At 39.3% G+C, this 72089-nt stretch overlaps 1 protein-coding gene across 1 annotated transcript; it reads left to right on the top strand.

The window, feature by feature from the left end:
• Positions 1-29217: 29217 nt before the first annotated feature.
• Positions 29218-52497, top strand: LOC133448275 (dual specificity protein phosphatase 7-like). The gene is made up of 3 exons (XM_061726651.1): positions 29218-30082; positions 35823-36251; positions 47298-52497. The coding sequence occupies exons 1-3, from the start codon at positions 29665-29667 to the stop codon at positions 47612-47614; spliced, it is 1164 nt and encodes a 387-aa protein (XP_061582635.1). The 5' UTR covers positions 29218-29664; the 3' UTR covers positions 47615-52497.
• The last annotated feature ends 19592 nt before the right edge of the window (positions 52498-72089 follow it).

Genomic DNA, 72089 nt, shown 5'->3' with positions numbered 1-72089 from the left:
TGATGACCCACGACCACCATGTGTTAGGGGGGTTCAAGTAAAAGGGCAGGGAAGGGGGTTTCTTTCAGTCTGTTACCTTGAACCACAGAGGCACGGGTAATATAAACCAGATTGTAGACGACGTCTACATGTGATCCACTTTAGATTAACACAGGAGTGAAATGTGTCTGAAACTTAGTTTATAATCCAAACAATTTAAAATAATTAAAACCTAGGATGTAAATGCTGTATTATGACAGTGCGAAAGCCCTATTGTATCTGTAGGAATTTTTGTCCTTCCGACAAAATGAGGGTCTTTTTGCCCCCCTAAACGTGCCCCAAAAGTCACCAAATTTTGCACACAAGCCAGGCCTGGTGAAACATTTGATATTTAATGCATTCATTTGCATTAATGGGCGTGGCCTAATGGCTCAACAGCGCCCCCTAGAAAACTTTGTGCCTCAAGCCCCACAATACGGTTTGACGTACATGCACGAAAATCGGTACACACCTGTATCTAATCATGTCGCAAATTAAAGAAAAGTCTCTTGGCGTCATGGCCGAAACCGAACAGGAAGTCGGCCATTTTGAATTAATCGTGTAATTTTGCCGCAATTTATGCCATTGCTTCGGCCGCTTCTTCACCCGAACCGTAACGTGCACCCAGGTGTGTTATACATCAAAATGTGCGTCTAGATCCTGCGACCATGCGCATTACTTTTCTCAGTCAAAAGCGTTACCGTGGCGACGATAGATGCCAAAAAGTGCGCCCCCCCTTCATCTGATTGGTCCCTATTTGATAGTTCCTACTTTCTGCCATAACTTTTGAATGGTTTGACATAGAGACTTGTGGGTGGTGTCATTGGACTGGGTTTTGAGTCCTTGACCTTCATTGGCCTGAATTAGCCCCGCCCCTTCATCTTATTGGTCAATATTTGATAGTCCCTATTTTCTGCTATAACTTTTGAATGGTTTGACATAAAGACTCATGGGTGGTGTCATCGGACATGGTTTTGAGTCCTTGAACATAATTGGTGCAAGTTAGCCCCGCCCCTTCATCTGATTGGGTGATATCTGATAGTTTCTACTTTCTGCCATAACATTTGAATGGTTTGATATAGAGAGTCGTGGGTGGTTTCATCCACTAAATGTCCAGGCCTGAAGAATCTACATCAAGTCATACAAGCTTCCACTGCAGCCTGAACGTGCCCAAGGGTGCGAGGGCCCGTTCATCGCTGCTTGCTGCTTTAATTCCTTCTTTTTTTCCTTCTGGTGTTTGGTTTGCTCATCTTTGTGCTGCTTTTGAGCAACGTCAAAAACCATACTTTCTGGAACAAGGAGCGGCACATCGACCGTTTGCAGGTTCAGACGTGCTGGTGTACAAACATGGTTTTACAGGCCCCAAACCTGAAGAACTTCATCTTTCGGGGAATCTTGTCTTTACTGACCTACTGTAACTACATACAATCAGGTTTTTGTATTTTACTGCTGCCATCCAAAACATCATAGCTGCGACTGTGTTGAACACCAATCACCTAGTTACAGCCTGCAGGAGATTCAAAGAAGAAAAAGTGTTCATCTCTTTGTTTCTTTGTATCATAGTCCTTTGTCCTTGCAATCAAAAGTGCAGAAAATCCTATTGAATGAAATTGCGGCTCATATCTGTAGCTCCAGTATCACAGCCAGGTCGTTCCCACCTCAGTAGGACCTTTATTCTGCCCTTTATTCCATACCTTGGAAGTTCAAAACAATATCAACTGAGACACCTGCCACCTCTTTTTCATTGCCGTTGGAGCTTATTCAATAATGGAAATAAAAGTTCAGATGTCAGAATGATTTGATCCCAGGGCATGGGAACGCCAAGGTTTCTTGTAAAGTTGATTAAAACACTAACCCTAGAACACATTTCTCGTCAGGAATTTGCTTCTGTAATAAAATGCAGTTCACCCACTTGCTATTTTTCACTCCTCTTCATTATTGGGATTCTTGCCATAATTAGCATCTGATTTTGGGAGTACACTGAAAAAAACAGGCCATCTAGCCTAACATTCCATAAATCTAGTCAAAATTGTCTTATTTTAAGTGAAAATATTACCCCCCATTGGGGTAAGAAATATTGTCTTGACTAGAATTCTTAAAACCAGCAAAATACTCTTCTAATTTTCTAGGGGTGAAACTAGGGGTGCGTCCGAAATCGCATACTTCCACCCTAATGAGTATGCAAAATGAGTATGTGAGATTTTTTAGTGCGTCTGAAACATTAGAACGTACTCAATAGTATGCACTATCCATACTCATTCCGGAGAATTTTTTGAGTGTGGATTGATGGACACTAGCCCAGCAGACACTTCCCACAATGCAATGCAGCGGCGTTTGGTTGCTAAGTGATACGTATAATGTCACAAGTATAATATTAAGTATAATAATATTATTATATAATATTAATATTATAATATTCGTATATAATAATATTATATAATGTCATCTTGTTTCGGCAAGAATAAACGGGAAAGAGCGGAGCGCTGCCACCGCTGCTACCGCTGCTACCGCTGCTGTGACAGGTTACCATGGTAACAACCCCACCTCCCTACAGCAGGAAGTGCCGTGTGCGCTCTTAATAGTACGTCCGAATTAATGCACACTACTGATATTTACTCAAAAGTGTGCCGAACTTAAGTATACTTTTTAGTATATACTTTTTAGTATTGCATTTCGGACGCACCGTAAGCTTTTTTTTTTGCTTTTATAGGAATTAGTTTTTGCAGTGTAGGTGTCTATAATTAATAATAAACAAATTAGCTTTTTTTTTCCAATTTTCCAATCAAGTCATTGCTGTTGCAGTGAATTGAATTTCAATATTTTTATGGATGTTTGAAGAGATTGTTGTGGGTCATTGTTTTGTAGCATCAGTCCAGTTGTCCGTACTTTGAACTCTTCATATACAGTATAAATTATTGTGCTGATTAGGTGGATTGCAGTCTGCCTTTTTACCTTGTAAAGCCACTGAAGTAAACCAATGAATGTTATAATGTGATACAGTTCCATTTACTGTAATATAATCGGTTTCAAATCTAAGAGTAGTAGTGCATATAAGCAGTAATGAGATTTTTGTGTTTCAGTAACAATGGCCTTCTTCATTATGTGAATATATAGGTGCTTATAATCTTGTTCGGATTCTCCCCCCACCGGAAAACTGGACCTACTGAAACGGGTTTTCCTTCTTTTTTTTCAACTCTGCCTTGTTCCTCCAGTTTTAGTTTGATGATAAAAGACCTAATCAGTTTTTATGAGACTGCTCGGGCTCAGACAGCGCAAAGGATAAAAGTTTGTAATCGGTCCAGTCACTTGAGGACACGTCTGCAGATTACACCTGAACACGACTACGATAAACAGGCTCAGATGACGGGGCTGCAATTCAGACGCAAAGGTGTGTTTACGCCACTGTGATGGAGAAAAAAAAGAGAGTGCATGCCAGACACAGACTCTAGTATCCTTAACTCAAGCAGCAGATTTCCTACAATAATCAGCTGAATTTTCTGCACAAATCTGTCTCAAACATATACATGCTTAGCCTTAAGCCGGCTGCTTCTGTCAACTCTTTCTAATGCCCCCTTTCTCTCGTATGACTTGCTCGTCGCCGTGCCCTCTGCTCTCCTGCCCCAGCCTCTGTTATCCTACATCCAGATTGTTTTAATCTCAAAGCGGAGCCAGGCACTGATACAGGAGCGTTTGGAGTACCAAAAGCAGATCTACAGAAGAGAACGGAAGCCACATGATAAGAGAGAAAATGTGAGATATATGTCCACGTACATCTGCAGTAAATAGATGGAGCTTTGGTGCGGATAATCTGTCTTGATATTGTTTTCACACAGATATCAGAGGTGAAGGAGTTGAATATTAAAGAAGTTCCCCTGGAAGCAGATGCTGAATGTGCAGTCTCTTTTTTGCTGACGGAGGATTAATCACTAAGCGTGTTTGCAGAAAAGCCGCCTCCACAAGTATCAACACATTCAAAGAGCTTAGTGCTTACCATGCACTGTGCGTGTTCATGTTTTCTTCGTCATACATGGCATGAAAATGCTGGCTTTTATTTCCACATGTGCATTCAAAAAGATAAATAATAATACGTCAGCAGAAACACCATCCTAGATGGCAATTTTATGTACAAAGAGGCTCCTTTTATTTTTTTCTAACTTTATTATGTTCAGCAGATTGATTACCAACAAATTAATTCTTTATTTTTTGTCATTTTTGAACTTTTTCAATTAAATTAGCAAAGGTAGCAGCCACTTCAGAGCCAGAGTCTTTATTTTGTGTAACTTAAAGAAAAGTATGGATCACTTTGGTAGAGCACTGGGTGATGAAAATGGGAAAAAATCGGGGATAAAAATATATATATATGAAAAAAAAAGAAAAGTCCTGATACAGATGCATAAAGTTCTGTAGTTTTGTGGACTAAAACTTGTGCAAATGCTGACAACCACATGGCATTTTCTTTTCCTCCAATTCTCATTTGTAAAGTCTTAATGAGCTTGATTGCAGGTGAAAGAAGCTGATTTCTCCTCATTAAAGTAACAGCAAAGAGGACGAGTTCTTGTACTGAATGTGACATTGAGACCCTCATCAGTGAAATGAGGAAAACCAAATAAATGATCAGTTCCATAAAACTCAGTAACAAAACAGTGAAAGTCTTTTGTTATTTATATAAAATACAATGAGGATCTGAACTTTGGAAACACTTTAAACCTACTGGTGATCCTCAGTCAGTGTCAAAAACCCTCATTGTTGTTTGAAAGCAGTTCAGAAACAATAATAACTGACCCACCTTGTAGATGTAAGTCTCTGTAAAAGGTTTCTACGTTTTTTCAGGGATTTGTATTAATTCACTTTTCTAACTTCCTGTGTTTGTAATCAGAGGTGTCAAAAGTATTCACATTCATTACTTAGGTAGAAGTATAGATACTAGAGTTTAAAAATACTCCTGTAGAAGTTGAAGTATCAACTCAAGTTTTTTACTCAAGTAAAAGTATAAAAGTACTGGTTTCAAAACTACTTAAGTATAAAAGTAAAAGTAATGTAAGGGGGAAAAAAGCCATTAAGGACAAAAGTCATTGAAAATGAATGTATCTTATATAATGCAAATATATTAAAGAACCATATATGTGTACTATTGAGCATTAACATGTGTTTCAGAGAGCAGGAGATATGATGACTAGTTGCCTATAAGTATTGTAATGGTGCAAAAAGTCAAACTTCAGAGGCATGTTATCATTTATCCTAACCTTTATTGGAATGTACATCCAAGTTTAGTTGCAGGAATCTGAGGGAACGGATGTAAGAACAAAACTGGACAAGAACATCTGAAACAACCACAACCAAATTCATTCTATCCGGATGGAGCAATTTAATTGGATAGTTTTTTTTTTAAAGGCCAAAATGAAATAGGGTAACAAGGCTGTTTTTAAAATGTAAGGAGTAAAAAGTACAGATAATTGCGTGAAAATGTAAGGAGTAAAAGTAAAAAGTCGTCTGAAAAATGATTACTCCAGTGAAGTATAGATAACCAAAATTTCTACATGAAAATCATGAAGGAGGCTCCTTTTAAGAAATAAGACTCTCTAGCGCCACCCTTCACCACGACGGCCGTCATGGGTACTGCAGCCAACAGTGAAGCCGGCACGGGAGAACGGGGAGAACGTGCATGCAGCGTCATGTGACGTCACATCCACAGGACAGCGCGGGAAATTCGGCCCCCGAATTGCAGCATGTGTTATGTGGTTGGTTGTATTATTGTATTATTATATTTTTTTAACTGAACATTGTATTGCTCTTAAACTTTCATTGTTTTTATATCCTAGCCGGGGGACTGCCCATGGAAATTAGCCAATAGGCTACATTTGGGTGCATCTGCTTTTATTTTGTAAATGCATAATGATGTGCACTGTAAAAAAAAAAAAAGAATGTACATCCAAGTTTAGTTGCAGGAATCTGAGGGATGTAAGAACAAAACTGGACAAGAACATCTGAAACAACCACAACCAAATTCACTCTATCCGGATGGAGCAATTTAACTGGATAGTTTTATTTTAAAGGCCGAAATGAAATAAAGTAACGAGGCTGTTTTTAAAATGTAAGGAGTAAAAAGTACAGATAATTGCGTGAAAATGTAAGGAGTAAAAGTAAAAAGTCGTCTGAAAAATAATTACTCCAGCGAAGTATAGATAACCAAAATTTCTACTTAAGTAAGGTAACAAAGTATTTGTACTTTGTTACTTGACACCTCTTGTTAAATTGTAATACATCCCTTTATGGTATCTCTAAAACTCTTACATACTGAAGCAAGTTATCTAAAACAATAAAATATATAAAACAAGTTGAATTAAAAGACCCTTCTGCGTCCTGCTTCATAACAATGAGCGTGTTTGTTAATGTTTACCACGTCAGAGCTTGTTTTCATAAGACTTGCCAAGGCCATGATGTCAGCGGTTACTTTTAAGCCGTGATCCGCAGGGATTCATCAGTTACTGGAGGAATAATGACTTTCCCGTCTTTATTGTCCTTTGCAAAGATGTTAAGATCATGAGCCGTGAGCTGTATCATCTGTTGCTCACGGCCAGTCATTTTCCAAGGCTTTCTTCATCAGATTTAGTCTGATGATTTACTACAAAGGCACGGAGGCGGAAACAAACTACCCCTGCCAGTGTGTTCAAAATCTTCCTTTCACCCTCCTCAAGTCATTTATGTATCCTCACCACTGATGCTGGATCAGTTTATTTTTAGAAGCTTCAGTGAAGTGAAGGCTGCGCTGAGAGACTCATTGTAATATTTCAAGGAACTCATTCAGCCAAGCCGAAAGCAGCCATCATCTTATTTTTTTTTATTTTATTCTTTTTTTTTTTTTTCCAGGAAACGGTAATATGATTATTTATTGCGATGATGATTCATACTTAGCCTTGTAGTGGAGGTCTCAGTTGCTCAGAGAAAAGCTTAGCAGTGCCTTTTAACGGGGGAAAATATTAATGATCGTTTCTTTAAGACCCAGTTTTCTGCCTCTGCACCGGTGGAAAAAGAAGAAAAACAAAACCAGAATTCTGGAGAGCTTGTGCTGCTGCTGGGCCCATTCTCTTCCTTCCTGTCTGGGGCCTGTGGACACACACACACACACACACACACACACACACACACACACACACACACACACACACACACACACACACACACACACACACACACACACGCAGACACTCCAGCCAGAGAAAACAGCTCCCTTTACTATGGGCCTCAACCAGACAGCCTGCCAGGAGCTCTAGTGGAGGAGAGGAGGGGCGTGTGCGTGTGTGTGTGTGTGTGTGTGTGTGTGTGTGTGTGTGTGTGTGTGTGTGTGTGTGTGTGTGTGTGTGTGTGCGTGCTCTTGTATGCCTCCCTTTGTTAGGACCAAGTTTCATTTTGGAGCACAGGAGTGAGGGTTCTGTAGTGAAGTGAGAAATATCTTTACAATAGACCCTCACTGAGCTCTCACATCTGCTGCTTCAAAGTTGCTAAAGTTCAGGATCAGCTCCAAAGTGTCATCAACAAACACTTTTTCTAACAATCCTCTCTTTTACTTGTCATGAAAACGACGTGATATTTAACAAGTAAACCCTGAACTGGACTCTTTGATAGATCAGAGTTTTAACAGGAGAAGTAACTTGTCGATTAACTGATCGTAAAAATAATCAGTGGGATATCCGTGTGCAGTTTGCTCTTTATGAAACATCTGCCTCGTGTGGTAAAATCTGTGATAAAAGCATTGTTTTTCAATCATGAATATAAAACAATTCAACTTTCCAGATGCAGATAAATCCTCAAACTAACTTTTTCCCCCTGATTTTGCCTGAAGTGACACACCCGTAACAAGCATTAGATGTAGTTTATATTGTTGAGGTCTGCGTGGAGGCTCCGTGTTAAAGCAGCTCTCCACGAGAGCAAGGTATTTAGTCATTTAATACGGTCTGTGTGTTTGTCTTTGAAATCTAAAGGATGGAAAAGCAAAGCGGAGGAGCAGGCGGCTGTAATGTGTAGCCCATGTGGGGCCGCGTGTGTGTGGGAGGGGGCTGGTGATCCAGCAGAACATCTGGATATGTTTTTCCTGGTGTGCTGTGGTCGGCGCTGCTGTGTGTGTGTGTGTGTGTGTGTGTGTGTGTGTGTGTGTCTGAGTGCCTTTGCGCTCTATACTCTTTCTTATAGTGCTTCCTCAAACATAATGCTACATTCTGACAGTTTTATACAACACAAATATGACAGTTAATATCCCATCTTGGTGTGGCAGCAGCTCAGCGTTGCTGCCCAGCAGTTTAGTCCAACTTACTAACCAGAAGGCTGAACTTTAAACAACACGTGTCGTGAACTGAAACACTACAATAGTCATTCCACCACCATGAAGGTCCTGCTTAATAGCTCAAGTAACAAAGGTGTCAAAAGTATTCACATTCATTACTCAGGTAGAAGTATAGATACTAGAGTTTAAAAATACTCCTGTAGAAGTTGAAGTATCAACTCAAGTTTTTTACTCAAGTAAAAGTATAAAAGTACTGGTTTCAAAACTACTTAAAGTATAAAAGTAAAAGTAATGTAAGGGGGAAAAAAGCCATTAAGGACAAAAGCCATTGAAAATGAATGCATCTTAGTATAATGTAAATATATTAAAGAAGCATATATGTGTACTATTGAGCATTAACATGTGTTTCAGAGAGCAGCAGATATGATGACTAGTTGCCTATAAGTATTGTAATGGTGCAAAAAGTCAAACTTCAGAGGCATGTTATCATTTATCCTAACCTTTATTGGAATGTACATCCAAGTTTAGTTGCAGGAATCTGAGGGAACGGATGTAAGAACAAAACTGGACAAGAACATCTGAAACAACCACAACCAAATTCACTCTATCCGGATGGAGCAATTTAACTGATAGTTTTTTTTTTAAAGGCCAAAATGAAATAGAGTAACAAGGCTGTTTTTAAAATGTAAGGAGTAAAAAGTACAGATGATTGTGTGAAAATGTAAGGAGTAAAAGTAAAAAGTCGTCTGAAAAATGATTACTCCAGTGAAGTATAGATAACCAAAATTTCAGTCACCAGAACGCACTGCAAACTAAAGATTTCCCGCATCAATGACCTGCTCCCCACAGCAATCAGTAATCAATCTTCTAGAACAGGGGTCGGCAACCCAAAATGTTGAAAGAGCCATATTGGACCAAAAACACAAAAAACAAATATGTCTGGAGCCGCAAAAAATGAAAAGTCTTGTATAAGCCTTAGAATGAAGGCAACACATGCTGCATGTTTCTATATTATTTTTTTTTCATTATGCACTTCGAGAAAAAAGTTGAAATGTCGAGAAAAAAGTCAAAATTTCGTGAAAAAAGTCGAAATGTTGAGAAAAAAGTCAAAATGTCGAGAAAAAAGTCAAAATTTCGAGAAAAAAGTCGAAATGTCGAGAAAAAAGTCAAAATTTCGTGAAAAAAGTCGAAATGTTGAGAAAAAAGTCGAAATGTCGAGAAAAAAGTCAAAATTTCGAAAGAAAAGTCAAAATGTCGAGATTAAAAAAGAAAGGAAAAAGGAAGAAAAAAAGAGAAAAAAAGGAAGGAAAAAAGAAAAAAAGAAGAAAAAAAGAGAAAAAAGGAGAAAAAAAAGAAAAAAGAAGAAAAAAAGGTCAAACCTTTTTGAAAAAGCTCCAGGAGCCACTAGGGCAGCGCTAAAGAGCTGCATGCGGCTGTAGAGCCGCGGGTTGCCGACCCCTGCTCTAGAAGAGTGGGCAAAGTAATTTCAAAAGCACCGGGTTTAACACGTCTAATGACTCTTCTGTTTAGGCAAGAGTGCTTTTGCTCCAAAGACTTTTTATTGTTTTGTCATGGTGGTTACTGATTAATTGTAAAACCTGCAAAATCATGTGCGAAATAAAGTACACACTTTGTACATTATCAGGCTTTATGACAGACATAATAAAAGAAACATAATTGTGTCTTAACCAGGTTTTAAAATGAGGTAAATACAACCTTAAAGGGACAACAAAACTGGTTAATTTGCATAATAATTGGAATCAAAACTGGGAAAAACTGCGTATAGCTAAGTACGCCTTTTCTGCTTCAGTGGGAATGAGATTGTAAAGAGCAGCCCGTTGTTTCTTACCAAATGTGCTTGATTAATTATACATCCGCTCATGTTAGTTTTATTAGTTTTACTGCTCTGGGCGAGTTCAGATGTCTGTTCACACAATGTCAAGGAGGAAAGACATCAACAATGATCTGAGAAAAGGAAATTATTGCTATTCTAGGCCTTAAATATGTGACAAATGAAGTCACAAAAATGACACCCACATATTATAACAGGTGTACAAGTTCTCAGAAACTGCAACAGTGAGCCTTTATCCTGCCGGGTCTTCTCATGGCCGCCGCTGGATTTTGGCAAAATTGCTCATGTGCCTCATTTCCCGCTTCACCCCTCCTCCCTCACCCCCGCCTTTTACTCTCCTCACCGCCGCGGACGTCTCCTCCCTCTGAGACTCTTTTGCTCGAAGGTAGTGACTGAGGTTTGGCGCGCTGCTCCTTTAGCCCACGCTTCGGCTTTTTCCTCCAAAAGCATCTTTTCCATTCACTCCCAAAGAGGGGAAAGAGATCCTTCTACTTCTTCTGTTCAACAAAAAAAAAAGAAGCTTTTTATTAACCAGTATCAGAAAAGGAGCAGCAGGTTTTAAAACAGCGTATAAATCATATTTACTTAATATACAGGACTGTCTCAGAAAATTAGAATATTGTGATAAAGTCCTTTATTTTCTGTAATGCAATTAAAAAAAAAACTAAAATGTCATACATTCTGGATTCATTACAAATCAACTGAAATATTGCAAGCCTTTTATTATTTTAATATTGCTGATTATGGCTTACAGTTTAAGATTAAGATTCCCAGAATATTCACATTTTTTGAGATAGGATATTTGAGTTTTATTAAGCTGTAAGCCATAATCAGCAATATTAAAATAATAAGAGGCTTGCAATATTTCAGTTGATTTTTTTTTTTTTTTTTTTTAATATCTTTTTATTTCACAATAATTGACACAATTCACATTTTCACATTCACAAATTCTATTCTACCCACATTCCTACCCTCCCCATAATTACCCTAGGGGAAAAAACATACATTAAGGGAGAACAAAATTAAATAAATATTAAAAAAATGAATAAATAAATACAAAAAATATATAATGGCAGCAACAGCGATATCAAACTATATATATATCCATATATACATACAAACATACATAAATATAAGGCACAAGTTTGAAAATAGAGATACTCATTGGTCCCCTTTGGAAAAATTCTCCAGTTTTGAAAATAATGGAAACCAAAATTCAGTTGATTTGTAATGAATCCAGAATGAATGACATTTTTGCATTACAGAAAATAAAGGACTTTAATCACAATATTCTAATTTTCTGAGACAGTCCTGTATGATCCCTGATCAATTAGTTAAAACAGGTTTCATGAAAGTTGGGCATGTGTGCAGCTGTGTAACCTGTGCTGCAGCTGCACAAGTAACACAGATAAAACCCGCTTGCACATGGTTTAAGGTGTGTTAAATGTGTGCTGAGAATTTGAAATAATGACCTACTTTACGCCGGGCCAGGCCAGCCCATAAAACAAACCTGGTGATAAGTCGCTGAACACCCACCCACTTCTCAAAGCCTCGCCTCGCTTGAACCTCACCTGAACCTGTAAATGTCTAAAACACACCCGTAATTTAAAGCAGCTGCTTCACAATAAACTACGCTTGCCCCGGTTTATGTTAATTTCCACGTTGAGTTTTATAAAGTGTTGCCTAACAGTGACATGAACGTGAATCACAAGTTACAACTGTGGCTGTCAGGACTTTAGAAAATACTGAAGTAATAAATTCAAATCTTTATGAAGATCCAATCTATTACACACACACACACACATCCCACACACACACACATAGATAATTTATGGCTTCCTTTTTAAAACTTTAACTATCTTTTGTGTAAATATAATAGACATAACAATTTCTGTCCCATGTACCAGAGGTAGGTCACGAGATAATTCAGGTCACTTTCATTACAAATGTTTATGATATTTGGACACTTGCCACCTGATCTGACTAAACCAACATGGCAGGCCTCGTATGTGTTAACTAGTTGTGATTCTCCTCTAAAAACGTCTGTTAAAACTCTATAAAATGCTACTTCAGTGTAACAACACTGTTATTACAGATATTACCACTCCACACACTTTTTAAGAGTAAGGTGACAACATATTACATACAGTATCAATATATGTCATAAACACATGTGGACAGGGCTCATGGTTTAAAAAAAAGAATAAAATAATTAAGAAAAAAGACAGGCATGAACCTCAACCTGATGGGCGTTATGGACTAAAAAATGTATCACGATAATTTCTGGCATTTATCCCAATAACGATAAAAATTACGATAAAAAAATACCAATTCAACTCCACCTTTGTAACTATAAATCTATCACCACATTCAGTCTTTGGTATGGAGGATTTTTTGTGCCAAAATTAAATAAATAAATACATCATTAATTAATTAAAATGGGAATTAAATATATAATTAATTAATTAAATGTGTCATTAATTAATTAAAATTAGAATGAAATATGTCATTAATTAATTAAAATACAATTCATTTTAAGTAAAAATATATATTTATTATTTCAGCATTTAATTAATTAATGACACATTTAATTAATGATTTCGTGTTGCTGAATCATGAAATGTAAATGTAAAACTGTCAGTTTCACTCGTCAAACTCAAAAACTAAAATATATTTTTACTTAAAATGAATTGTATTTTAATTAATTAATGACATATTTCATTCTAATTTTAATTAATTAATGACACATTTAATTAATTAATGATATATTTCATTCCCAATGTAATTAATTAATGATGTATTTATTTATTTAATTTTGGCACAAAAAATCCTCCATACTTTGGAGCCCCCAAATCACTGCTCTAAAATAATACTAAATACTACTAAACTACACCAATTAAAATTAAATGAGTTACACCTGTACTGCAAAACTGTAATGACTCAGATCCGCCATGTTTGTTACACAAACACCTCATCAACGGGAATTCTTTCTTTCTTTCTTTCTTTCTTTCTTTCTTTCTTTCTTTCTTTCTTTCTTTCTTTCTTTCTTTCTTTCTTTCTTTCTTTCTTTCTTTCTTTCTTTCTTTCTTTCTTTCTTTCTTTCTTTCTTTCTTTCTTTCTTTCTTTCAGGCTCATATCTTTCCTTCCTTCCTTCCTTCCTTCTTCCTTCCTTCCTTCCTTCCTTCCTTCCTTCCTTCCTTCCTTCCTTCCTTCCTTCCTTCCTTCACATACATTGTGCGTGGATTTAACGCAGAACCATAAATCAGCTTTTCACAAAAACGTCATCAACGGGAATTTATCGTTTTTATCGCGAGATGACAAATTCTTACCGTGGGGAATTTTTTTGACGGTTTATCGTGAACGGTAAAATATCACCCATTCCTACCTCAACCAGCCTCCGCCCAAAGAGAGCTCGGAAAGGCTGCAAATGGTCAAAGTCAGTTTTATTGGCAATTCTGCTGTAAATAAAAGACTTTCGTATAAGAGTTCATTTAAAATGCATTTTCTTCTCACTTCCAAAGAGCAAGGAATACGATAATTACACATACATTTACCGGAAGAGTTAAATAAAATTCACATAAATGTGATGCAAGCATGTTCAGAAAGGTGTCTGGCGGATTGGAGAGTTAAGGGGAGTAAAGTGGCTCGAGGACAGATTAGGGAGAGTTGAGTTTCCTGAGAGCCTGGTGGATAAAGATGTGCCGTTAGTCTGCTGGTGCTTGCTCGGAGACTCCTCATTCTCCGCCCGGACGGCAGGAGTCTGAAGAAGCAGCCAGAGGGAAGACTGAAGTCGCCTGAGATCTGAGATACACTGCACTTTGCAGAGCACTCATGTGCTATAGATGTTTACTGTAGTAAAACTAATAATGGTCATGAAAAGACCTCAGGTGCAGTTCCTTCATATTAACATTAAAATGAGGCAGGTGAGTCCTCACACGGTGGGAACTCTGTATCTGTAGCCGGTTACACTAATGGGCTAATGTGGTAAAGAGCAGTTAAATCATTGGCAGTGATTAAATATGCCGGCCAGAGTTTTACAGGACTGTCTCAGAAAATTAGAATATTGTGATAAAGTTCTTTATTTTCTGTAATGCAATTAAAAAAAACAAAAATGTCATACATTCTGGATTCATTACAAATCAACTGAAATATTGCAAGGCTTTTATTATTTTAATATAGCTGATTATGGTTTACAGTTTAAGATTAAGATTCCCAGAGTATTCTAATTTTTTGAGATAGGATATTTGAGTTTTTTTTACTTTTACTTTGTTTTTTCTGAGTTTGTTTGATTGTTTTGGTTAAGTTTTAGTTGGTTTAACAAGTGAATCGGTAGTTTTATTTTGAAAAACTTGTTACTTTTGGTTTAGTTTTAGCTTTTGCTGTATTGACTCGCAGATAGAAAAAAAAACAATAGGATGTTTTTTGCTGGTTAGTTTTGTTTTTAGTCTACAGTAAGTTTCCATTATGAGCAGTGTTTTTTACTAAAACTGTCTTTTCTACAGATCTTGAAAAGGCCACAGACCTTTGCACAAATTTGTCCCCATTTGTTGTCAACGTAAAGCTTTAATCCCAATCAGTGTCTCACACCAAGAAGTGCAGGTTAATGGGGTTTCACATCCATTCATTAATTGCCTTATATTTTGTTTGAATATTCGGAGCTATGAAGTCATGTATATGTTTAAAAAGTCACTATAATTTTTAATGATCCATTATACAACACATCTTGGTGGAGAACAGGCTGAGCTGGAAGAAGGTGAAACAGAGAAAGAACAGATTGTTAGCGTTATTCAGCCACCTTTGACCACTTGTCTTTATGGCTCGGCCTCTGAGCTGCCACAGTGATCTAATGGGGTGAGGTTAGAGGTGTGTGTGTGTGTGTGTGTGTGTGTGTGTGTGTGTGTGTGTGTGTGTGTGTGTGTGTGTGTGTGTGTGTGTGTGTGTGTGTGTGTGTGTGTGTGTGTGTGTGTGTGTGTGTGTGTGTGTGTGTGACAGAGAGAGAGAGAAGAAAACGATGTGGAGGTGAGGACAGTGAACATACAATGACTCACCTCGTTGCTTTTATAACGTTGCTTGTAGGTACAGTGTGTTTGTTCTGCGTGTGGATTAGAACAGTAGGCGGCACATCTGCTTCAAAGAAGGTTGTCGTGAAAGTAAAATCATTGTGGATTTTTCATGCATGTTCAGTAGTTTTTTTCATTTCATTTCATTTCATTTATTCCATTCATGGTATATATTCTTAATAATGTTGTACAAAATTCCATGAAGTACACATTATCACCATGAAAGAAAAGGAGCAGGAAGAAGAAAACTTATGATACCTGCCCCCCTCTGTTAATACAATTACGTTGACTTACTGAACACCAATCTATCTATACACATATTTATAACAAGAAAACAAACAAAAATACCACTCTTCTATTTTTTTCTCTTTCTCCTTCTTTTTGTAGGCACTTATCTTTTCTTTTTTAAACATTTTCTTAAGCTGATACAAACTTGTGCAACTTTTCACTTCCTTGCTTTGTCCATGCCATAATTTTACACCTGTAACAGAAATACACATTTGTTTTATGTTTAGCCTTGCAAAAGCATGTTTGAAATCAAGTTTAAGTCTGTTATCCTCATCCTCCAATCTGAACACATTTTGTAACTGTTCTGGTAACAATCTATTTTTTGCTTTAAACATTATTTTTAAAGTTTGAGGTTCAACTATATCCGCCATTTCATCAACAAACCTGCCGAAATAAATAATGTGTTTGATGGTTCTCTGATGCCGACCCTGTGACTGACTCTCACTGCTCTTTTCTGCAGCACAAACAGAGGAGAGATGTTACTTACATAGGTATTACCCCACACTTCCACACAATAATTTAGATATGGCAAGATAAATGTACAATACAGTATACAGTTTATGAAATACTCTCACACAAACTGGCAACAAATCAGTGAAATGTGTTTTCTGTCAGTAGTTCAAACTGTAGGACTAAAAGACGGGTTGGGTGACTCAGTTTTTAGGGTGGATTTCCATTTTTTTCCCCTCTTTGATTGACAAACTGGTTTCTAGGTTGTTTCTGCACAGCTCAGACCTGCTGAGATGTTCTTGGGCAGGACGCTTTTATGACGCTGTTCGTAGTTCCAAGCTCTGATCTCCTAACCTTCTATGACGACGTTTGCGAAAAATATCAAAAACCAGGATTCAGGCATTCTCGTTACTAAAACAGAAAACTGGCATTTTACGTTTATGAGCAGCCCATCTTTCTCACAACTTGCCACAAATTGATAGTTGGTCAGGTTTGTTTGGTTATGAAGGGTTGTATTTTCTTCCAACCCATGCATTTCTTACAAACCAAACCAAATAGTTTAAGTCCCTAACCAGTTTATTTGCTTAAACCAAACACAAAAGAAACCGAACAAGCACTCGGGATCCTCAAGAGACTCAAACCATGTCCAACATAAATCTAAAAGAAAAAAAATAGAAACCTGACTCATCAGGACAAAAGTTTACAAATTTTCCCCAGAAATTCAGCAAAATGAACTTGTGTCAACTTATAACTTTGGTCAGTAGATTTGCGATGTAGACTGTTATAAACTTTTTAAAGGCCTTTATTCAAGCCTTTTCAAGCCTATTGCCTTTCTAAAAGCAACTGGTGCATCATTTTCTTGAGGTAACGCTGCAGTGGAGGAGGAAGTAGTGTGTCTAGGCTTTATTTAATTAGTGCTGTCAAGCGATTAAAAAAATGGAGCGATCAATTGATTAGGATCTGTAATTAATTAATCTAGTTAATCTCTTTTTTAATCTCACCTAAAAATTGCAGAGAGCACGTGGTTCTCTCCTCCAGTCTAGTTTGGGGAAGAGTGTTGCTGCGGCTTGATGAATAGCTAACATCATTGTTGCTCATGTTAGCTTTGGCTGCGCTCGCGACCCGGTCATGGATGTATTAGATAACTGGATAGGAGATAGGAAAATGGCCGCCGTTCATTTCAATGTAAATTGCTCACCTAGCGCATAAGCCGGAAAAAGTTCCGGACTTCCGGGTTTACTTCCGCGTTATGCGGCCCATAGAGCATGCACAGTTGAGTCACCTCCCATCATGCCCCGGGGCAATGACGCGAGTATTAATATAATATGTATTAATATAATATATTAATTAATGTATATTATTACATGTATAGTATTACATATATTATAAATGTATTAATATAATATAATATATATTAATATAATACATCCATGGAATGCACGGACACAGCCGTGACGTCACACCCAGAAACAGACTTTTCTTTGACTTTTCTGGCCGTTATAAAACATTTTTGACGGATATAAAGTCCATGACTTAAAAATATAGAATACAAAGATTAGTAATTGCCGGTGATTACAGCTGGAGGTTCCTGTGAACAGTTTTAGAGGCTTCTCTTTTACTATTGCGGTCTATGGGAAAAAAGCTTTCTGGGCCGCATGGGATTTTTTGTTGCAGTACCGCGGCTGGCCACTGGAAAAAATCGGCGTGCCTTCTGAGTGCGAGACCGGGTGGCTGGACCCAGTGCTTTGCGTTTATGCGGTAGGCGAAACCTGAACTGCTTCGGTGGTGAGCAAAGTCCTTTCCACAAAGAACACATATCTCTCTACCTTTATCAGTGACTGCGTTTACATGCAGTCAATAACCCTTTTAAAACCCGAACATTGGCAATAACCCGAATTTGCACGGCCATGTAAACTCCAATAACCCCTTTGAATAACCCGAATTTGCTCATATTCGGGTTTTTAAAAAATGACAGGAATTGCGTCATGATGTTCTCCGCACGTCGCTGGTTTAATCGCAATATCCCAAATGATTAATTACCATGTAAACGGAATATTCCGAATTTTTTTTAGAAACCGGAATATTAGCAATAACCCAAATTTTGACTGCATGTAAACGTAGTCCGTGGTGCCATCGGGGCGTTTTAGAAATATAAATTCCCCATTCACTGGACCAACAACTTTCACATGCTCCTCCATTTTCACGTCTCCACGACTCACCGTTCCTCCCCAGGTCTGTCCAGCTACCAGCGTAGCTAAACACGCCCAAACACAGGGACAGCCAATCAACATCCACTTCAAGGTGGGAAATATTGCTGTTTTCCACCCACAACTCAAGCACAAGACGCCCACGGAAAAAGTAAAGTTAGAGATTAAAAAATTGATTAAAGGAGCATGAGGCTCCTTTTAAGAAATGAGACTCTCTAGCGCCACCCTTCGCCACGACGGCCGTCGGGGGTACTGCAGCCAACAGTGAAGCCGGCACGGGAGAACGGGGAGAACGTGCATGCAGCGTCATGTGACGTCACATCCGCAGGACAGCGCGGGAAATTCCGGCCCCACAATTGCAGCACATTTTGCAGCACACAGCCTGTTCAAGGCAACGGAGAGATACACTAGAGGACTCATTCTTTTTGGTTTGGAACGCTTCATCTGACATTATTACTAGAAAACTTAAAACGTATACGAATTTTTTTCATAAATCCTGCCTCAATCCTGCCTCAATCCTGCCTCATGCTCCTTTAAGCGATCAAAAAACATAACGCTCTAAATATGCCTGAAATTAATTAATCGCAATTAACGCGCTAATTTAACACCCCTATATTTAATATTTGCTTTTCTTGTATTTTCTTGTCAATCACATCAACTTTCTGCATCTCATACTGACTTTCTTTGCTGTCACTGAAACCCAGATTAACAATGTATTTTCTTGAAATCATTCAATTTAAATTTTTCAATTTAAATTTTTCCTGGGCACAGACTGAGTTTGTCCTCAGTGTTTCTGTCTTTTCTTTCTTGCAACCAAACTGGGGTCACACACCACACAATCTCACACCAAGCTGTTCCCCAAACTTACTGAGTAACCAAAACAAAATATGTGTTGTTTATGGAAAATGGACTGAGGGCAGAAACAGCGGCACGAGCTTCTTGTGCTGCGATTTCCTTTTTGTATTGAAAAAGTAGTGACATGCTGGAATTGTCTTTATGACAAAATATGTTTTGAAAATTGCCAAACTCTTCAACTTTTCTCCAAGGGTTCCTCAGTTCCTCAGTGTAACGTCAACCTATTCCTCAGTGTCTCCTTGGTTGAATCTTAAATTGTTCCATAAAAGAAAACTGTTTCTGTTAGCTATCATAGACGGCTTTTTGGCAAGAATCTTTGACAAAACGGTTGAGTGCTGTTGGTTCAGCTCAACAGTTTGTTCCTCGGCCATTCTTGAGCTCTGCAAAAAGGTTCTTTCCCATTGATCCTCTCATTATGATAGATATGTGAGAAGATCCTACATTTGAATGCATGAAAGTACCGAAAGCTGCAGGGATTTATACCACCTTTGATATGTCCCTCAGCAAAGTATTCACCGTGAATCTTTCCTCAACAAACACACACGTTGTTTCAAATCCGAATAATAAGAGTTTATATATAAATTGGTTGATTTTTAAATATTTTACATGTGAATGCAAATTTTTAAGGCCACAGTTTTACAACTTAACACTACTACTCTCAGCCTGTGTGTGATCATTGACTGGACTGAAATCAATTAACAAAGTCTGACACAATTCCTTGATCCATTTTCCAGACCTCTTTTTTATGATTTTGGCAATCTGCATGTTTAAAGGCAAGGAAACGGCAGAGGAAATGCCAGCGTTAGCGTGGGAGAGGGGTAGCCTCTTTACGCCATCGCCGAGGTGAGTGGGTTTAAACCACAGTCTGCTGCTTCAAACAGGCCTGAGGCAGAAATGAAAATGCAGAAGTGGTTCGTTTTCTCATTTCTTAAAGAAGAAAGATGCACATGCAGCTCAAGGCAAGAGACAAAGTTATTTTTAATTCCTAAGGTCCTTTAAATCAATACAAAGTGCTGCAGATTATGTATAAAAAGGATAAATTAAACGTATCTGCGGTTTTAATGAACAAATGCAATGCAGTCTGGAGGACATAAGATATTCACCTCTGGGCAGTTCATCTGACCTCAGCCAATACTTCCCTCAAGCCCAGGATGTCTGCACATTTGATTTTCTCTTTTAGAAGTCTTCAGTTTAATAGTGTGTGTCTGAAACGCTGCAGCAATGAGTTACAAAGATCTGTTTAGCACTCCAAATCACACTCTTTTCTTTGACAATTACTGAAATCACAAACATGCCAAACAATGACGTTTGCTCACTTATTTGGCCGAAAAGCAACACCTCATTAATGGCAGCTAGACTCTGAGGCGTTGTTGCTTCTTCTCCCAGACCACCACTTTATCTACTTGTTTCTTATTTCCTCTACTATGGTTTATCTAGGATTCTGATGAACAGCCTAACTTCAATTGATCTACTGTATATTCACAACTAGGCATCTAAAGGCTCCATACAGGGAAGTTTAGCCGGTTCAATGCAAGTACAATTCCATCTAATTCATCATAATCTAGTTACAAGCCAATTAAAATTAATTCTATGCAATTTGTTATAAATATTTTGAAATGATAGAAATTCATAAAAAAGCTATCTAAGGTAGGAATGGGCGATATTTTACCGTTCACGATAAACCGTCAAAAAAACTCCCCACGGTAAGAATTTGTCATCCCGCGGTAAAAACGATAAATTCCCGTTGATGACGTTTTTGTGTAAAACTGATTTATGGTTCTGTGTTAAATCCACGCACAACATACGTGAAGGAAGGAAGGAAGGAAGGAAGGAAGGAAGGAAGGAAGGAAGGAAGGAAGGAAGGAAGGAAGGAAGGAAGGAAGGAAGGAAGGAAGGAAGGAAGGAAGGAAGGAAGGAAAGAAAGAAAGAAAGAAAGAAAGAGTAATGAGAATTAGTCATCTCGCAGTAAAAACGATAAATTCCCGTTGATGACGTTTTTGTGTAAAGCTGATTTATGGTTCTGCATTAAATCGACACACAACGTACGTGAAGGAAGGAAGGAAGGAAGGAAGGAAGGAAGGAAGGAAGAAAGAAAGAAAGAAAGAAAGAAAGAAAGAAAGAAAGAAAGAAAGAAAGAAAGAAAGAAAGAAAGAAAGAAAGAAAGAAAGAAAGAAAGAAAGAAAGAAAGAAAGAAAGAAAGAAAGAAAGAAAGAAAGAAAGAAAGAAAGAAAGAAAGAGAGATATGAGCCAGGTGGACTCATTTAATTGGTTTTTATTAATTCAATTTAATTTGTGTAGTTTAGTAGCATTTAGTATCTTTTAGAGCAGTGTTTTGGGGGCTCCAAAGACTGAATGTGGTGATAGATTTATAGTTACAAAGGTGGAGTTGAATTGGTATTTTTTTTATCGTCATTTTTATCGTTATCGGGATAAATGCCAGAAATTATCGTGATACATTTTTTAGTCCGTACCGCCCATCCCTAATCTAAGGCATCCAGCTGATCGGCTTAAATTTTAAGTACAATTGAGTCCCCAGTCCTGAGTGTGCACAAGGTGGTGGCACAGAGGAAGAAAAAAAATGTCCTTTTAACCGGAACAGACCTGCAGCAAAAGCAGGTTTAGGGCAGGCAGACGTCTGCAGGACAGGATGGTGAAAAGCCCATGATATCGCCATAATAACCAAGGGATCTGCTGGGAAAAGGTAACAGGTGTGATACAGGAACATGCATGCAGTTAATATAAAGAGAGCAGAGTGGAGAGAGGTGCATAACGCCCACCGCCACCATGGCTCTACATTAAGATGGAACAGATTTGGTATTAAGCTTTTTTTTTTGTTGAATCCATTAAACTTATTGTAATAGTTGCAACAGTAATTTATAACACAGATGATCTGAGAGGGATAGATGTGTATGAACAAAGGGAAGCTTTCTGAAAACCTGATGCTGTTGCCACAGGCAGGTATTGTGAAAGAGGAAATGTGCCTTCAAAAATAACTGCTGATGCATGTATAAGCACGTCGTTTCACAATCAGGTTTGAATCTTCCAACGCGCCTGCGCAGAGAGAAATCCAACTCTTTGTATGAACTGATGCGCCGTAATGTGAAGCTCGTCCTGTTTGGTAATAGCATCAGTTAAAAGAATTACGAGATAAGAGCCCAGAAACGTTTCCCAATCAGATTCTTACTATGAGATTTGAAAATACTTGCATGAAGTGGGAGGGGCATAGTTGGGAAAACAATTCATAAAATGTACTACTAAACTGTATTATAATAAATATCAAACCAGAGACAGGACGCCTGTAATCTCTCAAGAAAACAGATCACAGGAAGTTGTATTGTTTTTATCTAGTAATTGTCACATATCTGCTCATCCAGTATTTCCGACAACTGCTGCACTGCACTTATGTAGAAATCTTTTAACTCCAGCGAGCACGATCAGTGGGCCAGGCCTTGCATTGTCTTTTGCCTTTTTATTATTTATTTTAGTGACTTTGCTTACTGCTTTTATTAGGGCCCGAGCACTGACAGTGCAAAGGCCCTATTGTATCTGTAGGAATTTTTCTTTATCCTTCTGACGAAATGAGGGCCTTTTTGCCCCTCTAAACGTGCCCAAAAAGTCACCAAATTTTGCACGCCAGCCAGGCCTGGCGAAAAATGTGATATTTAATGGTTTGCATTAATGGGTGTGGGCTAATGGCTCAACAGCGCCCCCTAGAAAACTTTGTGCCTCAAGCCCCACAATACGGTTTGACGTACATGCAGGAAAATCGGTACACACCTGCATCATGTCGCAACTTAAAGAAAAGTCTCTTGGCGCCATGGCCGAAACCGAACAGGAAGTCGGCCATTTTGAATTAATCGTGTCATTTTGGCAAAGTTTTTGCCATTCCTTCGGCAATTAATACGGCCCGAACCGTAACGTGCACCCAGGTGTGTTATACATCAAAATGTGCGTCTCCATCCTGCGACTACGCGCATTACTTTTCTCAGTCAAAAGTGTTACCGTGGCGACGCTAGACGCCAAAAAGTGCGCCCCCCCCCTTCATCTGATTGGTGCACGCAAACCAGGCCTGGCGATAAATTTGATATTTCATGGTGTCATCGGACTCGGTATTGAGTCCTTGACCTTAATTGGTGCAAATTGTACGCGCGAGGGCCCGTTCATCGCTGCTTGCAGCTTTAATTTGTGTTATGGTTGTATTTTTATTCACCTGTACAGCCCTTTGGTTGAAGCACTTTATAAATAAAGTTTTGATTGGTTGATTTGATAAACCAGTTTTATTTATCTGATATCTGTGGTGATGTTCTCACACTGGCACACCAGTAGAAATGTGTTTTCTCCCAACCAGTGATGAGTGTTTTTCCAGCTGCAGAGGCAAGAAACCAACGGAGATGGAGTCGGTGAACAGGAAGTTGGGGTCCTGATCCAGAAAAACCTGAGGATTCAAGAGTTAAAACTTGTCAGATATGAATTAAAGTTTGTAGAAGAAAGTCAATGAACTTAATAGACATGAAATTCCTCTTTTAAAAAGGTGGATACATAAGTTCAGAATGCAGTTTTGAAGAATCTATTCAGCGTACAGGACTGTCTCAGAAAATTAGAATATTGTGATAAAGTCCTTTATTTTCTGTAATTCAAAAATGTCATACATTCTGGATTCATTACAAATCAACTGAAATATTGCAAGCCTTTTATTATTTTAATATTGCTGATCATGGCTTACAGTTTAAGAAAACTCAAATATCCTATCTCAAAAAATTTGAATATTCTGGGAATCTTAATCTTAAACTGTAAGCCATAATCAGCAATATTAAAATAATAAAAGGCTTGCAATATTTCAGTTGATTTGTAATGAATCCAGAACGTTAGACATTTTTGTTTTTTTAATTGCATTACAGAAAATAAAGAACTTCATCACAATATTCTAATTTTCTGAGACAGTCCTGTATACAAAGTAAATCATTTTCTACAATATCAGAACTTCTACTTTTCTCTCACAGTGGGATCCGATTAATTAAATAAAACTGGTTCTTTCTGTATTATTCTGTAAAAAGTACTCCACCAAACTACAAACTGTGACAAAACACAATATATTGCTTTTTTTTCTCTTTTTAAGTAATGGCGGGCAGTTCCAAACAAACAAACACACACGCACGCTCTCTCAGAGACCCTGTTGTTGTCCATGAAGGGAGCCGAGACACAAGAGCCCTAAAGTTGAAGTGTGTGTTGGTGTTTTGTTAGTGAGTGAGTGTGTGTTTGTGTGTAAGTCACTGGGGGGGATAAAGAGCCATTGTCTGCAGCTGGTGAATCCAGCACTCCTCCTCTCTGCAGCTGTGAGGAAATCAAACGTTCCTCTCTTCCTCCTCTGCTTCTGTCACAACCTGCTGATGCCTTATTAGGTCATCCGTTGTGAAATGCTGTGGTGGTTTGTTTAATGTAGTAGGTAAACCCTCATGCTGTTACAAGTGGGGAAATATCCTACACAATTATTAATGTGAGTGGTTCCAAAAAAAAACCCATCTGATAACATAATTCATTGTTAGCAGTGATTGACGGGATTTAATAGAAAGACAAAGACAGGGAATTTACATTTCTGAGAGTTGGAGCATCATTTTTCCAAATCCTTATAAGAAGCTGAAGAATAGCTTCATATGCCAGGCAGAACTTTTTTTTCCACAATTCTTTATTTCAAATTGTCAACAATGCATTATAAAACAAACAAAACATATATAGAAACATTTGATGGCAGGGGATTAGTCACAGACAGAAATTATAGATCAGTTCAAAAAAATGTTATACATAGTACATAACTTAGTGGTTTGGATGGCTTTTCTATTTTTAGAATATTGGATTGTTGCAATGTATTGTTTGAATTAATTTTTAAAGGCCGGGATAGATGGCATGTGATTAGAGAATTTAGATTTGTGAATGTGAAATTTTGTAAGTGACAAAATTAAATTGATGATGTAAAATTGATTTGCTTTGCTAGAGGTGTAAGAAAAGAATCCAAACAATACATTTTCATATGAAAGGGATGAATCAGAGTCAATATGTTGTGAAATTAGTGAACAGATATCTTGCCAAAAAATACAAGAGATGGGACAAGACCAAAATAAATGACATAAGTCTTCAGCAGACAGTTTACAAAATGAGCAGACCACATCAATGTCCTTTTTGTATCTTTGTAGAAATACCTTGCAAGGATAAAAACGATGAATCATTTTCAGAGTCACTTCTTTAACCTTATTTATGATCAGATATTTAGAGGGCAAACACTATATTTTCTTCCAGTTCAGATCTGAAGTGAAGTTATTCCAGTAAGAGACTACATTTGGAACAGAGACTACTTCTCTTTGAAATAAGGCACGTATATCACGGTTGTTATTGCTCTTTTTAGAGGAGAAACATATCTGACCAACACTAGTAACAGCAGGATCCAATGGCAGTAAAGTCAATTCAAATGCCAGGCAGAAATGGCATTCAAATAGTTGATTTTCATAACATCTCACTAGATGATAACGCACTGTGAAAAATGTAATTTTAGCTTTTCAAAAGAAATGTTTTTTTCGTCATTTTCTTTGTTTTAGATAAATATAACCACAATGGCATTGAATTAGGAATGTTACTGAATACTGACTATTATCATAGATGTATTACCAACAACAAAGGGAACAAATAATCTTTTATCATCACATATCTTGTAATAAGGACAAAACAAAAAAGAAATGTTTTCTGATACACTTCATCAAATTCATTCCAGCCTAATATAAAAAAAAATTGAAAATCAAAAGATATGATGTTGTGTCTCACAATCTCTGAAGACACACTTTAAAATATAAATAATAAAAAAAAAAAAGGAAAGGATTTGTTTAAAGGCTACATCTTTCTGTGCCGTGGATAAAAGCCAGCTCTCAGAAATGTTTCCAGTTTACTTGAGAGCGGAGCGTGTGGAGGTGTTGGACGTGGGTGGACTGAAGGTGTCGAACGCTACAGAATAGCTGACTATGGGCTCAGAGTCATGTTCATGAGTTTCATAATTCTCTTTTTGTGTTTTAATAAAGCATTCAGCACATTGTGGACATAAAATATGTTCACCATTTGCAACACCTTCTACGTGGCCGAGGTGAGCCTGAGTAACTTGTGCATCTGTGAAAGAACCATTAATGCTGAACCATTAATGCTTTTCAAGCAACATGGTCTGCTATTCATAATTTCTCCTGGGAAAGCTTTATCTATTTAGGCAAAACTTTGCAAAACCACATTCTTCACATGTTATAACAATGGGGTGTAGAGAAGCCCTGGTTCTGAGACGCCAAGGCTGTTCTTCCTGCAATGAAAACATATTTTCTGTTGAAATATTGGGTGTTATAAAACGTAGAACAAAGAAAGTCCTGAACTGTTGAGCAGCTAAAATCCTATGACGATCGATGAAAGTGTAAAATATTTCAGTTTGAAACTATTCCCTCCCAAATGTTAAATATCTAAAACATGTTAAAATTAGAATACTTTTTTTTTTAAAGTCTAAGACATTTGATTTTTTTCCCTTTTAGACAGCTATCAGTGGGTTTAATGAATTTCAAGTCATTGTAGTCTGACTGCAGCATCCACAACTCTGTCACGACAGCCGTTGTATCAGAAAATACTTTTGTTTCTAGAGGTGTGGTGTGTACAGCAAATGTACACAGTAAAATCACCAGTGTTGAATTAACACTAGGCAGTGTCTATGTGTGCCCATACTTTTAAATTCAATTTAACACTACAGGTCTTGCAAAGCATGTCATATTGAATAATAAACTAAAACTTGATGAATTTTACTCTGAAAGTTTTACTTTTACACTAAATTGTGTTATAAAAACACTAAAAGGGGTGGGCACATATAGACACAGTCTAGTGCAGGGGTCGGCAACCCGCGGCTCTTTAGCACCGCCCTAGTGGCTCCTGGAGCTTTTTCAAAAATGTTTGACCTTTTTTTTTCCTTTTTTCCTTTTTTTTCTTTTTCTTATTTTTTTTCCTTTTTTCTTCTTTTTTCTCTTTTTTTCTTCCTTTCGCCTTCCCTTTTTCGACTTTAACCTCGAAATTTTGACTTTTTTCTCGACTTTTCGACTTTTTTCTCAACATTTCGACTTTTTTCTTAACATTTCGACTTTTTTCTCGAGCTTGTACTTCAACATTAATCTCGATATTTCGACTTTCATCTCGACTTTTTTCTCGACATTTCAACTTTTTTCTCGAAGTGCATAATGAAAAAAAAAATCTTCCCCCCAGTAATAACTAATATAGAAACATGCAGCATGTGTTGCCTTCATTTTAAGGCTGATACAAGACTTTTCATTTTTTGCGGCTCCAGACATATTTGTTTTTTGTGTTTTTGGTCCAATATGGCTCTTTCAACATTTTTGGTTGCCGACCCCTGGTCTAGTGTTAATTTAACACTGGTGATTTTGCTGTGTACAAGTACTACCAAATACTCGCAGAAATGCAAAACATCCACAATGCACTCCTTAATCTGTAGGTTCAAGCTTTATCTCAACTGCTGATGACAAACAATCAATTGATTGCTTTATCTGAACACCTAATACTATCCAGTACATCAGTGTCAGTGTGTATAAGCTCTTTCCTTGACCCTGTAGTAAAACACGGTACATACTGTAGAAGAAGACTTTAAGAAGAAAAAGAAATGATTTATTAATTGAATTATCATGTGCAGTGTAGTTCTAAACGATTTAGTACACACTACGCTCTCCAGGTATCATAAAATAGACGCTGTGGCAAGACTGCAGGTGTGAATGCCATCACTTTTTTCTTACCTGAAATAAAAAAAGTGAAAGGCAAAATGAACATGAATAACATGTGGTTATTGGGAATGTAACAAATAAACTGTCTTAATCATAATATGCAATGAAATAGTTCTTAAATTCAGTTAGCATAATTCCTTTTTCTTAATTCCTGCTACTAACCAGTTAACCAGAGCAGGATCTACAGGTGACTGTATTGTCCCATTCAGAAAAAGTCAGCGTTTTCATACCGAGCATCTCGTTACACCAGTTGACCCATGTCATATGTTGTTATCTGTTTTGTCTTTATTTTTCTGTTGTCTTGATGGGTTGTACTGGCAGTAATTTCACTGTGCTGGGATGCTGGCCCGGCAACAATAAAGCTTTTCATTCATTCATTCATTCATACATGCAACACAGTACAAAATGTCATACGAGACATACCTACCCTCACCTCCTTCATTAAACACTTAAGAACAAGCTTCTAGAGAATCAAGTCTGCACTCATATTACATCTTAGTGTATTTTATCGTATGTTTTATCTTATATCTTAGTGTATTTTCTTCTATTGTGTATGTATTAGTGTATTTTACTGCTGTGTGTGTCATCATTTCTTGGACTGTATGTAATGTACAGGACTGTCTCAGAAAATTAGAATATTGTGATAAAGTCCTTCATTTTCTGTAATGCAAAAATGTCATACATTCTGGATTAATTACAAATCAACTGAAATATTGCAAGCCTTTTATTATTTTAATATTGCTGATCATGGCTTACAGCTTAAGAAAACTCAAATATCATATCTCAAAACATTTGAATATTCTGGGAATCTTAATCTTAAACTGTAAGCCATAATCAGCAGTATTAAAATAATAAAAGGCTTGCAATATTTCAGTTGATTTGTAATGAATCCAGAATGTATGACATTTTTGTTTTTTTAATTGCATTACAGAAAATAAAGAACTTTATCACAATATTCTAATTTTCTGAGACAGTCGTGTATGTGTATCTTTTACATCAACCTGCCCCAGGGACTAAAGATGCAAATTATCCACTGGCTATAATCTAGCATATTTACATGAAAATTGTATTATTAATAGCCTATGTACTGTGCCTGGTTCTTTTCCTTTAAAAAAAATGCAAATACAAATACTACCAATACTACAGAAAGGTTCAATGGCAGTGAAGAATCCATCCATCAGTCTGTCTAGAGGTCCCACAAGAGAGAGCCTAACATGCAGGCATTGGACAAAATCATTTCATAAGTATCATTCACGGTTTAGACCCCATGGCTGTGCAGTCTCTGAATGAATGGATCGTGACAGCAGCTCGTGTGAATCCTCCGCAGCTCTGCACCTTTAAATCTCTGCGCTCCTCCTCCCTCCAGTCATGAGCCGCAGTCAGAGCCTCTTTAATACATCCAGTGGAAATGCCAAACCAGAGGCGCTGCACGGGCCAGCCTGTCAGATAAACCAGCAGCGACCATGACGGGCTCCCACATCAGCCGCGGCTGGAGCGACACGCGCGTCCGCCGGCTGTGAGAGAGTGAGGGGGATCCGCCGGGCCGGGCCAGGGCCGGGCAGGGGCGCCTCGGGGTCGGAGTCGGGGTTTTGGACGGTCAATGGACTGGAAAGGGGAAGGAGCGAGAGGAAACCTCCGCATGTTCAAGTTTCCTGCTCCCACCAGTGCGGGGAGACTGTGCGCGTCGGCTGCGACGCGTTGCGCGCCGCTGGAGCGAAGTTTAGAAACACCGTGATTTTTTTTTCCCCATCTCCCCTTTTTTTTTTCTTCTTTCTTTCTTGTTTTTTTTTTTTTTTTTTTTTTAATTTTTTTTTTCTCTTGTCCACAAATAAGGAACGGGCGGATTAATAACTTTTCCCTGATGAAAATTCCCCATCTGTGCATGGGAGGCTCCGCTGCGATGATGATGTCGAGCAAGAGCGCGGAGTGGCTGCAGGACGAGCTGGAGTCCGGCTCCGGCGCGCTGCTGCTGCTGGACTGCAGACCCCACGAGCTGTACGAGTCCTCCCACATCGAGTCGGCCATCAACCTGGCCATCCCGGGCCTCATGCTGCGGAGGCTGAAGAAGGGCAACCTCCCCATCCGCTCCATCATCCCCAACAACGAGGACAAGGAGACGTTCGTGGCGCGCTGCCGCACGGACGTGGTGCTGCTGTACGACGACGAGACAGCGGCGGCGGCGGAGGAGGAGCGGCACGAGCCCGGGCTGGGGGGCTCCGTGCTCGGGCTGCTGCTGCACAAGCTCCGGGACGACGGCTGCGAGGCTTTCTACCTGGAGGGTAAGGTTGGGATGAAAGAAATGCAATGAAAGTAAAAGATGCAAATAAAAATAGGAGTAAAAAACACTCACTATGGGGTCAAGTAAGAGATGCAAATAAAAATAGGAGTAGCCTAAAAAAACACTAAAATCAACATCTCAATATGGGGTCAAAACCAAAATAGTGGGGTTTTAAGAACAGAGCAAAAATGGCCAATCAAGAAGCATTTCTAGGCAAGGTAAGTTTATTTATATAGCACAATTCAACACAAGGTAATTCAAAGTGCTTTCGACATCGACATCGACATCGACATTAAAAGCAGCAAGACATAATTAGACAGTAAATAACAAATAAATGAAATAAAATGATAAGAAAAGAGGTAAAATAGTAAAAAGCACAAGTTGCTGATTAAGAGTACGCTTAAATAACAAATAAATGAAATAAAATCATAAGAAAAGAGGTAAAATAATAAAAAGCACAAGTAAGAAATAAGGGCAGTAGAATACAGCAGGTAAGTATTTAATATAGGAGTACGCTTCAGTAAACAGTAATGTTTTTAGTCCTGATTTAAAGGAGCTGACAGTTGCAGCAGACCTCAGGTCTACAGGAAGTTTGTTCCACCGGTGAGGAGCAGAATAACTGAACGCTGCCTCACCTTGCTTGGTTCTGGTTCCGGAACCACAACAAACCAGATCCAGATGAACCTCAGGGGTCTGGGAGCTTCATAGGAACTAACAGATCCAGCATGGATTTTGGTCCAAGACCATTCAGGTCTTTGTAGACCAGCAGTAAGATTTTAAACTATCCTTTGGCTCACTGGAAGCCGGTGTAGTGATTTCATGACCGGTGTAATGTGGTCCAGTTTCCTGGTGTTTGTAATATAATTTCTAATGTGTAATGGCAATAACGTCCACTATTTAGGAGACACAGGCATGTCGTCATGTGACACCATTTAACTGGTTAAAGTTTGAATTTGAGTTTGCGTCGGTGTAACGCGGAACCATAAATCAGCTTCGCGTCGCCGCGTACCTTACGCCTTACGCTCTGCGTTAGTGTAACGCGGAACCATAAATCAGCCTTAAGTTAGACGGGGTAAAAAAAAAAAAAAAAACATACAAAAACTGAGTTTTCCTTAATTCCCTAATTTGATTACATTACTTACCCCCCTTTCATGTATTTCTGTTCCTGCTTGTCTTACATGAACTATAAACGTTATATAATTACTATTAGGCCTAACTGTTTCTCCTCAGACCTAATTTCCCTCAGTTATTAACGAGTATCAGTAATAATGAGTATATTATCAGAGTTTTAACCAAAGTGTTTCGACTTTGATGTTCGACAGATGTTTCTCCCTGGCTTGACTTGTCGCCTTTTTTCGCCCTTTATTTATTCAAAATGATTGTATTCACATACGATTCATTTCATAACAAAAAAAAAACGTGAGTGTTTACTTTGGTTCCGCATAGTCGTGTCAAACACAGCATGTTTTTCAGCAACTAAAGTGCTGCAGAAACAGAAATGGCCCCGCCATGTTGTGCTCCTTCAGGACAAGAGACGTTTTTTTATTTCATGAATGAACGGAGACGCGAGGGCAGGACGACGCGCTGTTATCACAGCTTTGACACGAAAACAAACCTGGAGGTGTCCAAAGAATTCGTCTGAATGTATAAAATGTGTTAGTAGCGGCGCTCGCCGGAGAGTTTGACCCAATAATTGTTGAGAAATGCTCGCCGGGACTCTTAGGCTGAGCTGCCATTCACAAAAACAGCTGCTGCTTCTCCGCAGGACTCGCATTTATCAATGGAGTCGTGTCTGTTCAGCCCGTTTTCATGTCCGTGTTGTTGGAAATGTCACATTATAATATCCGTGTGGTGAGAGTTAAGTACAGTGAGGGACAGCTGCGTTACAAGAGGATTTGAATTGAATAACAAAACAGTTTCTTATTTAACTGAAACCTCATGTCATGATGACAGAAATGCAGATGTTTTAGTGTCAGATTTGGGGGTGTAAATGAAAAGTAGTTTATTTCTTTGTCTAAACTTTAGACTCTACATTCTTGTGTACATTCTTGTACATGTCTTGTGTTGTTTCCATATACACTATACACAGTACTGGAGTTGAGGGGGATGAGGGGGGATGGCATCCCCCCTGAAATAAACACGGTCCAAATCATCCCCCCTGTAAAACTGCCATCCCCCCTTTCCATTCCTTATGTCATTTCATCAATGAATGTGGTTTTACTGCTATTTCAACATTTAGAGTCATCACCAGAAAAACAACACCAGAAAAATAACTTATTTGACAATTTTCACCTGTAAAGTAAATTTTCACTTGAAATAAGTAGAACAATCTGCCAGTGGGACAAGATGTATCTTCTTATTACAAGGAAAACAATCGTGTTCCACTGGCAGATTCTTCTACTTATTTCAAGTGAAAATCTACTTGAAACAGGTGAAAATTGTTGTTTTTTCCAGTGATGAGTCTTGTTTTAAGTGTAATGAGATTTTTTTTTACTAAAATGAGACATTTTAACTAGAAATAAGACAAATATTCTTGTTAAGATTTTGGGTTTTTGCAGTGATCCATTTTACTTATCCTGTGAAGGACAGAAGTTCAGAAAACTTTTTTTTATTGTTGTGTTTTGATGTATTTGATGTAAGCCCAGTGGATATTTAAAGCTTACAGAAGGCTGCATTTAACTGCTGCTATGTCATTCCTGTAGTATTTCTGCAGGTGTTTTGGTCACTGCTATTATTTGTAATATATTATAATATTTGTAATCAGCACAAATTATCTGTCCCCATATGATAAAATCCACCATCCCCCCTGATTTTTTTTTTACAACTCGAATACTGACTATACAATACGTCAATCAGGTCAATCATGTTTCTTTCAGTAGACAGAAAGGTGTAAATGCCCCGGTGTTCTGCCATTTTTTGCTGCTTTGCCAAAAAATGCTCCCTAATGGTTTTCTACCTTTGTAGAGCTACAATTTTACTGTTTTACTCCCTAAACCACTTCCTTGTCTCTCGCCAGGCCGTCATTGTAAATAAGAATGTGTTATTAATGACCTACCATGGTTAAATAAAGGCCAATGACTGAATGAATATCAAATAAAGCAATATAATTGTTTTTTTTTTTCTCTTTATCGTATAATGTTCACAAAGTGTAATGCAATTCATGTCATGGGTCGTTTATTTTGAAGTATCAAATACTCAACATCCCATATTATCCATTTTACATCGTGCAAGACATTATGCAAACTTTGAAAATTGACGGCGCGCATGCGCAGAACCACAAAGTAGCATTTCTCGGCAGGGAGCAGAAATTGGCAGAACACCCGGCCAACATGCCCCCTTGATTTTATTCACATACAGATTCCATCTTTTAAAAAAAAAAAAAACTTTTTACAGCACAATACAAAACGTTATTCAACGTGACTGTGAAGCTGTAACACGATGCAAGATGCATTGTCAAAAAAAAAAGGAAAAGGAAAATCCCTGAAAATCCTCACTGAGGTAACATTTTTTTTAAAATCACTTTGTTTCTCACGCCACCGTCTCTGTCCTCCGCTCCTGTTCGCCCACATCTTTCTCCCATGAGCACTTTCATACCAAGATCTACTGTCGCTACAAGATTTAAGGACACAGAAACACCAGTTCCTGCGATCTAGAAAACTCACAAACAGAGAAAAAGGACTTGGTTTCTCGTTCATTGTGACAGAGACACAGAAACACAAGAAAGCAGCTTGAAATCAACCGTGTTCTTTGTAAATAGAAAAACTCCATCCTGAAATATATTTCTGTCCTTGGATGCAAGTGATCCAGTCCACGTTTTTTTGTTTCACTTTAAGTGGAATACGATTCCCAAAAAACAAAGGAAGAAACAAAGAAATACTTTAGACTCTAAAGTATTTCATTACTACATTATTGTCAACAAAATGTTCATTTCTTGTCCTCCATGGCCTTGATCCTGCTGTGTAATTCAACTGTCATGGATATTTATTGATATTTATTGCCACTAATGATAATAACACCGAGCATGAATTAGGGTTTGGCGGTATGGACTAAAAAATGTATCACGATAATTTCTGGCATCCGCCATGTTTGTTACACAAAAACGTCATCGACGGGAATTAATCCTTCTTTCTTTCTTTCTTTCTTTCTTTCTTTCTTTCTTTCTTTCTTTCTTTCTTTCTTTCTTTCTTTCTTTCTTTCTTTCTTTCTTTCTTTCTTTCTTTCTTTCTTTCTTTCTTTCAGGCTCATTTCTTTCCTTCCTTCCTTCCTTCCTTCCTTCCTTCCTTCCTTCCTTCCTTCCTTCCTTCCTCCCTCCTTTTTTCCCTTCCTTCCTTCTTTCCTCCTGCTCTCTTCTTCCTTCTTCCCTTCCTCTTTTCTCCCTTCCTTCCTCCTTTCCTTGTTTTCTCCCTTCCTTCTCCCCTTTCCTTCCTTCTTTCCTTCCTTCCTTCACGTACGTTGTGGATTTAACTTTCTTTCTTTCTTTCTTTCTTTCTTTCTTTCTTTCTTTCTCTCTTTCTTTCTTTCTTTCTTTCTTTCTTTCAGGCTCATTTCCTTCCTTCCTTCCTTCCTTCCTTCCTTCCTTCCTTCCTTCCTTCCTTCCTTCCTTCCTTCCTCCCTCCTTTTTTCCCTTCCTTCCTTCTTCCCTTCCTCTTTTCTCCCTTCCTTCCTCCTTTCCTTGTTTTCTCCCTTCCTTCTCCCCTTTCCTTCCTTCTTTCCTTCCTTCCTTCACGTACGTTGTGGATTTAACTTTCTTTCTTTCTTTCTTTCTTTCTTTCTTTCTTTCTTTCTCTCTTTCTTTCTTTCTTTCTTTCTTTCTTTCAGGCTCATTTCCTTCCTTCCTTCCTTCCTTCCTTCCTTCCTTCCTTCCTTCCTTCCTTCCTTCCTTCCTTCCTCCCTCCTTTTTTCCCTTCCTTCCTTCTTCCCTTCCTCTTTTCTCCCTTCCTTCCTCCTTTCCTTGTTTTCTCCCTTCCTTCTCCCCTTTCCTTCCTTCCTTCCTTCCTTCCTTCCTTCCTTCCTTCCTTCTTTCCTCCTGCTCTCTTTTCCCTTCCTTCCTCCCTCCTTTTTTCCCTTCCTTCCTTCCTTCCTTCCTTCCTTCCTTCCTTCCTTCCTTCCTTCCTTCCTTCCTTCCTCCTTTCCTTGTTTTCTCCCTTCCTTCTCCCCTTTCCTTCCTTCCTTCCTTCCTTCCTTCCTTCTTTCCTCCTGCTCTCTTTTCCCTTCCTTCCTCCCTCCTTTTTTCCCTTCCTTCCTTCCTTCCTTCCTTCCTTCCTTCCTTCCTTCCTTCCTTCCTTCCTTCCTTCCTTCCTTCCTTCCTTCCTCCTTTCCTTGTTTTTTCCCTTCCTTCTCCCCTTTCCTTCCTTCCTTCCTTCCTTCTTTCCTCCTGCTCTCTTTTCCCTTCCTTCCTCCCTCCTTTTTTCCCTTCCTTCCTTCCTTCCTTCCTTCCTTCCTTCCTTCCTTCCTTCCTTCCTTCCTTCCTTCCTTCCCGTACGTTGTGCGTGGATTTAACACAGAACCATAAATCATCTTTACACAAAAACATCATCAACGGGAATTTATGGTTTTTACCGCGAGACAAATTCTTACCGTGGGGAATTTTTTTGACGGTTTATCATGAACGGTAAAATATCGCCCATTCCTGGTAATTCAACTGTCATGGATATTTATTGACATTTTATTGGCACTAATGATACTAACACCCGAGCATGAATGAGATGTTTATGGTCTCCTCTCTTCTCTGTTTCCTCCAGGGGGCTTCAACAAGTTCCAGTCCGAGTACCCCGAACACTGCGAGACCAATCTGGACTGCTCGTGTCCCAGCAGCTCCCCGCCGGCGTCCGTCCTGGGTCTGGGCGGGCTCCGCATCAGCTCCGACTGCTCGGACGGGGAGTCGGACCGCGAGCCGGGCAGCGCCACCGAGTCGGAGGGCAGCCCGCTGCCCAACAACCAGCCGGCCTTCCCCGTCCAAATCCTGCCGTACCTTTACCTGGGCTGTGCCAAAGACTCCACCAACCTGGATGTGCTCAGCAAGTACAACATCAAATACATCCTCAACGTGACGCCCAACCTGCCCAACATGTTCGAGCACGAGGGGGATTTCAAGTACAAACAGATCCCCATCTCCGATCACTGGAGCCAAAACCTCTCACAGTTTTTCCCGGAGGCCATTTCATTTATTGGTAAGTGGAGGTTGTTATTCAATCATCTGCAGTGTAATAATAATACAGGTCTGGACTCAAACCCATTCATGGAAATGTGTACAAAAACTTCACTTTCACTGAACATTAGCTTTTATACTCATCAGAGGTTTTGATGAAAGCAGCGTAACAATTTTGATTCGTTTTGACCAAGTCCAAGGCCTAATTCTTTCTAAAAGCTATAGATATCTAAAGCATACACCAGTTAACTCTTTTTAAAACTTCTGCCAAATAATATGATTCCAAAAGATATTAAACATATCAGGAAATTACAAAAGAAAAAGCTTCATATACGTGAGGAAAATATTCCTCACATATATAGTTTTTGAGAACCTTTATGGGAATTTGTTCCAAATAAAAACATGCTTTAAAAAGCCACATGCAGGCTATTAGAATTTAAAATCAAAAAGTTTTGAATAAAACATGGAAATGTGTACGAAAACTTCACTTTCACTGAAAATTATGCTTTTATACTCATCAGAGGTTTTGATGAAAGCAGCGTAACAATTTTGATTCGTTTTGACCAAGTCTAAGGCCTCATTTTCTTCTAAAAGCTATAGATATTTAAAGCATACACGTAGTTAACTCTTTTTAAAACTTATGCCAAATAATATGATTCCAAAAGATATTAAACATATCAGGAAATTACAAATATACGTGAGGAAAATATTCCTCACATATATAGTTTTTGAGAACCTTTTTTTGATTGATTGATTGATTGAATTGTTTATTTCGAACACATAAGGAAAAAAATATAACATTTTAAAACAAATTCAAAACATACAGAAAAAAAAACAGTGTCCGAAAAGGAGCAGGTAGAAGTAAAACTTATTTAACCCTGCCCCTTTGTTACCTCTATCATAAATTGAACATAAATATTAATAATAAATAGCTGCAATTAGTGATGCACCGAAATGAAAATTTGTGACCGAAACCGAAAATAATAATAAACACTTGGCCGAATACCGAACAATACCGAACATGGTTCTTCGCAGTTTTTCATTTATTTTGCCAATTTTTTCACCATTGCATAAATCAAATAAATTTGATTTAGGCATGCTTTTAAAAGAAAAATATATTTTACAAAATTACAAGGTAGAAAACATTTATTGAACATAAAAAACTGAACATTTTTTAATTTCCCAGCATTTCTTAAATATTCCAGCAGACATTATACCAGCAAAGAACAATAACTTAAAATAAATAAATTAGCAAAATACATTTTTTGGCCATCTTTGAGCTTACGTTAGGCTTAACTTACTGCACATTGTAACACAGGCCTTAAAACAATAAAAATGCATTAAAGCGCTCAGGGTTTTTTATCATTTCAAATGATAAATCAAACTTGTAGCTGAAAGACTTTGCAGATGTGCCCCCTCTAGATATTTGAGCAGAACATTCATTGCAAACAGCCATTCTTGTTTTATTCTTTGCCACTCTAAAATACTTCCACACTGCTGACATGTTTGCACCGCACCACTTCACTCCACGCTCTTCACTGTTTGATTTCGTCATCTAAACGCACCTGTAATAGATTGATTTATGTTGTTTTGGTTCCACCTGCTGGTGAATGTTAGGTAAAATTCTTATGTGGTTAGTTTTTGGTTGGCCAACTATTTATGTGGTGCGCAACAGTTACGGAGCGGCCAGTCTATTTATATTACAACGCCGTTATTAATTGTTCGTTTTTTTTCCCACTTATTCCACCGAACACCGAAAGTGTTTTTTTGCCATTTTCGGCCGAACAATTTCGGTTACCGAACAATCGGTGCATCACTAGCTGCAATTTACTTATTAGGCTACCGATTTTCCCATTGGTTGTACCTTTGCACCTAACAAGCTAACAAACACAATATTGCCTTAACATAACTCCTCAACCAAATAACTTCCCAGAACTTCCTTTTTGTAGCGTTTTTTTAAATTGATTTATATTTGTACATTGCTTCAACCCATCACCCAACCCATTCCATAAATCCACTCCAACAACTGAGATACACATGCTTTTCCTTTTAGAATGAAAACATTGTTTTTTGAAATTATATTTTCCTCTTAAATTATAACCCCCCTCCCTGTCACCTGTCCCTTTATGGGAATTTGTTTGAAATAAAAACATGCTTTAAAAAGCCACATGCAGGCTATTAGAATTTAAAATAAAAAAGATTTTGAATAAAACATGGAAATGGGTTCTTTGAAAGTAGGGTTGAATGGATGATTTTAGCCTTGAAAGATGATTATTATTGTTGTCAGTCATTCCCATCACTCCCATCATTCCCTTAAGTCCCGGGGGATGAATGAAGGCCGTCTTTGATGAGTCAGTGTCAGAGGTCTCGTCTTATGTTGTCCAGACCACCTTTTTTAAGAGTTATGATTCTGCGTAGGTGGGAGGAAGTGTGACATATGGCAGAGCACGGGATCGTGCCAGATTTAGGGTATGCAGATGTTAAAGTGAGCTGTCTGTCTGGCTCTAAGAGGAATTACTTCAAATCCTTTACGTTACAACGAACCAATTATGGGTAAAGGAGACCCAGATGTTACTGAAAGCTGAAAATTACTCCAACATCTATATATTGTTGTTGGAACGTCTTTCATGTTTTTGTTTTTCTTTCCTGGCACTCCAGCAGCTTTATAGATTCCTGCATTATTGCATAATTACACCGCAAGTGCAGTGATGTAATGCTGTTCAGCCAACAGATCAGTTCAAGAAGATTAACTGCCAGCTACTCGTTTGACTTCTTAGCCTTGTAAAGTTCGGTTAGATTCTCCACAGAAGGATTTTTTTAAATCTTTTTTTTTTTTTTTTTGTATTGTGGGAAGTGAGCACATATCCCATATAAATTTAATTTGGCATGGGCTTGGCAGCCTGAGCTTGTGAGCCAACTGACCTCAATCCTACAACAAGAGATGTAGGCAGAGAGAGTAAAAAGAGGATGAAAGACCAAGAGGGAAGAAGGCAGCGTTTAGCTCTCGCTCTAATGGCCTGCAGAGATGCAAGCGCTCGAAACTGATAGGTGGACAGATGCAGCTGCATAATAATGAGAGATTTACTTTTTTTATTCGTTTTCTTTGGACAGAGAAGCTGGAAAGCAGAATGAATTAGGTCTGTTTGTCATTGAAAAAAGCCACACTGACTTAGAAATAAAAGTGTGATGTAGCAATAATTCAATTCAATTTTATTTATATAGCGTCTAATACAACAGAGTTGTCTCTAGACGCTTTACAGAGACCCATACCCAGAACATGACCCCCGAGCAGTTATTACATAAACAATGGCAGGTAAAAACTCCCCTAGTGGGAGAAAAACCTTAAGCCAAACAGTGGCAAGGAAAAACTCCCCTTTAGGAGGGAAGAAACCTTGAGCAGGACCAGGCTCATCAGGGGGGACCCTCCTGCCGAGGGCCAGACTGGTGGGTCAGGGACGGCAACAGCACAGCAGGCAGGTGGAAGCAGCAACGGGATGACCGGGGGTGGGGACCGCAGGCCAGCACACAGCTCCCGAAGCTCCGGCCCAATCAGCAAGTCCCAGGTTGGGGTGCAGGGTCAGGAAAAGACTTGTGCTCCGTAATGCAAGCTACAAGCCACCCACGGCCACCTGCAGGACAAAAGAGAGAAAAGGGAGGAGAAGGGGGGGCCAGCAACGGGATGACCAGGGGTGGGGACCGCAGGCCAGCACGCAGCTCCCGAAGCTCCGGCCCAATCATCAAGTCCCAGGTTGGGGTGCAGGGTCGGGGAAAGGTTGAGAAGGGGCAGGGCCAGGGAGAGGAGTCTTGAGGGACGAACATTCTCCCCCGCCCAAAAGGGGCCGTTACCCTGCCCCCCTCACTCCCACACTGCAGGTTCCGGTGTCCGGCAAAGGATGCTGCAACATGGACAAAAGAGAGAAAAGGGAGGAGAAGGGGGGGCCAGCACAAGAAACCACAGGAGCGACTCTGACACACTAAAGTTTACACTACCTAGAGATTTACCAACACCAGCTAGAGGTTTACTAAACACTAACTATAGGCTTTACTAAACAGAAATGTTTTAAGTTTAGTTTTAAAGGTGGAGGTGGTGTCAGCCCCCTTAACCCAGATTGGAAGTTGGTTCCATAGTAGTGGCGCCTGATAGCAGAACGCCCGCCCTCCAAATCTACATTTAGATACTCTAGGAACTACGAGTAAACCTGCACTCTGAGAACGGAGAGCTCTGACAGGAACATAAGGCACTATCAGGTCTTGCAAATAATGCGGAGCTAAGCCGTTTTGGGCTTTATACGCAAGTAATAAAATTTTAAATTGGATTCTGAATTTTACGGGTAACCAATGGAGCGACGCTAACACTGGAGAGACGTGGTCTCTCCTGTTAATTCCTGTCAGTACTCGTGCTGCTGCATTTTGGATCAGCTGGAGCCTATTCAGCAAATTACTTGGACATCCTGCTAACAACACATTACAGTAATCTAGTCTAGAAGATACAAACGCATGAACTAGTTTTTCTGCATCACTCTGTGAGAGGATCTTCCTAATCTTTGCAATATTACGGAGATGGAAAAAGGCTATTTTACAAACCTGATTGACATATGGTTTAAACGACAAATCCTGATCGAAAATAACACCAAGATTTCTCACAGTTGCACTGGAAGCCATCGCAACACCATCTAATCCCTTCCTAAGATGCTCTGGACCAAGAATGATAACCTCTGTTTTATCTGAATTTAGAAGCAGGAAATTTCTGGACATCCAGTCCTTGATGTCCCTAAGACATGCCTGAAGTTTAACTAACGGTTCTGTTTCATCCGGCTTCATAGACAAATAGAGCTGCGTATCATCAGCATAACAATGAAATTGTATGCCGTGATTCTGGATTATACTTCCCAACGGTTGCATGTATAAACTGAACAAGATTGGCCCTAGCACTGAACCCTGCGGAACACCATAACAGACCCTTGACTGTTCTGAAGAAACCTCATGTACATGAACAAACTGGAACCTGTCAGATAGGTATGATTTAAACCAACATAGAGCTGTCCCTTTAATCCCAACAACATGCTCTAACCTGTGCAGTAAAATGCCATGATCTATAGTGTCAAAAGCAGCACTGAGGTCCAGTAGAACCAGTATGGACACTAATCCCTTATCTGAGGCCATAAGGAGGTCATTCGTGACTCGAACAAGTGCTGTCTCTGTGCTATGATGCATTCTGAACCCTGACTGAAAGACTTCAAACAGATCATTTCTATACAAATAGTCACATAACTGGCTTGAAACTGCCTTTTCCAGAATTTTAGACACAAATGGAAGGTTGGAAATTGGTCTATAATTAGCTAAGGTGTCTGGGTCAAGAGAAGGTTTTTTAAGTAAAGGTTTAATTACTGCCACTTTGAAAACCTGTGGTACATATCCTAAACTTAGGGATAAGTTAATTTGGTCCAGTATTGTCGTACCAATAAGAGAAAAAATATGTTTGAATAGTCGAGTCGGGATGGGGTCTAACATACATGTGGTTGACTTAGCTCTATTAACGAGTGAAGTCAGCTCAGGGAGGTCTATAGGATCAAAACAGTCTAGAGACAAGTCAGAGCCTAGGGAAGTCGCTAAAGCTGAAGAAACACCTACAACCGGCTGGTTGATTTCTTCTCTAATTCTCGCGATTTTACTGTTGAAGAAGCCCATAAAGTCCTCACTACTGAGAGCTGCAGGAATGCACGACTCAACAGAGTTGTGACTCTTTGTCAGCCTGGCTACAGTGCTGAACAGAAAACGTGGGTTACTTTTGTTATCCTCTATCAACGTTGAATAATAAGCTGTTCTGGCTTTGCGAATGGCTTTTTTATATACTATTAGAATATCTTTCCATTCACGATGAGAGTCTACAGACCTACAAGAGTACCACTTCCTTTCCATTTTACGCACGTTTTGTTTCAACATGCGGATATCTGAATTATACCAGGGAGTTAAGCTCCTGTGGCTAGAAACCCTCCTTTTCAAAGGAGCAACTTCATCTAAAGCTGAATGCAACAAATCAGCAGTGTTACTAGCAAGGAAATCAACATCTGCAGAGGTAGAACCCAGGTCACTGGCCTCGACTACATCACTATTTCGCACTGTCGTAAGATAAGCAATGGCCTCCCTAAATTTAACAATAACTTCATCAGACAAACATCTGCTAAAATAATACCTCCTATTTTGCACTTCAACATCAACAAAATTAAATTCAAACGTTATTAAGTAATGGTCGGATAAAAGGGAGTTTACAGGTGACACCAACAGACCATCAGTTTCAACACCGTAGGTGAGAACGAGATCGAGAGTATGATTAAAACAGTGCGTCGGTTTATCCACTTTTTGTGAGATACCCATTGATTCTAGAAGAGAATCGAAGGCTAATTTAAGATTATCGCTTTCAACATCCATATGAATGTTAAAATCACCCACTATGATGAATTTATCTGTGCTGATCAATAATCCAGAAAGGAAATCTGAAAATTCAGACAAAAACTCCAGATACGCACCAGCAGGGGGCCGGTACACTACCACTAACACAACTGGCTTCTCTGATTTCCGGCTCGGAAATTTCAGACCAAGCATGAGGCTTTCAAATGTATTATAGTTGCACTTAGGTTCAATTTTTGTTTCGAGACCGGAGTTATAAATTGCTGCGACTCCTCCGCCTCGGCCCGTGCTTCTAGGAATGTGATGATTAAAGTAGCCGGGCGGAGTTGATTCATTCAAACTAACATACTCTTCCTCCTGTAACCATGTTTCTGTTAAGCAGAAAATATCACTCCTGCTCTCTGTAATTATATCATTTACTAACAGAGACTTAGAGCTTAATGATCGTATATTTAGTAGTCCGCATCTAATTTTTAGGTCTGTAATTGGTACCAAATGTACATTGGTTTTAATTTTTACAAGGTTATCTTGGTTAACGCCTCTATAACGCTGCACCTGGTGAACTTTTGGAGGGCGGGGAACTGCAACCACTTCTATTTTGCTAGGCACCTGGCCAGAGTCGCCAATATCATGTAATCCTACAGTTTTAGAGTCGCTAATTACATAATGCAATCCTACAGTTTTGTTGGCAGGCGTTGGTCCTTGAGAAGCAACAGATGTGTCGCTGAGTGGGGAAAAACGGTTAGACACATGAAGCGGGTGGTGGTGTTCTGTGAGCCCTTTAAGACTACCCTTCCTCCGAACCGTCACCCAGCTGCCCTGCCTGGCCGGCTGCCGGGGAGCTGCAGGGGAGCGGTTACGCTCAGCTGCTACGGGCCGGTCCGCAGAGGATTCTATCGGACTATGGTCTAGTTGGCCAAACCGGACCTCTAACTGACTAAGCCTCGCCTCCAGCCCTGTTAAACTACAGCTCTGTATCCTGGCCTGGACCCTGCATTGTCAGGGGGAGTGTCTAACAACATTGGCCAGATTTCTAGACATAAGAGCTGCACCATCCCGGGTGGGATGAATGCCGTCCCTTCTAATCAGACCGGGCTTTCCCCAGAATGTCTCCCAGTTGTCAATAAAGTCCACGTCGTTTTCTGAACACCACTGAGACAACCAGCGGCGGAGCGAGAGCATGCGACTAAACATGTCATCGCTGGTCAGATTGGGGAGGGGGCCAGAAAAACCTACAGAGTCCGACATGGTCTTGGCGAAGTTACACACCGAGACAATATTCATTCTGGTTACTTCCGATTGGCGAAGACGGGAGTCATTAGCTCCGACATTGATGATAACTTTACCATATTTACGATTACCCTTTGCCAGTAGCTTCAAATTTGCTTCTATGTCGCCCGCTCTGGCCCCCGGGATACACCTAACTAAGGTCTCTGGAGTCGGCTTCACATGTCTCACAATAGAGTCTCCAATCACCAGGGTCTGTTTCTCAACAGATGTGTCGCTGAGTGGGGAAAAACGGTTAGACAAATGAAGCGGGTGGTGGTGTTCTGTGAGCCCTTTAAGACTAGTCTTCCTCCGAACCGTCACCCAGCTGCCCTGCCTGGCCGGCTGCTCGGGAGCTGCAGGGGAGCGGTTACGCTCAGCTGCTACGGGCCGGTCCGCCGCTAGCTTAGCCTGGTTAGCTGAGGAGGCTCTTGGACTATGGTTTAGTTGGCCGAACCGGACCTCTAACTGACTGAGCCTCGCCTCCAGCCCTGCAAATAAGCTACACTTTAAGCACTTACCGTCTTCACTAAAGGAGGCAGAGGAATAACTAAACATTTCACACACTGAGCAGGAAAGAGGTGAAGCGGTGGGAGCCGGAGCGGCCATGCTAAGATGCTAACGGAGGCTAACGGACAGAAAATGTATCGGTGATTGGTGACAGTGAAAGTTACGGAAGAGAAAATGAGCGAGTGTTGAAATAAAGACAGTAATGTACCAGATATAGTGCTATTTTACCAGAAAACAGTCTAAGTTTTAGATAAAAAGTCGGGAGAGATCTGAGCCTGCAAACGCCGTAAGACGGCAGCAGCACAGACCGCAACACCAGGAAGTGACGCGTGCGTGACGCAATACGTTACCCAATCAGCCAATAATATGCATCTAATAATCAATCATATTTGCAAGGAAACATTAAGTCTCTGATGTCACAATCGGAGCTGATGCATAATTGTGTTGTTCTCATCAAAGGAGTCATGTAACAGTTACATATTCATGGCACGTGTAAATATTATCACCAGTCGACCATCAGAAGTAATGAACTACGGTGAATCACAGTTCATGGAATATAAATAGTTTTCTGTGTCATTTCACCAGCGCTGTCCCAGTTACCGTTACTGTTACAAAAAGCACCTGCAAGAAAGACAGAACTCACTAACGCCAGGCTTTGGTCTTCATTGATAAAGGATGCAGGCGAGCATCTGTTCGCGGAGGCAGATGTTTTATGGGTGCCAGTTTAGATCAGCGTTGATGGAAAACGTGACACCCTTTGCAGCATCGCCATGGAAACATCAAGATTGGGTCATGTCTACGAGTGTTTATGACCTCAGACCCCTCCGTCTCTGTCCAGGCAGCACTTTTGCTTTGCTTAGACTGTTTTTGTTTTTACTTTAGGGAGACTGAACTTAATTATGTAATAAGTAACCATGGTAACAGTCTTCTATTTGTTAACTCTTCAATGCATTCACAACATCAACAAAAGTTAACACATCAACAGCGGGAGTCACATGCCTTTTTTGCGTTTTTAACGTTGTCAGCTCCAGTTGAGTATAGGCTCGTCCCACGTTTGTACAACTACCAACCCTTCAGCACCGAATCTATATATTTTAATTGTTTTAAAGGCGATACTCTATATTAGGAATGGGCGATATTTTACCGTTCACGATAAACCGTCAAAAAAATTCCCCACGGTAAGAATTTTTCATCTCGCGCTAAAAACGATAAATTCCCGTTGATGACGTTTTTGTGTAAAACTGATTTATGGTTCTGTGTTAAATCCACGCACAACGTACGTGAAGGAAGGAAGGAAGGAAGGAAGGAAGGAAGGAAGGAAGGAAGGAAGGAAGGAAGGAAGGAAGGAAGGAAGGAAGGAAGGAAGGAAGGAAGGAAGGAAAGGGGAGAAGGAAGGGAGAAAACAAGGAAAGGAGGAAGGAAGGGAGAAAAGAGGAAGGGAAGAAGGAAGGAGAGAGCAGGAGGAAGGCCTGAAAGAAAGAAAGAAAGAAAGAAAGAAAGAAAGAAAGAAAGAAAGAAAGAAAGAAAGAAAGAAAGAAAGAAAGAAAGAAAGAAAGAAAGAAAGAAAGAAAGAAAGAAGGATAAATTCCTGTTGATACGTTTTTGTGTAACAAACATGGCGGATCTGAGAGCGAGATAGATTTATAGTTGCAAAGATGGAGTTGAATTGGTATTTTTTTAATCGTCATTTTTATCGTTATCGGGATAAATGCCAAAAATTATCGTGATACATTTTTTAGTCCGTACCGCCCATTTCTACTCTATATGCCGTTAAGAGAACCAACAATGCTGGGGCAGTACAGATATTGGTGCCATGTAGTGCAACTTGTTAATAAAACTCAAAGAATTGTGATATATCTTTGTGACATGGATTTGTTTCTCCATCTCACTAGTGTGTTTTTTTATCTATTTTAGTCCTGTCATGTGGCCACGAATCACTGCCCTAGTGTCAGTACCAGTAATGCAAAATTAAACATTCAATTACTATTATTTAGTTTTTTCATTTCCTCTTCAGGATTAATCTGCTAAGGCATTTCTGATGTTTTGAAAAGGGAGAACGCTGGAAAACAAAATCAGCGTTTGATTACCATGGCAACGGTCAAAGCATTTGGTTTAGTCCTACATCTGTGGTTGTATTTGTATACGTGTTTATATTGTAGTAAACGACGATTTTTGATTTATTTCCCAATTTTAATTAGAGTAATTTATATACCGTATTTTCTGGACTATAAGCCGCTACTTTTTTCATAAATCATGCAGCTTATACAAAGGTGCGGCTATTCTGTGGATTTTTCTTCCACCGCTCGGGGCGCTCTAACCGGAATTAGAATCAAAAGTAAGACAAAATAAATGCAAAGAAGAATACAATACTTCTTCTTTAGCAGATAAAAGTAGGTAGAAGCAGATTTCAAACAGATAAACAGATAAATAAATACCGGTTATTTTCTCTTGGTTCTGTCCCGTTTTAATCAGCAAAGTTGCTGCCGTGTTAAAAGACACTGTTAGGAAAGGATCTATTTAGGTACAAACATGTACATCATTTACACTTCAAAATCATTCTGTACATGCAGTAAATATCTAATCTAACAACATAAATATCTGCGGCTTGCATATCTTTTTTTTTTTTTTAAATAGAGCGGGTGCGGCTTATATGCAGGTGCGTCTTATAGTCCAGAAAATACAGTACTTTTAATCATACTGTATAATACAGAGCAATATATCATGTTATTACAAACCAATCAATTCATTTTTTTTCTAAAATAATTGAAATAGCCAGGTTTGTGAGTGACACCGTGAATTTCGCTGTAATCTAATCGCTTCTCTCATGCTTTCTTCTCTTATCTTGTCATTCATTCTTCCTCCCATCCTCCGTCTCCTCCTCCAGACGAGGCGCGGTCCAAAAAGTGTGGCATCCTGGTCCACTGTCTGGCGGGGATCAGCCGCTCGGTCACCGTCACCGTCGCCTACCTTATGCAGAAGCTCAACCTGTCGCTCAACGACGCGTACGACTTTGTCAAGCGGAAAAAGTCAAACATTTCTCCCAACTTCAACTTCATGGGCCAGCTCCTGGACTTCGAACGGACTCTGGGCCTCAACAGTCCCTGCGACAACCACTCCACCTCCCCGCCGCACGACCAGCTCTTCTTCACCACCCCGACCAATCATAACGTCTTTCAGCTGGACACGCTGGAGTCCACATGAAAACAAGACTTAAGACTGTGCCCTCTTTAAAAGAAGAGCGAGGAGTCAAGGTGGAGTTGTTACCACGGTAACGAGCAGCTGCACTGGAGGAGAGCAGCCAGTTTTAATGAATGTTTTAGCCTCCGGAGGGTCTTGTCTTAGAGCCTTTGCCACAGAGCGGCACTGAGAGCGACAGGATGGGTCACGAATGCCACGTTTAAGGAGATGTAAGGAGAGTTTAACTCGGAGAGGGGACGGAACACTGGGCTTAAGATTGAGTCGTCATTTGCATTGATTCAAATCGAGGATCCGAGATCCCTGATCAGCCTGTCTTGTTGTGAAGAACAAGGCAATGTACTTAACTGAGTGAAAAACTGAAACGACCCCAGGAGGACAGACAGCTTCATGCAAAGATAGGAAACACGGGAAATCTGCAGCACTCGATTTAAGAGATGACAGCGTCCTCTCTGTTTTTCCGCCTCGGCTCACAAGCTGAGCTGACTGGTGCCAAGTGGAGAATCTGGGATTTACTCAAAATCTCACTCTACTGAATGTAGAGTTTTTAAAAACCAAGGAATTAACACTTACACACACACACACACACACACACAAACACAAAGTATGTATGTAAACGTACGTAGCAGAAAATGTATGAGCAGTCCTTAACAAAGTCAGTATGTCCACATGCATTTTTGTATATTTTTATGTACATTTACGCACAGATCTATACCTTATATAAACATATACGCATAGAAAAATTTTGTCTTTGTCCAAAAACGAAGTAATTCAATCCACTAATGGCTTAAGAGATTGTAAAACTAAAAAAAAAAAAAGGGAATGGGTGTTGAAGTTTTTTTTTTTCTCCTTTTTTAATGACCTAATGCAGTTTGCACAGTGGCATAGCCATTGACTTGCTGGCACTTGAAGCCAGTGCTGGAAGCAGGCAGATAAAGAGACATTCAGAGCGGGTGGAGTGGACAGAGGAGAGGCCAGTCCCAGGCTGCGACAAGTCCTAACAGCTGCACAACGGGACGGGGAGGGAGCAGGAACTATGAGCTGAGCTTCAGGATCCCCGGGTTAAAATGGCAGGGAACGACTTAGGCCCCGTTTACACGGAGCAAAAACGGTGGCGTTTTCATGCGTTTTGGCTGTTCGTTTACACGAAAACGAAGCTCAAAGTCACCAAAAAAAAAACGATAATTTCTGAAAATTCCGGCCAAAGTGGAGATTTTCAAAAACTCAGTTTTCACAGTTGCTTGTAAACGGAGGGAAACGGAGATTTAGGCTTCAGAAACGTCACATTATGCAACAGAAGCGTCACCAGCATCATTTCTGCGACCTGTGTTTACAATTTGTTCGGCCACCGTCAATATTTTCTTGTATTTTACCTGTTTTATATTCTAAAGTCACACTTAAAAGCAGTGGTGGGTATTGGGAAGGACCTCACGATACGATACGCATCACGATACTTGAGCCACGATACGATACAATATTGCGATATCCCGATTATGCGATATATCCCGATATATCGCGATATTCTATATAGTCCACCGAAAAATTTAAAAATGCATTACATGTCTTAAAATCCAAGTTGTATATATGTACATCAGATGATAGTGATAATTCATTGGACAGACTGAGTCAAAACAATGTAATTCAAACTTTCCATTTTAATATGCAACATATTTGCATGAAAAAACACACTGAAACACAATAAAAAGTGCAGTGTGCATTATTCTTAGATACAAAATACTCCAAATAAAATGCAGTGTCTCACCCACACTGAAATTGAAATCACAAAAATACAGTACAGCTAGGGGTGGGCAAAAATATTGATACGGCAATATATCGCGATACATATGTTGAATATCGTATCGGGAGACTATGTATCGCGATATATTGCCGTATCGATATTTTTGCTCACCCCTACTTAAAAGTGTGACTCCAAACGAAAGACTCTCGTTCCGTCTTGGAAGTAACTGGCAGTCAAGGCTGATTTATGGTTCCGCGTTACACCAACGCAGAGCCTACGGCGTAGGGTACGCGGAGACGCGCACCGTACGTAGGCTACGCCGTAGATTTAACGCGGAACCATATTATTCAGGCTTCACACGTGTCATTTGTTGACGTTTTTTTTCCAGGATTCTGATTGGCTAGCATGACTTTACGCTTCTCGTTACACTGCCCCCTGTAGGTTTGGCTGCTCATTGCACCTTAACAGCGTATTTATCCGGGTTCGTGTAAACGAGGATATTTTTCAAAACGTAGAGGGGGAAATATCCGTTTTTGTAAATACAAAACTCTGTGTAAACGTGGCCTTAGAAACCAGCTGAACTGTGGTTGGTGTGAAACGACTGTTTGTTTTGTTAAACTGTAGTTCCCAGTTCCTCCTAAATTCACCTTATGACTGTTCATTCGGACACCTAAGAAAAAGTACCAATGTTTCCAGCAGCTGTTCTCAGTATCTGAGTCACTTGTTTCATTTCAGTTTGAAACTAAACTCTGAACTTCCTCGATTATGACATCACGACAGTTATCACGCAAGTATGTTCGGGCCAAAACTGGTTTCTACCAGCTCTGACTTTTGCTTCCTGAAGACTTTTCAGTGAGGGCTTGAGGCAGATCAGGGCTCGAAGGCAAGAGTTCACTTTTTGGGCAACGTGTTTTATAAGACTTGGATAAACGGGCCCCTCAGACTTCTTACAGAGGTTAAAATTTGCCAAAAAAGGACTAATAGTGATCATTGCTTTTGTGTTCTGGTTTTGCGAGCTGGGACTGGCCTCCACGACAGACTGCACTTACTTTTTCTTAGTAGGGATCACCCATTTCATCAAAGAAAGCTTTGTTGGGTTGATTCACCCTTAAGCCTTGGCTATATTATACAAAAGATATATTAATAAACACGTGAATATAAAATTTATATATATATATAATAAAGCTAATATTACACAAATGGATATTATTTTCTATACCTGAGCACTCTGGGGTGCTGTATGCTCTTGAACATAGACATGGATGATGCTTTATCAGGTGGAAAGACCAACAAAGAGGCCTGTTTTTTGTTTTATTTTAATGCTGCTGCACACAGCATGTAGTCAAGGTGATTGCTGAGACAACGCCCACATCTGCAGCACTCAAAGAAAAAGGTTAGGTTTGAAAAATGATGGGAATATTGCTCCATTTATCTGCAAGAAACTCCTGAAATGTGTTGAACTTCTGCATCTGTTTTAGTCTTAACAGCACTTATCTAATTGGGTGCGAGGGAGCATCTGTAGGTACTTTGGGCCTCCCGATCCAAAGTTTTCTTCTTCATACTAAAAAAGCAGTGAGTCACTCAGTTGCAAGTGTTAAAGGGAAGGTCAGACTCTTACGTTGACCCTGAAATTGCCAAATAAATCTGACTTTTCCACTCCAGGTATCTTGCACATTGGGGTTTCCTCTGCTTGTAAAGAAATACATGGGACAAGTATTTTAAGATAAAATTCCTGATATTTTTAGAAACAGATTTTCAAGGTGCAGATGTGGACGAGGTCTGAACAGAAAAAAAGAACAGGGTTTCAGGCGGGAACAACGGTCGAATCTGTTGGTTGGTTTTAGCTGGCCTTATATTATCTTTCTAACTTCTTTCTAATGCTGACTGTTCAATACTCTTTGTATTTCACTTGAAAAAAAAACATTGTGTGGTTTAAAAAAAAGCTAAAAAAAACTGTTTCTCCGTTATCTGGAAAAGAACACGGTGATAATAAGAGACAGAGAGCCGTCTTTATTACCGTGACGGGTCACACGAGGTCGTCTTTGTTACTCTGCAATTTATCAGAACACCTTTTTTTGCAGTATTTTGTACATCTGAGACCTCAATGTTTTTAAATTCTTCTTCTTTTGTACGATATCTACTCTACATAATTATACAAGATTCAGCTTAGGTATGGCTTATGGACTGAAATAATATTTCACCTGGGGTGTCCAAAAATGAAGAGCCTGTTTGTCCAACCGTACAAAGGCCGTCGCAAACACACATTCACACACACAGCAAGAGCTGTGCCTGTCACAACAGACAATTATACCACCCAGCTTAAAGAAATACAAGTTATTTTTTTCCAAAAATGATTTGATATAATGTGCTTGATGCTATTCCTGTGGCCTTTTGATATGCAAAGTTTCTCTTTTTCGATGGCATCAGAAATGAAAATAATACTACCACGCTTGAACGGACTTCCCTTTATTTTTTGGGAATCGTATTCCACTTAAAGTGAAACTGGATCACTTGCACCCAAGGATTGAAATATATTTCAGGATGGAGTTTTTCTATTTACAAAGAACACGGTTGATTTCAAGCTGCTTTCTTGTGTTTCTGTGTCTCTGTCACAATGAACGAGAAACCAAGTCCTTTTCTCTGTTTGTGAGTTTTCTAGATCACGGGAACCGGTGTTTCTGTGTCCTTAAATCTTGTAGCGACAGTAGATCTTGGTATGAAAGTGCTCATGGGAGAAAGATGTGGGCGAACAGGAGCGGAGGACAGAGACGGTGGCGTGAGAAACAAAGTGGAAGTAAACGTGAATGATTTTTAAAAAAAATGTTACCTCAGTGAGGATTTTCAGGGATTTTCCTTTTTATTTTGATTTTTTTTTTGACAATGCATCTTGCATCGTGTTACAGCTTCACAGTCACGTTGAATAGCTGTTTTGTATTGTGCTGTAAACAGTTGGGTTTTTTTGTTTTTTTGTTTTTTTTTAAAGATGCAATCTGTATGTGAATAAAAACAAGGGGGCATGTTGACCGGGGCATTTACACCTTTCTGTCTACTGAAAGAAACATGATTGACCTGACGTATTGTATAGTGTATATGGAAACAACACAAGACATGTTTATACCGCAAATAAATATTGAAGTATTTTTTTCTTTAACACGTTTCCTCCTTATTTTTGACGCATAAACGGATTAAGCTCGACACGCTTCACTGCAAGATCTCATGCTGTAAAACCTACAAAATAGGCTTACGTTCATTTCTTGCCATGTTTCTGAATCACTGAGTCATTCAACAGGATCAGGACTCTGATACGAGCAGTTAGACAAACAGCCTTTAGTTTAACCGGTGAAAAATATTTGGCAAGGCGTTCCAGGTAAACACTTGCATGTCGTAAGGATCCTCATGACCAGGAGGCTGAAATAAAAAAAAAAAAGAGCACTGAGACGAGGGCTGAGCAGTTGGACACACCTCTCAACTTATAATAATTAAATGAGGCTAAACAGATGTTTACGACCACAGCGGTTCAAATGTCATCATCAAATCTTCAAATTATTGCATTTTAGCCTTAAACATGTGAGTAACTGACACACATTTCACTGTAATCCTGCAAACTGTATGTGTGGACTATACAGATTCTGAGCATTTCTTTCAGCTGAAGTTGCTGTTTGGAGCCTCCAGTTTGAAGAGTACTTTTGAGAGAAAGCTAGGTGACATGATTAGTTTAATTCCAATATAGTCAGTACTGGAGTTGAGGGTGCATGAGGGAGGATGGCATCCCCCCCTGAAATAAAAAATGTCAAAATCATCCCCCCTGTAAAACTGCCATCCCCCTTTCCATCCCTTATGTCATTTCATCAATGAATGTGGTTTTACTGCTATTTCAACATTTAGAGTCATCACCAGAAAAATAACACCAGAAAAATGTGACAATTCTCACCTGTTCCAGGTAAATTTTCACTTGAAATAAGTAGGAAAATCTGACTTATTTTTTGCTTGTAATAAGAAGACTTATCTTCTTATTACAAGCAAAAAAATCTTGTTCCACTGGCAGATTTTTCTACTTATTTTAAGTGAAAATCTACTTGAAACAGGTGAGAATTGTTGTTTTTTTCCAGTGATGAGTCTTGTTTTAAGTGTAATGAGATTTTTTTACTAAAATGAGACATTTTAACTAGAAATAAGACAAATATTCTTGTTAACATTTTGAGTTTTTGCAGTGATCCATTTTACTTATCCTGTGAAGGACAGAGTCATATTGATAAGTTCAGAAAAGTGTTTTTTATTGTTGTGTTTTGATGTATTTGATGTAAGCCCAGTGGATATTTAAAGCTTACAGAAGGCTGCATTTAACTGCTGCTATGTCATTCCTGCAGTATTTCTGCAGGTGTTTTGGTCACTGCTATTATTTGTAATATATTATATTATTTGTAATCAACACAAATTATCTGTCCCCATATGATAAAATCCACCATCCCCCCTGATTTTTTTTTACAATTCGAGTACTGGCGACAGCACTCCCAAATTTAAATAATACTCTTATTCCCCCTTCAGTATAATGTCAGCGTGGCCAGCGCACCAGACCTGACCTGCAGAAACATGGAATCAAACACAATAACACCTCAACTAAAGGTCTGAAACCTGAAGGGAGGCGTCAACCCGGCAACGCTTCATCTAATACGTCATCTAATGAGGCAGTTATAATTATTTCAACTGTTTTGGTCGACATTTTTTCAGCATTTTGGAGTTACTAACTCAGCTACCAGCATTTTGGAGTGGTTGAGGTGGTGATTTTGTTTTAACCCTTCGATTAAAATGTGTTAACTTAATGTTTAGCAAAATGTCACTGCTATTAGTGGAAGATAAAATAAGGACACAATGACACAATCTTTTACTGTCCCTTGAAACTCACAAAGGTTCCAGCTCCTGTATAAGTTAAAGCTTTTCTTCCTGTAATGGCAGACCTGGGTAGCTGCATGTTGTGCCATTTTTGTTTTTGTTAACAAGACTGGATAAAAAAATAACTGGCTGAATCTCATGAAACCTGCTGCAAAGCTGGAGCTCGAGGCAAAGGATTCAATTCCAGCATTGATCAGGATCAGTTTCATTAAAAGTGCCAAATATAGCACTGGCACTGGAGGACGGACTCCGAGGACTCGTGTGTAGCAGGAACTCTAAAGAGGTAAAAGTCTAGTCTTACCAGAAGCTACCAGTGCTTATTAGTAAGCTAATCCAAAATGGATTATGACTCAAAATAAATGTGTTTTTTTTCTTTTCTGTGTGCGGTTTTGCTTTGCATAACTTCCCCCTCATCCTCTTCCACAAATACACACACAACAAAAGGTTTTTCTCTTTTTTTTTTGTTTTCATGTGGTTTCAAATGTTTCTAGAAGCTGTGAGTTTCGTTGCCTTAACGGAAATCCTGCCACTTCCTCCCCCAAACACCACGCGTTTACGTGTCGTACAAGCAGAACATTTGACTTCACAAGAAACAGAACAACACAAGACAGAAACTTAATAAATGACTTCTTCCCATTTTGTCTTCTACTTCCAAAACTCATCATTTTCAGTGGACGTCAGCACAATCAGCATGACGGATATAAACCTGTATTGTCTATAACAGGGGTCGGCAACCCAAATTGTTGAAAGAGCCGTATTGGACCAAAAACACAAAAATGTCTGGAGCCGCAAAAAATGAAAAGTCTTGTATAAGCCCTTAGAATGAAGGCAAATGGCCAAAGGCGAAATGTCAAGAAAGAAGTTGAAATGTCGAGAAAAAAGTCAAAATTTCGAGAAAAAAGTCAAAATGTTGAGAAAAAACTTGAAATGTTGAGGAAATAGTCAAGATTTCGAGAAAAAAGTCGAAATGTCGAGAAAAAAGCCGAAATGTCGAGAAAAAAGTCAAAATTTCGAGAAAAAACTTGAAATGTCAAAATTAAAAAGGAAAGGAAAAAGGAAAAAAAGAAGAAAAAAATGAAGAAAAAACAGAGAAAAAAAAGAAAAAAGAAGAAAAGGAAAAAAAAAATTTAAAAAGAAGAAAAAAAGGAAAAAAAAGGTCAAACATTTTTGAAAAATTCTCCAGGGAGCCACTAGGACGGCGCTAAAGAGCCGCATGCGGCTCTGGAGCCGCGAGTTGCCGACCCTTGGTCTATAATGTAGTTTTTTTGTTTTTTTGTTTTTTTTGGGGGGGGGGGGCATCTCTTCATCATCAGACCTTTCCTGTCGTCCCCAGGCCCGTCACGTGTCCGTTTCTTTGGGTAAGAAACTGTGATCGTAGAAATTAAGCACTAAACTGGATAGAATATAATAAAAATAAAGCTTTTATAATAAAAAGCTTGAGTATGAGTGTTTGTGTCCATGCGCCATGTCCAATGCAAGATTTAAAAGCTGTTATATAAGTACAGACCATGGACCTTTTTCTTCTTTTTTCTCTCCTCTCAGCGAGTGTAGCAGAATGACACATTTGTGTATGAAATTTGTCAGTGAGGGAGAGAGAAAAAGACAGCGAGGAAGCGAGAAGGTGGCGGAGGGAAGGAGCTTCTTAAAGGCATCACTGAGAGCCGAACTGACTATAAATATCTCCGCTCTTCCTTCCTTGTCTCCACCAGTGGTGTCCTTCTCCTCCCGCCCTCTGCAAAGATCTTTCTTTGACTATGATTTGCTCTTCTGCAGCACATTCAAGGGACCCAGTCACTTGACAGAAATTCAAAAAGGGAGATGTCTCACGGCAGCGACAGCGGCGGTGAAATGTTGGGAAATTAAAGCTACACCCTGCGACTCACTGGCACTGACACCACTCCAAGCTGACTGATTGGTTTTCCTGGCATCACCGTGTCAGGGGTTCCCCCGTGCCCATTATCACCGCCACAGCAGTTCATGAAGTAAATATTTCATGCTCTAATTTGAAGTAATGAAAGCTGTAATTCTATCATAGGCTGGGGTAGTTAAAGGAATTAATGAACAGCTCGCTGCAGCTTTCTGTGTTGTCTTCTCTGGAAAAGCCTTTCCATGGTCGTTACCAGCCTGATTGATACTAAACCCCAGTGATCTGGTCCGGACCAGCTAACGTCTAACAGCTTCAGGTGTAGCCAAGGTCGTGTTTGCCTCTGATTAGCAACAACACATGCATGACATCTTACACATTGTCATTATTTATTCAGGACAAACTAAGCCAAACTGCAGAGGCTTTGGGTGTAAACTAAGGCCCCGTTTACACGGAGCAAAAACGGTGGCGTTTTCATGCGTTTTGGCCGTTCGTTTACATGAAAATGAAGCTCAAAGTCACCAAAAACGATCATTTCTGAAAACTCCGGCCAAAGTGGAGATTTTCAAAAACTCTGTTTTCACGTTTGCTTGTAAACGGAGGGTAATGGAGATTTAGGCTTCAGAACGTCACATTATGCAACAGAAACGTCACCAGCATCATTTGTGCGACCTGTATTTACAATATTTTCTTGTATTTTACCTGTTTTATATTCCAAAGTCACACTTAAAAGTAACTCCACTTCTCTGTCACTCCAAACGAAAGACTCTCATTCCGTCTTGGAAGTAACTGGCAGTCAAGGCTGATTTATGGTTCCGCGTTACACCAACAAAGAGCCTACGGCGTAGGGCACGCGGCGACGCACACCGTACGTAGGCTACGCCGTCGATTTAACGCGGAACCATATTATTCAGGCTTCACACGTGTCATTTGTTGACGTTTTTTTCCAGCATTCCGATTGGCTAGCATGACTTTACGCTTCTGGTTACACTGCCCCCTGCAGGTTTGGATGCTCATAGCAACCGTAACAGCTTATTTATCCGGGTTCGTGTAAACGAGGATATTTTTCAAAACATAGAGAGGGAAATATCCGTTTTTGTAAATACCCGGCTATGTGTAAACGTGGCCTCACTCACACTACTTCTACTGGAATTAAGCTGGTATGTAGCAGCCAAGCGCTGCTAACAAATGCACCTGATTATTTGATTTAGGGAGATGTTTTCATCCCTATAAAATATTACGTCTTGCCACTTTGCAGGTCTGGAGTATTCTGGCCTATAAACATAATGCAGAAAAGGAAAGACAGCCCCAATGATCTTAATAATGCAATTGTTGATCTGAGGAGTGTTTTAAGGCCTCCTACAAACTATTTGCAGTCTTCCAGGGTACGAAAGATTGCTCACGAGTGAAAAACTTTCAAAATCGTTGCCAAGGTCAGACTGCTCAATGCTCATAGAAATTGCAAATATCTCTGAATTACTTCTCAGATTCTGCATTTATCTGTTTTTAAAAGTGTCTTTTTGACGGATGAAGCCAGAGTGGAGATGTTTGGCCTTAATGCACAGTGCCACATTCGGTGGGACCAAAAAGAAAACCAACACGGCACATCAACTCAAAGCACAGTGACTTGACTTATGTGGGGAAAAGATCGCTAATGGTTTAACTTTTCACCGCTTTCCTGCTTGGAGGAAGAACCACGGAGACCAAGTACCTGAGATAACAAAGAGTCGTCGGCTCGGTTGGATCTTGGCTGTAACGACCAAACATAACCTTCCACACATGATCATAAACAAACACTCACACAGACCGGGTCGGATCAAAACACGGGTTTTATTCCCCACTTCGCCAGCTAAACGCAGTTGCTGGCCAGCTCTCTGCGGTGCGATTAACCCCAATCTTCAGATAAAACTAGTTTGTTGAGGAAAAGATATTAACTCTTATTTGTAGCTGCAGAGGAAAAAAATAATCTCACGAGGAAAACAAAAATATTGCTCACGCCTCGGAGCCTCTTCAGCATAATATACCAGTCAAAAAAAAGAATAGAAAAGTAAGAATAATACAAAACATGTACTGTATGTTGTACTATTATATGTACTATTATATATATTTATTGAAACACATGGCGAGTCAAACATTTACCAAAGCAGCTGCCAAACACTCCTAAACAAGGTAGTCTAAGATGTCGGTTCTGCAGAACTGCGGCAGTAAATCCTCATCGGAGCTCCACTCTTTGATAGGGATTTCATATGAACCGAAACCGTTATTAATCATTAGTTTCCCCATATACCGCTCCCTGGCTTCCTTGTTCAAGGTATCCCGGTAAATTCCAGTTCCTTTCCAGCAGTTTAACCTCCTTTTTTTTTGCGTTCCGTCTGTTCACTTGGTGAAACAGAAAAGTAGTTTTGAAAGTTTCTGTCCCGTCTTCATTCACTATCAAAACAAATGCAGCGATGGGGACAGGAGTTTTCCGGCAGTACGCGCTGGTGCTCATGGGAAATGTAGTGTTCTTTCTGGTAAAGCACTACCGCTTTTGTCCAAAGGAGCCGCCAAACTCAACTAAAGCTGAAAGTTACATAGTGCTGCTTTAAACACAGTAGACTTAAAAGGACCACCTTGTCTTGGTGCACTCTGCATGGGTCTCCAGCCCATCACAGGGCCACATATACACAAACAACCACACACCAAGCGCACGTTTTAAACAGTCTTGTATGACATACATTAAAAACATTTAAACCATCCATCCCACAGTGTTTATGAAAGTGCAATTAACTTCATCCATATTACATGGTTTCATTCATCCTCCAGAGTCATTTCAGTAAGGGCCTTCCTTCTTTTAATTAAACTCTGTCAGCCCTCCATATAACTAACGGAGCTGAAACACTTACAAATAAATTACCTCGGCCAAAGTCACGGCGGCGACAAACCTAAGTGCTCGGGTCTTGATACTATAACAAAGCTGCTCTTTTGCTGGCTCCTTTAATGGCTTCAAATAATTACAGTAAATAGCTGCCACGGCTGCTACTGCTGTGCTCAGTCCTTCCACAGTAAGTGGTACTGCACTGGTGCACTGTACACTCTGAGCTGTCTCTGGCAGTTATATAAAGAAGCAGCGCAGAGCTCTCTCCAGCAGCTCACCACTTCAAGAGCACAAAGAGAGGAGATATGGGAGGGAGCGGAAGTGGAAGGGGGGGGTGTGAAGACTGAGTAAGGGCCAAGCGGTGGAGAGGTTCATGCTTTATCACAACAAGCCCCATATACAAATGGAAACTATCAACACAGCAGAGACCCCCCCAAAAAATGTTTTAATTATAACTTGGCCTGTGTTGAAAAAAATCGATTTCCCAATTCTAAATCGATTCTCATATTAATTCCTAAAAATCGATTCATATGTCTAAAGATCGATTTTGTTGTTGTTTTTTTTCCTTTTTTTTCTTGTATTTATTTATGTATTTTTTTCATAATTTTATTACAATTTTTGGTTATTTTTTTGTTTATCCCCAAAAAAGGAATGTTTTGTTGGACACGAGAATAACTGGTGGCATGTTTTTGCCTTTAAATATGTTTAAAGGTATGAAAACATTAAAGTGTTAGGTTATAATTGCATAAATTGTCTATATGTCATTACTTTATATACTGTCTCGGGGTTATATTTGCAAAAAATGCTAAAAACCAAATGCTCAAAAATGAAAATCCAAAATAGGCCGAAAATGGAACAAATAAAAACGGAATGTGGGAAAAAATAAAACCGATTTCATCCGTCTCTGTTTCCTCCCTGGATCTGTTTGGTAATTCTGACCCACATGATGTTTCTGAAAGCAGTTCTATCAGCATTCTGGGAGCTGATTGGTCCTTACAGCATCATTAGCTGCCAATACTTGCTGTTTAATCTCAATATAATACTAGTAGTAATATTTTGCATAACTACAGTCATATAATTCATGCAACAGCTCAAAAAACTATTTTAATAACACTAACCCAAATCAATATCGGAATCGAATCGAATCGGATCGAATCAAATCTTGATAATTGATTCTGAATCTTAAGAATCGGAATCGAATCGATTCTTGACATTTGAATCGATCCCCAGCCCTAATTACAACCATCCCTCCGCTGCTTGAATCCACTCACAATGCTGAGATCCCTTCAAGGTGCGGGTATGGTTCTGCGTCACACACACGCAGAGCACACGGCGCACCCGTGACGCCGTCACGAATCGTTCAGAGTTCTCCGTCTCTCCATTTGGTCGCGGTGCAGTACCCCCCGCGGCCACTAGTTAGCGATCTTTTTCTGAATGGTTTATCCGACTTTTTCCGGTCACAGTAAATCAAAGAAATAAGGACAACTATTGTGCAAAAAACAAAAACAAAAAAAATCACATATAAACGAAGAAAAAAGCCCTGGAAGTTCCCTACTGATTCAAACCGGAAACCGTAAATGCTTCGCTTTCAAACGAACCAATCACAGCCCTCTCGGTCTGCGTGTGGTCGGCGTCTCCTCGACACGTAGTTACAATTTTCGGGAGGTGCACGTCAGTGACGGCGCATGTGACGGCGTGTCCTCTGCGTGTACAAAAACCACACGCCGTAGGCACAGCGTCGTTTTGACGCAGAACCATAATTCAGCCTTTAGACATCAGTGTCACACATTGACCTAGTAAGATCCACTCATATTCCTTTTTGGTCTTCTTTAGTCGCAGTGATAGGAGTAAGTGAGCATATAAACGGACATAAATCCATGTCCCAATTACATGAGTCAATCAGAGCAAGATGGTATTGATCACCAAACAAGTCCGTGTGGACTAGAAGTAAGAGTAAGAGTGGACTAAACTATAACTCTAGTGGATGACACAGTTCCAGTTTTGCATGTTATTGGTTGTTCTCCGTTTCTTGTTCACTCAATCTTGATTAACTTTGTGGAACAGAAAGACTTAAAGGGGACCTATTATGGCATCTAATACCTTTTTCAAACAGGCCTTGAATGTCTTAAAAACAAGCTTTTGATTGTTTTTGCTAAATAAATTAGAAATTCAGCCTCTAAACCATGTCTTTATCATCTCATTCTCTAACCTCATTATCTACGCAGTATTCTGAGTGGGCGGGGCTATGATAATGAGGCTCTGTGCTGATTGGCTGCATGAATGACGTGATACACCGCTACGAAGAAATGGCGGAAGCTCCGGCCGGCGGAGTTAGTTGTGGGCGTGGTTTCACGCATCGGAGGCCAACCTTTGTAAATCGCACCCGTTGTTGCGTAACGACGGGAGCAGAATCTTGACGTACATGCACGAAAATCGCTACACACCTGTATCTTGTCGCAACTTAAAGAAAAGTCTCTTGGCGCCATGGCCGAAACCGAACAGGAAGTCGGCCATTTTGGCCATTTTGAATTGAAGTTATGCCATTTCTTCGGCCGCTTCTTCGCCCGAACCGTAACGTGCACCCAGGTGTGTTATACATCAAAATGTGCCTCTCGATCCTGCGATGATCGGCACTACTTTTCTCATTCAAAAGCGTTACTGTGGCGACAATAAACGCCAAAAAGCACGCCCCCCCCTTCATCTAATTGGTCCATATTTGATAGTTCCTACTTTCTGCCATAACTTTTGCATGGTTTGACATAAAGATTCATGGGTGGTGTCATCGGACTCGGTTTTGAGTCCTTGACCTTTATTGGTGAAAATTATCCCCGTCCCTTCTTCTGATTGGTCGATATTTGATAGTCCCTATTTTCTGCAATAACTTTTGAATGGTTTGACATAAAGATTCATGGGGGGTGTCATCGGACTTAGTTTTGAGTCCTTGACCTTTATTGGAGAAAATTGCATGTGCGAGGGCCTGTTCATCGCTGCTTGCAGCTTTAATTGCACTTTTTATTTTGTATGTGTGCACTCAAGTTTTTTGTCATTGCAGTTGGTTTTGACGTGCTTCGCTTTGGGGCGCGTAAGTCGAGCTGACTGGTCAGTTTCTAACGCATGGATGAAGGAGGGGTCAGAGGTCAGCTGGGCGAGGTCTGAACACGTCCCTCATTGCAGCAGCAGCATCACACACACACACCGTGTATTCCCCCTAACACAGGCTCTCTGTATGAGGGCCAACGGCACTAAGATCAGTTACACAGTTTATAATTGTGTATGATTTATGCAAACAACCTCCTGTACTGTGATGGAGTTTAAGCAGCTCCAGTGCAACAAAACATTCCTCTTTAACTGTTTGCCACGCTTCAGTTTCATGTATTTTCATCAAGTATTTGGTAAGAATGGTAAATACAAGCAATATTAAGAATCACCAAGACAACAATCAGTCTGGGCAGGCTTGCAATGTCATAAAAGAAGAAAAATGCTGGTCTGTTCAACAACACAGGGTCTTCTTTTACTGTGAACAGATGTTTCTGTGGCAAAGTAATGTTCTTGCATGGATTACAGAAATCAAACCAAAGTGAAACAAAGAAAATTAGTTTTCCAACTCATCAAATGATTCAGAGCAGAGTAAATGAATCATGTTGTAAAAGTGACCTATAACACCAAAAGTGGAACACAGTTTTACATTTATGTCTTGAGGCTATGAAACAGAGTGTCCAGCTTTGAAAACAATGAGGTAAGTAAACTTTTACATTTGTCTTATCTATAAAGCAATAATTGCAAAGAGCATGTTTAACATCTTGAAATATGCTTACCGTGGGCAGGTGCCTCTTGTGCAGACACCAATTAAATACTATCTTTATGTCTGGACCATAACGGCCTGATAACGTCCTGGCAGGTCACTGGTACATTTGGCAAAAAGCAACAGAAAAAAGAAAAACCAAGCGAAATACATGACTCATGTCATGTCATTTTTATCAGTCACTGAGTTTCCTGTTGCTGATCACGCATACACCTGAGCAAAGTCTGAGCAACGCAGATCCCAGGCATCAACGCGACTGCTGTCAAAAGATTCAAAATGTCACTTTAGGAGTTGTCTCAATTCTGTGGAGCAGTTTTGTAGTGGTTGAATATTTCCTCTTAGTATCAGATCCACCGATCAATTCAAATCATTGTCAAAAACGCAGCTTTTACTCCAACTATATATACAGGACTGTCTCAGAAAATTAGAATATTGTGATTTTCTGTAATGAAATTACAAAAACAAAAATGTCATACATTCTGGATTCATTACAAATCAACTGAAATATTGCAAGCCTTTTATTATTTTAATATTGCTGATCATGGTTTACAGCTTAAGAAAACTCAAATATCCTATCTCAAAAAATTTGAATATTCTGGGAATCTTAATCTTAAGCTGTAAACCATAATCAGCAATATTAAAATAATAAAAGGCTTGCAATATTTCAGTTGATTTGTAATGAATCCAGAATGTATGACATTTTTGTTTTTTTAATTGCATTACAGAAAATAAAGAACTTTATCAAACTATTCTTATTTTCTGAGACAGTCCTGTATATATGCTTTATTATTTCATTTTAGAATTGCTGTTCCTACAATTTTAGTAGATGTTGTTTGCTGTTTTTTTTATTTACTTTATTAGATCTATTTCCTTATTTCTATTGTTGATTTGGGCATTTTAATGTGCTCTAGAAATAAACTTGATGCAATCTTTTAAAGTCTTTAAGTTCAGTGATTATTGAACATCTTTATGAGTGAGTGAACTGGTTTTTACGTTCACATGTGCACATGTGAATGTTTGACCTGATCTCTGACAACAAGCACAGTCAGCCTATTTCTCTGTTTGCCTCCGGTGGCATCGTCCCAGAGGCCACAGTGGGATAAGTTAAGTGATTGTGATGTTCAATACATTTGATCAGTTTCTTTTTTTTTCTTTTCTTGCCAGTTGTACAACCGCCGGCTAAATTATTACACAAGTTATCTACAAAGATGTCTGATCACTACATTTAAATGGGAGTGCTTTCAGGCAAAAGGGCTCTTTGTAAAAGTTGTGAGACAAATGTATAAATCATTGTCAGCTGTTTTCTTTTCCCCAAAACATCAAGTAAACATGTGAACTGATATCACGTCTGACACACATGCGGAAAAACCCATTTTGATTTTTATTATATAGTAAATTCCTCCCCTTCATTCATTCAATCTTTCTTCCTATCACGATAAACTACCTTCAAAACACCTTCCATTTTCTTTTATTCATTTCTTACTTATGTTTTCTTCATCCTGAGTTCCCTCTACTCCTCCTCCTCCTCCTCCTCCTGCTGGCTTTCTCGGGGCACTGGGGTGAAGATCATGTGCTCACCAAGCTAATAAAGTACGTTGCACATCCGCTCATAAGTTAAAGATTAACAGCAGCAGGTGATTACCACACTATGTGACCATTATCCAGTCTGGCAAACAAATACTCATCTCAGGACAGAGGTGCTACGATGACGCATTTCGTGTTTGTAAAAGTCTTTTACTGTGCTTAAAAGACAACATTTAAAAAAAGAAAAACAGTCCTGAAAACAACCCAACTACGTAATTATTTGCCCACATCGTCTATCACGTATTCAATAATTTGATCTATAGATGAATAAAATACAAATGCGACTGTACGATACAGTGATACAGGAAGTTCATTTATGCAAAATGCAGTTGGAGCAATTTAGTTGTAAATAGTCAGACATTGTGTGCACTTCCCTGGGTTAAGCAAACTTTTAGTTTTTGTTGCTGTTATGCAATCATAATTCAGTTAGATGATGGTGGTTTTGCAGCACAATTTGATCCCTCCCTGGACAGATTTCTCTGGTTTGTGTCATCAAGGTTGAGGGTGAGGGTGAGCGTCTACAATATTGTTATACCGGTATTACCCTTTTGTGATTTTGTATTTCTTCTTACGTTACTAATCTTGATAAAGAAAAAACATTTTTGTGTTTAGAAACATTTTTCATGTTTAGGAAAATATGTCGGGGCATATTCAAAAAAATCATACCTCAATTTTCTTATTTTCAGAAAATCTTCGTCCTGCTTTCATTCATTCATTCATTCATTCATATTTTATTTTGAGCAATACAACATAACATAAGTTACCTGCGTGCAACATAAAATTAAACAAATACCTTTATCAGGTTTATCAGGTGCAGGTTCAAAATACAAATTTATCATATAAATCAATGAATGCTGCTGATCCTATTGGACAACAGGGCCCCCGTTTACACCTGGAACCACCTCCAGTACAGTTGTGAATGTACCCGGGTCACGTTAAGATCTGATCACGTGTCACTTCATCTTCCGCTGGACCACATGTGGGCGCTTTCTTTTGCCGTTGTAAACACAATGACTGCGTTTACATGCAGTCAATAACCCTTTTAAAACCGGAATATTAGCAATAACCCGAATTTGCACGGCCATGTAAACACCAATAACCCTTTTGAATAACCCGAATTTGCTCATATTCCGGTTTTTAAAAACCTGAATATGACCCCTTGGTTACTCCTTTTCTAACCCGAATATTTGGTCATGTATAACCTAACGGGATATCCCCATCAAAAGGAAGAGGAATTTGTTTTCTTCGCATGTTCTTTTCGCAAGGAATCTTGGTCTTGCGTTTCACGGAGAAACGCAAGACCAAGAGGAGACTAATCACTTCATAAATGTAATGAAAGATATGAACATTTTGGCATTTGTAGACGGTAGAAAGTACCGGGATAGCGAGATTTACAAGAAGGTGAGCGAAAAGTTGCGCGAAGCAGGATTTGTAAGAACGCCAGACCAAATCAAGCACAGCTGGAAGACGCTGAAAAAGGCGAACTACAGGGCCGAGAAACAAAACGGCTTTTACTGGGCTGTTCATTATCCGCCGTGCTGCTGTTATTATTGTTTTGAATCTGGATACAGGAAGAAGAAGCAGAAATGACGGTAATTGCGTCATGATGTTCTCCGCGCGTCGCTGGTTTGATGGAGATATCCCAAATGATTAATTACCATGTATACAGGGATAACCCTGTTTGCTCACGCATGTAAACGGAATATTCCGAATGTTTCAGTAACCGGAATATTAGCAATAACCCGAATTTTGACTGCATGTAAACCTAGTAGTCCTGGGTCCCAGAACAGTTTTATATTGAAGTTTAAACCAACAAGCCATACCAACCCCCAACATACAACCACCGCATCATGAGCTCATCTGTGTTGTTTTCATTTACCTACCTTAGCTCATCTTCTTTTCATTTCCAAAATATCAGACCTCTGTTTCAGTCTTCTCCGTCTTTTATCTTCCATGTGTTTGGATGTTTTCTCATTGCCATTATTGCTGTGTATGTACATTTCCTCTCTTAAATTGAGTTGAGTTGGAAATAAATGTCAGCCAGGATGGGTTGTCCTCTTCTTCTCTTTCCTGGTGACGAGGCTCAGTTTAATGTATTTCTGCCACCTGCAGGTAAAAAAAAAAAAACACCAGGGGCCTGTACTATGAAGCAGGATTTGGGGTTAGCGAGGTAACTTCAGGTTTAACCCTGGGTTTTCAGGACTACGACGGTGGTTCACTTCTTACCGGGGTACATCGCCATGGTAACTTATGCTGAACAGCTAACCTGCTCCGGAGCAGGTTATGTTCGAGATACAGATCGCCGGGTGTAAAAGCACCGCCCACTGACCAATCAGCTCTCTTGGAAAATGGCATGCCCTTTCGAAGAGAATCCAGTGGAGCTCGGTGCGCGGATCGTGAGAGGATCCCTCCGAACAGAACGCGTATTCAGGGACCACCAAAACCCCTTTGCTTTCCCTGATGAGTACCTGTATGAACGATCCAAAAAAAAAGGAAAAAAAGAAAAAAGAGGTGGAGGAGAAAATAAAAAATAAATCAATCAATGAATAAATAAAACAAATCATCACCCAAAATCCGATGTACAGTCAATCCAAAACTAATACCAATTAAATAAATGAATCAAGAAGAAATGAAAAAGAAGATGCATTTGTAAGGGGATAGCAAAAAAGGGATTTTCAATTTCGTCCCTCGAACATTCTGAGAAGTCACTTTAAAATACTAAACACCCCCCTCCTGAAAAAATAAAAAAATAAATAAAATAAATAAAAAAACCCAATTCTTTGGTACAGCATCAGCACAAGTTATCGGTCAACAACAATAGTTATAGAACCAATATATACAGGACTGTCTCAGAAAATTTGAATATTGTGATTTTCTGTAATGCAAACACAAAAACAAAAAAATGTCATACATTCTGGATTCATTACAAATCAACTGAAATACTGCAAGCCTTTTATTATTTTAATATTGCTGATCATGGTTTACAGTTTAAGATTAAGATTCCCAGAATATTCAAATATATGTTTATATCCCTATGAATTTACGCATTTATACAGTCAGCGATCTTTTGCCAGCTGTCTTTCCTGCATTTTGCAGCTGCAACTGTGTTGCTTTTTGCCTGTATTATATGCCTATACTCATCATATTTCCGTAAAATTATTGTTTGCTCTTCGCTACTGAAATAAGCGGCTCTGACAGCGGACTTCTCCATGCTTGCGATTGGTCATGCGCTGAAAACACCGCCCCTTTTATGTGCACGCGCTCATATCCAGATTGGAGAAACCTGGGTTGATATACCGAGTTGATAACCACCGTCGTGTGACCGCTTAGCGTGATTGCAATTGTCCCGCTTAGTGAATCTGGATAAGTAAAAGATATCCTGGGTATGTTGAACTTGCTTCGTAGTACAGGCCCCTGGTCTTTGCAGGTGTCTGCAGGTGTTATTTGTTTTTTGTTTGTTTGTTTGCTGTTTGTTAGAGTGAGTTCAAAGGTTCTAGACATACAGTATGTCAAGACACATATTTATGCCAGGTGTTAACAGACATAGACTTGAGGCTGTCCACCCGTGATCGGGTCACTCAGGACTGATGTTAACTCCTGGTATAAACAGGATTCACATTTTCACCAGCTCTGCATGTTAAATTATTTACCAGACTCTTAGTTTTTACATTTGATAAAGCTGATTACATTAGACAGGTCCTGTTTCAGGACGTATGACAGCCTGACAGAGGTTTTAGCTTTACGTCTTCCAAAATACAACAAGTCTAACTTGCTTATCTATCTATCTATCTGTCTAGTTGGTACAATTTATGAAGAAAAAAACTGGGATCATGTTCTTCATTAACGGAGGAAGTACCCTGTGGTACTGATATAACTGATATAACTGATGCCATCATTGTTCATTCTCATCACTCCTAAAAGCTGCCTGAAGCTGCTAGTATGAAATCCTGATTGGCCTGAACTAATGTGTCACGTATGCAGTTGTTCTGCTTGAAGCCAACAGATTCTCATCATTTTAATCTTTAGTGATTAACCGAGCTGCTACAAAACTCCAACTACTCTGGATGTCCAAACACCAATATTGTGATCCTTCCTTTCATTTTACTATAAAAGGGCTTGATTAAAATGTAGAAAAGGAGTTATTAGGACCCGAGCACTTACAGTGCGAAGGCCTTATTGTATCTATAGGAATTTTCCTTCTTTCTTTCTTTCTTTTTTATTTGTCTGCCCTGTTTATTTATCTGCCCTGATTGTTCACACCTGTGTCTCATTACCCCCTTGTGTATATCTGGTCTTGTCCTTCCCTTGCTCCTTGTCGTTCCGTACTGTTTTCTCCCTCCATGTGTTTAGTTTTTGATCCTAGTTCTGAGTTTTTTGATCCTGCTGAGCAGCGCTTTGGTTTTTGGTTTCTGTGAAATAAACCCTGTTTTTTGGAACTCCTGCCTCTCGCTCTCCTGCATCTGGGTCCTAAACAACCCCACCCGTGACAATTTTCTGCCATAACTTTTGAATGGTTTGGTATAGAGAGTCATGGCTGGTGTCATCCGCTAAATGTCCAGGCCTGAAGAATTTACATGCAAGTCATACAAGCGCTTCCACTACAGAACGCCTGAACGTGCACAAGGGTGCGAGGGCCCGTTCATCGCTGCTTGCAGCTTTAATTCATATTTACCTTCTTGTCTTTTAGACCATCCATAGAAGCAGAAGTTTTAATCAATGAATCCAATTGTATCTCTAATATAGTCCATATCATCCTCTTCAATCTTTCTTCTTTATTCCCAGCAGCCAGGTTATGTGAACCCATGAAATAATCAGCGATTAGACATGATCTCTGATGACGGAAAAATGCAGCTTACTCCCCAGAGTTGGATTAGCAGACCATTAGCACGTAGGCACTTTTAAATTGTGTGATCATCTCAGGGACACGTTACTGGCCTCTGACCATCTCAGCACTCTCCTTTCACTTTAGCTGCTCCTGTGAGACACACCACTGGATTAGAGATGATGCTAGATGTGAGACAGACATCAGAAGCTCAAACAGATGAGAAAAAACATCAGGTCGATCTCGAACCCTGAAATGCATCTTCACTTGCAGAGGTGGGTAGTAACGAATTACATTTACTTGAGTACGTTTTGGGAAAATGTTGTACTTTTAGGAGTAGTTTTGAATCACTATACTTTTTACTTTTACTTGAGTAGATTTGTGAAGGAGAAACTGTTACTCTTACTCCACTACATTAGGCTACGTTGAGCTGTTACTTTTCTTTTATCCCTTTTATCCGCGTACGCGTCAATCTCATGACATCACTGAGTGATTCTTTGGGAAAAATGTTTGTTTTTGCATGTTTTGTCACTTTTACACAGACTCAAACAAACACAGAGTTTCTATGAGTTCATGTTGTTCTAGTTCTGCCTCGTTAAAAAAGAAAAGTACAAAGGCTTGAAATTTTGTGCTACTTGTGCTTAATTAATTTTTTTATTATTTTATTATTTATTAAAGTACTTGAATTTACTTTAAGCTTATTTTAATTTAAGCTATTTTTATTTTTTACTCACTCACTCTCACTCACTCACTCATCGCTATTTTTATTTTTTATTAATTTAAATTTATTTTATTATTTTATTGATTTAATTTGCCTGAAGATGATTATTTTGTACTTTTGTCTGTTTGAATGGTTGTTAAAAAAATAAATCAGACGTTACTCAACAGTTACTCAGTACTTGAGTAGTTTTTTCACCAAGTACTTTTTTACTTTTACTCAAGTAATTATTTGGATGACTACTTTTTACTTCTACTTGAGTCATATTATTCTGAAGTAACAGTACTTTTACTTGAGTACAATTTTTGGCTCCTCTACCCAGCTCTGTTCACTTGTATACAGGGTTGTAAGAACTTTCTCATTTTTGTTACTGTTTCCTACATTTTTAAGCAACAGGAACTGAGTGTATTTGTTTCAGAGGTACTGTTTAGTACTCTTTTGTTTTTGGTAGAGTTTTTATTTTTCCAATGTATCCAAGGGAAATAAGAATTTATGTTGTGGATTTGAGCTTAAAGACATAAAATAGTCTAGTTAAATTGTTTGTTTACAGAACAAATGTGAAGCAAATGTTGACCTTGTGTTCGTTGTGCAAGACCGGTCGCTGGTGTGTTCTTGCAATATTTTGCAACATGCGAATATTTTCCCAGCGAGAGGCAGGGGTTGACCCCGACAGAAACCACATGCTTACTTGTTAAGTATTTGTTCATTTCAGTCTTTTAAATACTGTTATTATTCCATCACAACAAAATGTTTTAAAAAATGTTATCAGGTAGGAAGATAGATCTTATAACTTGACATGTATGATTGACTTAACAAAGACTGAAGATTTGTACCAACGTTTTCAGAGTATCAAGGCCCAGCTGGAGCAGCAGAAAAGCTTCTCCAGCTATCTTGATTACTGAGTGTTGGTGTAATTGCATTTTCTTTTGGACGAGGATCTCTGACATTGTTCCTGGGATCTGCTGAAGCCAAGCTTCAGTTCTGGGGGTTACAGCCCAGAGTACTTGAATTACAGCTGCTGTCTTTGCTTGCTACATCGTTTCTACTTCCTCTTTCAGGCCTTGGTGTTTTTCAGCTTCTTGTGTTCCTTCGTCAAAATGTTGCTGCCACGTGGGATTGCTACATCAACCACCAGTGCTCTCTTCTGCACTTTGATGACCACCAACATGTCTGGCTGGTTATGCATCACAAAGTTTATCAATGTGGATCTGGAAATCCCACGGGATCTTTGCTCTTTCATTTTCATCCAGCCTTGGACGCATCTTTGTCTAGACTTCGGGACTTCCAGCCCCCCACAGATGTTCATGTGCACTTGCCCAGCTACTTGGTTATAACCTCTCCATGGACCACATACCCGCCTGCAACTTACACCCGGCTCGCACGTGTTGGATCGTCTTGGGGCATCTTGGCACTTGGGGGCTTGTCCGGTGCAGTCCAGCCTCTACTGCTTTTATCCTCAAGAGTTATTCAACTTTCAACAGTCTTTGAATTTATCTCAAAACTCATATCGTCAAATTATTCTTGATTGGTCTTGATTATTCTTTTAAATCTTATCTAATTTAGTTAATTAGTGGCCAAGGCTGTCAACATTAAATTTTAGTGCTTAATTAATTAAATGCAGTTTTACATTTCATGATTCACATACAACACGAAATCATTAATTAAATGTGTCATTAATTAATTAAATACTGAAATAATAAATATATTTTTTTACTTAAAATGAATTGTATTTTAATTAATTAATGACATATTTAATTCTAATTTGAATTAATTAATGACACATTTAATTAATTAATTATATATTTCATTCCCATTTTAATTGATTAATGATGTATTTATTTATTTAATTTTGGCACAAAAAATCCTCCATACCTGATAACTAAACCTTTAAATAAATCAATAAATCTCCACTTCCCCATTGAGGAGTAACACGCCACAGATAACAGAAGCTACATGCCATAAGAAGCTATATGGATGATGCGACCACATTCCTGTAGATGCCTGATTGCTCAGTCCAGGCTCTTGAGAAGGTGACAGGGACGTCTTTGGAGCTGGCTAAGATTTTGGAGGCAGACTTGGAGTAAGTAAGAGCAGTTTGCCCAATTTTCACACGTAGATCCCCTTCATCAGGCAAGGAGTTGGGGTGCAGAACATCAGATAAAAGTTGTGGTCCATGCTGACATCTGGATGTTGGTGCAAGATGAGG

This window comes from Cololabis saira, chromosome 8 (genome assembly GCF_033807715.1).
Source record: "Cololabis saira isolate AMF1-May2022 chromosome 8, fColSai1.1, whole genome shotgun sequence".
Lineage (NCBI taxonomy): Eukaryota > Metazoa > Chordata > Actinopteri > Beloniformes > Belonidae > Cololabis > Cololabis saira.
This window is presented reverse-complemented; position numbering and strand designations above follow the sequence as displayed.

Bases quoted from the DNA above. Each gene is read 5' to 3' on its own strand.
- LOC133448275 (XM_061726651.1), top strand. From the start codon at position 29,665: ATGAAAATTCCCCATCTGTGCATGGGAGGCTCCGCTGCGATGATGATG. The intron at 30,083-35,822 runs GTAAGGTTGGGA...TGTTTCCTCCAG, and splicing joins CGAGGCTTTCTACCTGGAGG to GGGGCTTCAACAAGTTCCAG. The intron at 36,252-47,297 runs GTAAGTGGAGGT...CTCCTCCTCCAG, and splicing joins GGAGGCCATTTCATTTATTG to ACGAGGCGCGGTCCAAAAAG.